At 39.3% G+C, this 70,902-nt stretch overlaps 9 protein-coding genes across 9 annotated transcripts; 5 read left to right on the top strand and 4 right to left on the bottom strand.

Moving 5' to 3' along the window:
- Positions 1 to 12,238: 12,238 nt before the first annotated feature.
- Positions 12,239 to 14,862, top strand: K441DRAFT_640956 (uncharacterized protein; the record flags this gene model as incomplete). The annotated part of the gene is made up of 7 exons (XM_067646637.1): positions 12,239 to 12,472; positions 12,540 to 12,884; positions 12,934 to 12,993; positions 13,040 to 13,339; positions 13,395 to 13,578; positions 13,637 to 14,278; positions 14,339 to 14,862. Coding segments are annotated over exons 1-7 (2,127 nt in total), but the record flags the coding sequence as incomplete, so codon positions are not given.
- A 4,825-nt stretch (positions 14,863 to 19,687) lies between these two features.
- Positions 19,688 to 20,885, top strand: K441DRAFT_198414 (uncharacterized protein). Its single transcript, XM_067640468.1, has 3 exons — positions 19,688 to 19,766; positions 19,830 to 20,462; positions 20,607 to 20,885. Exons 2-3 carry the CDS (start codon positions 19,991 to 19,993, stop codon positions 20,738 to 20,740), a joined length of 606 nt encoding a protein of 201 aa, XP_067501162.1. The 5' UTR covers positions 19,688 to 19,766; positions 19,830 to 19,990; the 3' UTR covers positions 20,741 to 20,885.
- Positions 20,886 to 21,601, bottom strand: K441DRAFT_198399 (uncharacterized protein). The gene has a single exon (XM_067640467.1). It carries the CDS (start codon positions 21,499 to 21,501, stop codon positions 21,031 to 21,033), a length of 471 nt encoding a protein of 156 aa, XP_067501163.1. The 5' UTR covers positions 21,502 to 21,601; the 3' UTR covers positions 20,886 to 21,030.
- Positions 21,602 to 22,430: 829 nt separating this feature from the next.
- On the bottom strand, positions 22,431 to 24,854 carry K441DRAFT_664159 (MFS sugar transporter-like protein). Its single transcript, XM_067649307.1, has 4 exons — positions 24,495 to 24,854; positions 24,192 to 24,417; positions 23,551 to 24,140; positions 22,431 to 23,498 (listed from the first exon to the last, which is right to left on the bottom strand). Exons 1-4 carry the CDS (start codon positions 24,541 to 24,543, stop codon positions 22,729 to 22,731), a joined length of 1,635 nt encoding a protein of 544 aa, XP_067501164.1. The 5' UTR covers positions 24,544 to 24,854; the 3' UTR covers positions 22,431 to 22,728.
- A 2,053-nt stretch (positions 24,855 to 26,907) lies between these two features.
- On the top strand, positions 26,908 to 28,511 carry K441DRAFT_573910 (uncharacterized protein; the record flags this gene model as incomplete). The annotated part of the gene is made up of 5 exons (XM_067644074.1): positions 26,908 to 27,013; positions 27,068 to 27,144; positions 27,203 to 27,481; positions 27,529 to 28,340; positions 28,409 to 28,511. The coding sequence occupies 5 exons, from the start codon at positions 26,908 to 26,910 to the stop codon at positions 28,509 to 28,511; spliced, it is 1,377 nt and encodes a 458-aa protein (XP_067501165.1).
- A 1,602-nt stretch (positions 28,512 to 30,113) lies between these two features.
- K441DRAFT_664161 (uncharacterized protein) lies at positions 30,114 to 31,165 on the top strand. Its single transcript, XM_067649308.1, has 4 exons — positions 30,114 to 30,334; positions 30,391 to 30,444; positions 30,494 to 30,675; positions 30,723 to 31,165. Exons 1-4 carry the CDS (start codon positions 30,268 to 30,270, stop codon positions 30,855 to 30,857), a joined length of 438 nt encoding a protein of 145 aa, XP_067501166.1. The 5' UTR covers positions 30,114 to 30,267; the 3' UTR covers positions 30,858 to 31,165.
- A 1,278-nt stretch (positions 31,166 to 32,443) lies between these two features.
- K441DRAFT_506380 (uncharacterized protein) lies at positions 32,444 to 32,896 on the bottom strand (the record flags this gene model as incomplete). The annotated part of the gene is made up of 1 exon (XM_067642056.1): positions 32,444 to 32,896. A coding segment is annotated over one exon (453 nt), but the record flags the coding sequence as incomplete, so codon positions are not given.
- A 1,987-nt stretch (positions 32,897 to 34,883) lies between these two features.
- On the bottom strand, positions 34,884 to 35,624 carry K441DRAFT_198540 (uncharacterized protein). Its single transcript, XM_067640469.1, has one exon. It carries the CDS (start codon positions 35,515 to 35,517, stop codon positions 34,978 to 34,980), a length of 540 nt encoding a protein of 179 aa, XP_067501168.1. The 5' UTR covers positions 35,518 to 35,624; the 3' UTR covers positions 34,884 to 34,977.
- A 1,576-nt stretch (positions 35,625 to 37,200) lies between these two features.
- Positions 37,201 to 39,602, top strand: K441DRAFT_664165 (WSC-domain-containing protein). The gene is made up of 3 exons (XM_067649309.1): positions 37,201 to 37,992; positions 38,106 to 38,550; positions 38,641 to 39,602. The coding sequence occupies exons 1-3, from the start codon at positions 37,628 to 37,630 to the stop codon at positions 39,310 to 39,312; spliced, it is 1,482 nt and encodes a 493-aa protein (XP_067501169.1). The 5' UTR covers positions 37,201 to 37,627; the 3' UTR covers positions 39,313 to 39,602.
- The last annotated feature ends 31,300 nt before the right edge of the window (positions 39,603 to 70,902 follow it).

Consider the following 70,902-nt stretch of genomic DNA (forward strand, 5'->3'; position numbering starts at 1 on the left):
GAATCCTATTAGGTTCTTATAATCCATTTTAACCATAAATAGTTTCTCTATGCCTTATAAAAATGCTCTCTATTCCTTTANTACTATAACTATACCTAATAACTCCTTATTATAGATATTATAGTTTAACTCTAGTGGTGTTATCTTCCAACTATAGTATACTACTAGGTACCATCTATCCTAATGCCTTTATATAAAGTACGCCCCTAGTATATAATCTAATACATCTATTTCTACAACCATCTCTAGTCCTAGTTAATAGATTTTAAGAACTAGCTTCTAGGTAAATAACCCTTTAACTTTCTTAAAGAGTTCTCTTTACTCCTCTCCCCATACCTATAGTTCTTCTTTCTTTATTAATCGCGTAAATGGCTTAATATCCTTTAACTACTGCGCTATAAACCTTCTATAGTAATTACAAAACCTTAGGAACAATCTTAACTATATAACGTTCTCTAGTTTCTACTAATTTACTATAGCCTTAATCTTCTTTAGATCTATACTAAGTTAGCCTAGTTTAATAATAAATCCCACAAAATTGGTCTTTCTAGTAAAGAACTCGCATTTCTTAATTGCTACTAGCATCTGTTCTTCTTATAGTCTCTTTAAGACCCATTTAACGTGTCCCCTATATTCTTCCTCAGTTATTAAGTAGATAATAATATTATTAAGATATACTATAACAAATTCATCTAAGTGTTCTCCTAATATATTATTAATACGTTTCTAAAATATTGCTAATGCGTTTATAAATCCGAATTGCATAACTAATAGTTTATATAGTCCTTCCTTTAACCTAAAGGCTGCCTTTTATTCGTCGCCTTCCTTAATCCTAATCTAATGGTATACCCATCTCAGATCTATCTTTGTAAAGATTTGCGCATTACCTATCCTATCTTAAATTTCGCTAATTAAGGGTAAAGGATACCTATCCTTTTTGGTAATGCTGTTTAACTATCTATAGTTAATGCACAGCCTTAGTTTGCCATTTTTCTTCGGTACGAATAGTACTGGATAACCCACTAATAATTGCGATGGTTTAATATATCTCTTTTATAGATTTTCCTAGATAAACTCTTTTAACGCTTTACCTTCTTTTTTAGTAAGCTTATAGATTAGAAAGAACCTTAGACTTATTCCTAGTTCTAATTCTATCTTATAGTCCTATATTATATATTCTAATAGCTTTTTACTTTCTAGTAACCATAGTTTTTTACCATACTTATGGTATCTCTTTAGTATATAACTTAGTCCTTTTTCTATTTCTTCGTAAGTTGCTCCTACTTAGTACTATACCAACTTAGCTTATTATTACGTCTTATAGCGTTAAGTATCTCTAATATTAACCTAACCTATAATCCAATTAATCCTTAGATTATATTCCTATAACTAAGGCATACCTAATACTGCCTCGTCCCGTCCCAATAGTAGGATATTAAAAGACATCTTAATTTATCTCCCTTTAATAGTTATCTAAATAGGTCCTATTTTAAGATTAATAATCCCTCCTCTATAGGTTATTAGATCCCCTAAAATCGTAATTAATAGGTAAGATTACTCCTTTTATCTATAAGGTAGTCCTATTCTCTTAACTACTACTAGTAAGATATAGTTTTACGTTACTTTACTATCTATTAGCGCTTTAAACTGCTAATCTTGCCAATTAATTTATAAATTTAGGTATTATCCTTAAATTCCTTTAAGGGTCTAAGGCTCTACTACTGGCTCCCTTTAGTCCTATAGGCCTCTACTTTTCCTAACTATTAGCTACTTAATCTTAGTGCACTTAGCTCGCTCTTTAGCCAATGCCTAGTTCGCTTTTTATCTTTAATATACTATAGATACGTGTTTTCTAGGCATTCCCACTACTATCATCCGTCTAAGCATTCTTCTGTAAGGAATCTTCCTAGTTAAAGTACTACACTTCCTTCCTCTTAGGCCTCTGCTGGATGCCATCTATATATATATTTGGCATTCCTATACTATTACTTGTCCGTTATTTAGTACATTCTTATAGGGTATTTCCAATTCTTTTCCTTCGGATTCTTATATATTTCGTATATATCGTCCACGTACGCAATCTATAATAACGTATAGTATGCTAGGTGCTTTAGGTTAACTCTTAGCTCGTCTTTATCCCTAAGTTTAAACCTTTATCATACTAATCTAAACGTTGCGACTTTATTCGCAGGTACTAAAATGCGCCTCTCGCTTCTCTAGTCCTCTAAACGTTCCTCTAAATCCTTTAATGTTATAATTAAGGCTCCTTTAATATGCGTTATAGCCTTTTTTATAATCGGGTGGTCCTAGATAACTTTTTTATCTAACTATATATAGAAATCTTCCTACTTATTATTATGCCTTTGCCTATATTACCTTTAGTACAGCTATTAGAGTATATACGGTCTATCCGTAAGGAAGTATCTTTTTATTACTATATTATAATAGCCTTTTATGTGTTATTCTTTAAACCTAATTAAAATCCCTAGATCCTCTTCATTTTCTAGTTTAATAAGCCACTTAGCTCTTAGTGTGCCTGCTCTTAGCCTATTAGTAATCCTTTATACTAGTACTCTATCCTTTATATATCCCAATATACTAGATCTCTTATCTAGTTTCTATTCTTACCATACGATAATTCTTTGCCTAAATTCTTCTATAGTTTCTTTTAGTTTGCGCCTTACGCTCTAATCTTTAAAGTTATCTTACTTCTTAATCCTAGTATTAAACTTTTAATCTTTAGGCTAAACACCGCGTTCCCCTAGTAAGTCTTCTAGGTCTATATATCTGTCTCCTAGTTTAACTACTATTTATATTACAGATTCTCTAATCTATAAAGAAGCTCCTTACCTCTTACCTATAGGTGTCCTTATTTATACTCTAAAATTTTAGTCCCTTAGATTCTTTAATCCTAAGCTTACTTCTAACTTAAGCTTAGCTCCCGCCTTAGTCTAACTAAGCGTCCGTAGTGTTCTTATCTCGTCTTAAGAGTCTTAAATCTCACTCATCTTATCTTAAGAGTCTTGTGTCTATGGGAAACTTTATCCCAAGCTCATTTATATATTTCTAAACTAAGCTACTGCCCTACTCTATTGGTTTTTGTCCGTTATAGGTCCTAGGGTATGCCTTATCTTATCTTAAGAATCTTAGTCGTCTTTTATCTTGTCTTAAGAATCTTAAGCCTTTAGCCTTTTACCTTTATTAAGTGCCAAAATAGTTCACTATCCTACTTCTCTTACGTCTTACGAAGCGATAGACACTATATCTAGTAGGGTTTCGATCCCTACTAATATTCCCTATTCTATAGTGGAATTATCCTCTACTTCTAGTATAATATCTCTAAGGTCTACTCGCTCCTAGTAAGCGGCCCTTATTACTTTATCGTCACGGAATATTTTACCTAGGTTAAATTTATCGTCCTTAATATCTAATCTACGAACTAGTTTATTAGTTCCTCTATATCCTATAAGTGCTAGCTCTTATAGCCAATAGCTTACGCTATACTTAGCGTCCTTATAAATTCGGCATGCGTTATTATAACAAAACACAAAACTTCTAATTAAACATTCTTTTATTCCTCGCAGTATATTATTGTCCCTCTGTACATATATATCGTCTACTAGTCTCATACCTTTTACTATATAGTAACTCTGCCCACTTCTACAGTCTCTAATATAATAACCCTATTTTCCGCAATTTATATAAGCTCCCTCTTTAAACCATTTCTCTTACTATAGAGTCCGCCTAAATGTCTTCTACTATTAAGATCCCTAATTTGGCCTTTGCTCCTTAGACCTTTAATTACTTAACCCTTATCCTCTAGGTTTCCATAGTTTGCTCTATCTCTTATAGGCTTCTTTAGTACCACTTAGGTCTATTAGCTCTACGCCATACTATATTTTCTAACTTAGCTTTTATTATTGTATACTCTGCGCCTTATATAACTATAGGACTCTATCCTATCCTCTCTTAGCCTATTCCCTTTAGTAGATCTAATTATTAATCTTAATCGCCTAATCTATTAGTTCCCTTAGAGTATCCGCATCTTCTATTAGAATAATTACGTCCTAGACTTTAGCCTTAAGTCCTTGTTTATACTATACCATAAGCGCCTTATTATTCCACTCTACTTATATTGCTAGCGTCTAGAACTATATCGTATACTTAATTACTAAAGTTCATTGCATAAGGTTCTAGAGTTTTCTTTCCGCTATAATTATTTCTTCTGAGTCTCTAAACATTTATATAAGTCATTCTATAAATCCTTCCTAACTTAAGAACATAAATTGCATATCTTAGTTAGTGGTTATTATTCCATTTACCTATATCTCCGTAAGGTAAGGTTTAAACTACTTAAGTGCTTTTCCTAATAAGAATAGTCCTATATAGGCTATCCGATCCACGGGTATAGGTAACTTTACTCCCTCCTATAAGACCTTAAAGTTCATTTACATAAGAAATCCTTTAAGCTTTAACCTCTCTCCTATAAATCTCTCAATTAATAGTAGCTTAATTTTTACTGCTTTTATCCCATTAAGTCTTTCTTCCAATACTATATTATTAGCTGTTAGCTAGTTAACTACCTCCTATAGCTATCTAACCGTCACAGGTTGCTATAAGTTAGTATCTACTATACTAGTATTACCTCCTATCCTTAAAGTAGTTGCTACCGTTAATGGCGTTATAGTGGCTGCTTTTAGTAGCATGTTGTTCGACTTCTTATATTAATACTATAACTAGGTAGTAATTATATAACGGAACCTTATAGCAAGAACTACGATGGGCTCGTTATTGGGCTAGGTGTATAGGAAATATAAGTATAAAAGTTAACAACGTAATAATAACTGGTGGAGTGGTTGCCTAATAGATTAACTCTAATTATATTCTAAGAATCACTATAAAGAAGGAACTATCTAGGTAGGGACTAAGGGTCCTTAAATACATAACTATACTCCTATAAAATCCTTTTTATATATAATATACGTCTTATACATAAGGTACGTAAGTTCCTCTTATTCCTCTTATTTAATACGTAGCACATTATATAACCTTAGTTACCATTCCTCGTTATATAGTTCTACCGGTTCTATCCTAGACCGTACCTAAATTAACTAACTAGCTTCTTCCGTCTCTTCTCTAAGTAGTTATAATATTATACTTAAAGCGTCCGTAACATCTATAGTTCTACTTTATTAAGAACCAGATACTCTTTGCATCCCGCTACTGTTATTACGTTACTATATACCCTAAGGACCTTAGCGTCCTAACATTAGTACTATATTAACTTAGTTTATTATTACATTTTGCGGCGTTAAGTATCCCTAATATTAACCTAACCTATAATCTAATCAATCTTTAGATTATATTCCTGTAATTAAGGCATCCCTAATACTGCCTTATCCTATCCTAATAGTAGGATATTAAAAGATATCTTAATTCGTCTTCCTTTAATGGTTATTTAAATAGGTCCTATTTTAAGGTTAATAATCCTTTCTTTATAGGCTATTAGATCTTCTAAAATTGTAACTAATAGGTAAGGTTACTCCTTCTATCTATAAGGTAAACCTATTCTCTTAACTACTACTAGTAAAATATAGTTTCTCGTTACTCCACTATCTATTAGCGCTTTAAACTATTAATTTTACTATTTAACTTATAAATTTAGGTGTTGTCCTTAAATTCCTTTAAGGGTCTAAGGCTTTACTACTGGCTCCCTTTAGTCCTATAGGTCTCTACTTTTCCTAACTATTAGCTGTATCGGGAAAATATTCGCAGGATAAGATTTAAGTAGACTTTGGTTTTCGCGTTTCGCGTAATTGACATATAATTTAACTAACTTAATACGCAATTAACTAACTTAACACGTAATTAACCAACTTAATATGTAATTTAATTAACTCAACACGTAGTTGACCTACTTAACATGCAATTTAACTAACTTAATACGCAGTTAACCTACTTAATATGCAATTTAATTAACTTAATACGTAGTTAACCTACTTAATATATAATTTAACTAACTTAATACGCAGTTGACCTACTTAATATACAATTTAACTAACTTAATACGCAGTTAACCTACTTAATATATAATTTAACCTAATTTAATACGCAGTTAACCTACTTAATATACAAATTTAACTAACTTAACACGCAATTAACCTACTTAACATATAATTTAACTAGCTTAATATATAGTTAAACCTACTTAATAACTTTAAAAGCTAACTGTATATTTCTTAACGTGCGATTAAGGTAAAGTTATATACTATATATTTAACTATTACTATTATATATAATCCTATATAATCTTATATAATCTTATATAATCTTATATAATCTTATACATCTTATAGTCTTATTACTTAGAGGCTCTGCACGAGGCTCTACACGAAGCTCTACGTATAGAGGCTCTGCACGAAGCTCTGCGCATAGAGGCTCTGTATAAGCTCTGCACGAAGCTTCGCATAAGGCTCTTCACGAGGCTCTACACGAAGCTCTGCGTACAGAGGCTCTGCACGAAGCTCTGCACGAAGCTCTGCACGAAGCTCTGCACGAAGCTCTGCACGAAGCTCTGCACGAAGCTCTGCATGGCCGAAGCTCTGCACGAAGCTCTGCACGAAGCTCTGGCACGAAGCTCTGCACGAGGCTCTGCACGAGGCTCTGCGCGAAGCTCTGCGCGAAGCTCTGCGTACAGAGGCTCTGCACGAGGCTCTGCGAGAAGCTCTGCGTACAGAGGCTCTGCACGAGGCTCTGCGCGAAGCTCTGCGTACAGAGGCTCTACACGAAGCTCTGCATCGGGTCCCGCGCTATATTTCCGATAGCCTCTACACGTGCCTCTACCCTATGTACCACCTTATTTTTTACCCTTCCTTCCTTCTTTATATCCTCCCTAACTAGCTGAGAGGCACCAGAACGGCAAGCCAGCAGAGGACCGTTGATTAGAACTAGCGACCGTCGCCAGAACCAGATGACACCGTTACCAGAACCAGACGACCATCGCCAGGCCAGACGACCGGTCGCCAGAACCAGACGACCGTCGCCAGCCAGACGACCGTTACCAGAACCAGACGACCGTTGCCAGAGCCAGACGACCGTTGCCAGAGCCAGACGACCGTCGCCAGCCCCAGACGACCGTTACCCAGAACCAGACGACCGTTGCCAGAGCCAGACGACCGTCGCAGAACCAGACGACCGTTGCCAGCGCCAGACGACAACGTCTCCCCAAGAACCAGAGACGACGATTGAGCGAGAAGGCTAGAACGACAGTAGCCAAGAGACCAGACGATAGGGTCCTAGATTAGACCAGCGCCAGACGTACAGTAATATAGCTAAGCAACACAGACAAGTACCGTCGCACAGCCAGACGACCTAAGAGGTTACGTAGAAACCCAGAACCAGACGACCGTTGCCAGAGCCAGACGACCGTCGCCAGAACCAGACGACCGTTGCCAGAGCCAGACGACCGTCGCCAGAACCAGACGACCGTTGCCAGCCAGACGACCGTTACCAGAACCAGACGACCGTTGCCAGAGCCAGACGACCGTCGCCAGAGCCAGACGACAACGACTAGCCAGCCAACACTATAAACGATTCGATCGATTGATCGAATTAAGGTAGCACAGACAGGTAGGCACAAACAGGTAGATGCTAATGGGTAGGTAGATGTAGACAAGTAGGCAGATGCAGATAGGTAAGTAGATATAAATAAGCAGGCAGATGCAGATAGGTAAGTAAATGCAGATAGGTAAGCAGATGTAGATAGGTAGGTAGATGCTAATAGGTAGGTAGATGTAAATAGGTAGGTAAATATAGATAAGTAGATGTAGATAGGTAGGTAGATGCAAATAGGTAAGTAGATATAGATAGGTAAGCAGATATAAATAGGTAGGTAGATGCTAACGGGTAGGTAAATATAGATAGGTAGGTAGATATAGATAGGTAGGCAAATGCAGACAGGTAGATGTAGATAGGTAGGCGATATAAATAGGTAAGTAGATGCAGATAGGTAGGTAATATAGGCAGGTAGGTAAGTTAATAGGTACAGTAGATAGGTAGAAGAGAACCATTGCTATATTATATTAAATTATCTAAAATAATAATATTTATTTTGCTAGCCTTATAAATAGCTTTAAAATAGCTTTTATTTATTTAAAATATGCTATTAGTATAAAAGAGGTAAATATAATTATAGTTGCCAAATGCGCAGATTACTGGTAGGTTGCGCGCAGGCTGCGCGTAGGCTGCGTGTCAAAAAAACACGACATAGGCTAGTCGGTCGAGTTGCCAAATGACCTCAACTGCGCGCCAATTGCGTCAACCACCAACCATTGAGGCCATTGAAAGGGTACTATATTTTGCCGATGTGCTTAATCCTTATATACTTAGCTTGCTCTTTAGCTAATACCTAGTTCGCTTTTTATCTTCTATATACTATAAACACATATTCTCTAGGTATTTCCACCACTATTATCTATCTAAGTATTCTTCCGTAAGAAATCTTCCTAGTTAAAGTATTAGACTTCCTTTCTCTTAGACTTCTATTAAATGCTATCTGTATATATATTTGGCATTTCTATACTATTACTTCTCTATTATCCAGTATATCCTTATAGGGTATTTCTATTTTTTTTTCCTTTGGATTTTTATGCATTTTATATATATTATCCACGTATATAATCTATAATAGCGTATAGTATACTAGGTGCTTTGGGTTAACTCTTAACTTATCTTTATTTTTAAGTTTAAACCTTTACTATACTAATCTAAACGTTGCAACTTTATTCGCAGGTACTAAGATACGTCTCTTACTTCTTTAGTCCTCTAATCGTTCCTTTAGATCCTTTAACGTTATAATTAAGGCTCCTTTAATATAACTTATCGCCTTTTCTATAATTAGGTGGTCCTAAATAACTTTTTTTTATCTAACTATATATAGAAATCTTCCTACTTATTATTGTGTCGCTATCTATACTACTTTTAATATAGCTACTAGAGTATATATAGCTTGTCCATAAGGAAGTATCTTCTTATTACTATATCGTAATAGCCTTTTATATATCGTTTTTTAAACCTAGTAGGAATTTCTAAATTCTCTTCGTTTTCTAATTTGGTAAGCTATTTAGCTCTTAGTATGCCTACCCTAGGCCTATTAGTAATTCTTCGTACTAGTACTCTATCCCTTATACGTCCTAATATACTAGATCTCTTATCTAGTTTCTATTTTTACTATACGATAATTCTTTATTTAAATTCTTCTATAGTTTCTTTTAGTTTCTATCTTATAGACTAATTCTTAAAATCATCTTACTTCTTAATCTTAGTATTAACTTTTTAATCTTTAGGCCAAATACTACGTTCTCCTAGTAAGTCTTCTGGGTCTATATATCTGTCTCCTAGTTTAGTCGCTATTTACGCTGCAGATTCTCTAATCTATAAAAAAGCCTCTTACCTCTTATTTGTAGGTGTCCTTATTTATACTCCAAATTCTTAGTCTTTTAAATTCTTTAATCCTAAGCTTGCTTCTATCTTAAGCTTTACTCTAGCCTTAGTCTAACTAGGCTTACTTAGTATTCTTATCTTGTCTTAAGAGTCTTAAATCTTACTTATCTTGTCTTAAGAGTCTTATATTCTTAGGAAACTTCGTCCTAAGCTCATTTATATATTACTAAACTAAGCTATTACTCTACTCTATCGGTTATCGTCCGTTATAGGTCCTTAAGCTTACCTTATCTCGTTTTAAGAATCTTAGTCGTCTTACATCTCGTCTTAAGAGTCTTAAGCTTTTAGCCTTTTACCTTTATTAAGTGCCGAAGTAGCTCGCTGTTTTACTTCTCTTGCGTCTTGCGAAGCAATAGATATTGTATTTAGTAGGGTCTTAATCCCTACTAATGTTCCCTATTCTATAGTGGAATTATCCTCTACCTCTAGTATAATATCTTTAATAGCTACGCGTTCCTAGTAAACCGCCTATATTGCCTTATTATTATAGAATATTTCACCTATATTAAATTTATTATCCTTAATATCCGATTTACAAACTAGTTTATTAGTTTCTTTATATTCTGCTAAATATAGCTCTTATAGCTAATAGCTTGCGCCGTACTTAGCGTCCTTATAAATTTAGCATGCGTTATTATAATAAAACGCGAAACTTATAATTAAACATTCTTTTATTCCTCGCAGTATATTATCGTCCCTTTATACGTATATATCGTCTACTAGTCTCGTCCCTTTTACTATATAATAACTCTATCTACTTCTACAGTCTCTAATATAATAACCCTGTTTTTTATAATTTATATAAGCTCCTTTTTTAAACCATTTTTCTTATTATAGAGTCCGCTTAAACGTCTTCTACTACTAAGATCCCTAGTTCGGCCTCTACTCCTTAAACCATTAATCACTTAATCCTTATCCTCTAGGTTTCTATAGTTGTTTACTCTATCTCTTATAGGCTTCTTTAGTACTACTTAGGTCTATTAGCTCTACGCCGTACTATAGTTTTTAACTTAGCTTTAGTTATTATATACTTTACGCCTTATACGATTATAGAACTCTATCCTAGCCTCTCTTAGCCTTTTTTCTTTAGTAGATCTAATTACTAATCTTAATTGCTTAATCTATTAGTTCCCTTAGGGTATCCATATCTTCTATTAGAATAATTACATCCTAGACTTTAGCCTTAAGTCCTTATTTATATTATGCCATAAGTACCCTATTATTCTACTCTACTTACGTCGCTAACGTCTGGAACTACGTTATGTATTTAATTGCTAAGGTTTATTACGTAATATCTTAGAGTTTTCTTTCCGCTATAGTTACTGCCTCTAGGTCTCTAAATATTTATATAAGTTATTCTATAAATCTATTCTAGCTTAAGAATATAAACCGTACCTCTTAGTTTATAGTCGTTATTCTATTTGCCTAAATTTCCATAAGGTAAGGCTTAAACTATTTAAGTGCTCTTCCTATTAAGAACAATCCTACATACGCTATTTAATCTATAGGTATTGCCAGCTTTACTCCTTCTTGCGTAACCTTAAAGTATATTTACGTAAGGAATTCTTTAAGCTTTAACTTCTCTCCTAAGAATCTTTTAATTAATAATAACTTAACCTTTGCTGCGCCTATCCCGTTAATCTTATTTTCTAATATTACATTATTTTCTATTAACTAGTTAACTATTTCTTGTAGTTGCCTAACCGTTATAGGTTGCTGTAAGTTAGTGTCTACTATACTAGTATTATTACCTAACCTTAAAGTAGTTGCCGCCGTTAATGGCGTTATAGTGGCATGTTGTTTAACTTACTATATTTAATACTATAACTGGGTAGTAATTATATAACGGAACCTTATAGTAGGAACTACGATGGGCTTATTAATAGGCTAGGTGTATAGGAAATATAAAGATAATAGTTAATAACGTAATAATAACTGGTAGAGTAGTTGCCTAATAGATTAACTCTAATTATATTCTAAGAATTACTATAAGGAAGGAACTATCTAGGTAGGGACTAAGGGTCCTTAAATACACAACCGTACTCCTATAAAATCCTTCTTATACGTAATATACGTGTGCTCTGTCTACTCTATTGCGGATTACGCAGATCCTATAGATTATATAGATTATATTATATGACCTTAGTTACTATTCTTCGTTATATAGCTCTATCGGCTCTATCCTGGACCGTGCTTGGATTAACTAACTAGCTTCTTCCAACTCTTCCCCAAGTAGTCGTAATATCGTACTTAAAGCGTCCGTAATAGCTTACTAGATTAGCTTTATAAACGGCTTTAAGCGGGTAAAAAAGCTTTAAAATAGTTATATATATGACTTCTAATAAGATACTAAGAGGTTCTCTATTAAAACCTTCGTTTATAGCCCCCTAGGGGCTTATTTTAGTGCTGTATAAGTTTAATAGGGTGCTTATATAATAGCGGCGCGCAACTTAAAACGCGAATATCTTTATTAACCTACAGCCGATTTTTACCATTCTGGTGCAAGTAGAAAGCGCTCAGCAGGCTCTACGTATAGCGCTTAATGGGTGTTAAGAGAGCAGTGTCGCTGGCGATCAAAAATCGACTGTGGATATGGGGTAACATCCACAGTCGCTGAACGCACGGGCCTCCTCGCCCGCGTAATCGTGACTCAGCCGCTGATTCAGCCATAACAAATGTTACTGTGGATATGGGGTAATCTATGAAGAAAAAGAGACTATATATACATGAGGTAGGTGGCAAAGGCTGACGTCGACACTACGTCATTGCAACCTGATCGACAGGCCAATACCGCATAAGCCTGTGGCTGAGGGCGATAAGGTTGGATTCAGCAAGTTGTAGAAACTACACAAATGCCTTCGCAGAGTCCTATATCCCAGAGACGACATTTTAGTGGAATATGAGTCTATCCCAGTTGGTCCAGCGGATCAGGGGGAAGGGGGGGTCAGACAATCAGTTTCCCAGGGCAACCGTAAGATGCCCTAGTCATCGGAATATCAATCTAATCTGTTTCTGGGTCGTCTGATGAAGATAATTAGAGACCTGAGGAAGAAGAGTACGGACTTTTTACGTTACAAGAGAGGCCTCCCCGACAAAATGGCGTTGTCGAGTGCGTAATTTCTCATTTGTACATTATATTCGATCCCGTTGTTAAATCTCTTAGTATTGTTGCCATTCACGGGCTCGGTGGCCACGCATACAATACGTGGACAGATAGGGAGAAGCTATGGCTACGTGATTTCCTACCTTCTCAGATACCAAACGCTCGGATAATGTCATATGGCTACAATTCTGCGGTCGCCTTCAGCAAATCTGTAGCTGGAATCGAAGAATTCGCCGAAGATCTCCTTAACAGATTAGATAATGAGCGGGCGACAGCGGAAGTAAGCATGATAGATCAAGTGAGTAGTTTAAATGGCTGACCGAGCACAGGAAAGGGCACGGCCTATCATTTTCATATGCCACAGCCTTGGGGGAATATTAGTGAAGAAGGTTTAATGGAAATTTCCTATAGCACTCCTCCGCTAACAGTGTGCAGGCGTTGATATTGGCACATGAGCGCTCCTCTTTCTACAGTGCCTTGCTTCAACGGATCTGGGGGCTGGTGTTCATGGGGACTCCGCATCGCGGTTCTGATGTTGCCTTTTGGACAGATTTTCTCGCTCGCGCGCTCCACGTCGCCCAATTTGGAGCAGGTACCAATAAGAACCTTGTATCCTCTCTGAAGAAAGATTCAAGGCTGCTTTCGGATATATCAGATCAGTTTGTTGAGCGTAGTGCAAACCTGCAAATAAGGACCTTTTATGAGATGGAAAAGCTGGATTATATGAATATCCTGGTATGTTGGTACAACCATCACGTAACAGATCAGTATATGCTAAGCTGTCTTTCAGATCGTGGACAAAACTTCAGCATCCCTGAACCTTTCTAACGAAAAACGAATCCCAATTCAAGCAAATCATCGAACGATGTGTAGATTTTCGAGTGCTGATAGTCAAAAATACCGTCCTGTATGGAAGGCTATTGAAGAGTTAGCGGAGTCTGCGAGATCTGGTGTGACAACTAACTCAGCTTTTGGTATGTGGAGGCTCAACTTACATTTCAGGGTTCAAACAAGATCGCTGAAATATTTTAGCTCTCTCCGAATTGCAGATAGAGGCATTGCAGTGCCTCCGCAAGTCTGACTACGAAGACTACAAAGAATCCATTGCATCTCGTGCCGAGGGAACATGCACCTGGTTCTTACAGCACGAAAAATATCTCTCGTGGCTGAAGGAAGAGAATTCCGCCTTCCTTTGGCTCTCAGCAGACCCAGGATGCGGAAAGACTGTTCTGTCTTCATTTCTAGTGGACGAGCTAAAAAGCGATAGATCGCAAGCCACATTCCCTGCAACTATTTGTTACTTCTTTTGCGATGATAAAATCGAATCCCAAAAGGACGGAGCAGCTGTCCTTTGTGGACTTACACATCAACTGCTCTGTGCAAATCCTTCTCTCATTCACCACGCAACACAGCATTTCAAAATAAAAGGTTCACGTTTCGCCAATGAGATAAGGACTTTGTGGGACATCCTGGATGCCGCCAGCGCAGACTCAGAAGCCGGGAATATCGTCTGTATTATTGATGCTATAGACGAGTGCGAAGAATTTTCAAGATCTCTCCTAATCAAATGGTTTATGGAGTACTTCACCAAATCGCCTGGACAACGTCGAAATTTCATGAAGGCGATCATGACCAGTCGTGGATACCAGTCAATCGAAATTGCTTTCCTGAAAGGTATCATGGTCGGTGAAAGACACCAGTCTATTGAAAGCGCTTCTCATTTTGCATCACAAGTCAGGTTGATGGCAGAAGACTTGACCGAAAGCATTAATTCTGACGTGGGGCTGGTAGTTAAAAAGAGGTTAAGAGATGTCCAGGCTATCACAAGTTGTTCAGAGGAGACAAGACTCAAGATTGAAGGCAGACTTACAGAAAACGCCGACCGCACATTTTTATGGGTATCACTCGTTCTTGATCTGCTGGAGAATAGCACTGAAGCGTCAGCGGATGCTTTTGACAGGATAACGACTTCCCTGCCCAGAAAATTAGATGAGATTTATGAGAAGATCCTTCAAGACATGCCAGAACAAGAGCAAGCGAAAAAAGCCCTCACCTTGCTCGTCACGGCGCTCAGGCCACTTACTCTCGAGGAGCTTAACATCGCACTGCATCTTCGGGAAACTGATAGATCGATAGAGGATTTAAAATCCCGTCTTGAACCTGCTATGGGTCGGAAGATTAAAGGCCTTTGTGGCCCATTTATAAGAGTAATTGACTCAAGAGTGCACCTGGTACATCAAACGGCGAAAGAATTTTTGGTCAAGCCGTATAATAATGCTACACCTCTGAAGAACTCCTGGAAACATTGCCTAGAACCTGCGAAATCAAACTTTGTCCTCGCCAGAATCTGTATCTGGTACCTCTCATTTGACATTTTTGAGCAGCAGCCTCTGGCATTCGACGCTCAAACCCAGGCGGAACGGGACCATCAAGTCGAAAATTACGTGAAAAATCATGACTTCCTAGATTATGCAGTTAAATACTGGGGGAACCACTTTCGACGGTCTGAGTCCTATGGAGAACAGGGCCTATTAAAGCCGGTCTTGGAGCTTTGTGATTCACGATCTGGACGCTTTACAACTTGGTTTCAAGTGTTCTGGACGACTATCTCTCAATTGCCGTCGTTTCCCCAGAATCTTACGACTCTGATGCTGGCGTCGTACTTTGGGCATAAGAGTATAGTCCAGCTGCTTCTAAAGGAAGGCGTTGATATTAATGCCATGGATTCCATGAGATGGACCGCCCTGCACTGGGCCGTCTGGGAAGGTAATGGAATCATCTGGGAAGGGCATGAGGCTGTCCAAGCGCTGCTAGAAGCTGGCGCTGAGGTCGAAATACAGGACACAGATGGAATGACTGCACTGCACTGGGCAGCTTACGATGGACAAGAAGCTATAGTCCGGCTCTTGTTGGAAGCTGGCGCCCGCATCAAGACCAAGAGTTCTTCAGGGTTGATAGCATCAGGCTTTGCAAGAATTTACGGATATGAAGATGTCGTGAGATTGTTGGAGGAGAAGGAAGACGATACCGATGCAAAAGAGAACTCGCACGATGTATCTAAGGAGGGTTTGATGGATTTTAAACATGGAAGTGATTAAAAATATTTTGGCTGCAGCGCCTTTATTTAGTGGTACTATTTCTTTAACCTTCGAATGAACCCCTCGGTTTTAATATAAAATTATACTTGACATGATATCTTCAAAAAAAAAAAGGCTAGTCGTGAGAACACCGTTGGAGGTTGAATGCGTAACCAGAGGCGCGCGGCAGCCATAACATTCGGCGAGCAAGGCAATAAATTCAATGGATGTAGGCTTCGTAGCACCTCATATAACCCGGAGAGGTTGCGCTGATGTAGAAGTGATACTGGGAAGTTGATGAAATCATTTGTGGCTTGGAGGCTTAAGAAGGAGCAAGGTTTGTTGGAGTGGACTGGGCAGGAGTATCAAGCTTCGGCTGGACAAGCACGTATGGAGAAGTGTGCCAATGACTGAGATCCTCAATTCTAATTCGCAGTCTTCTCGTGTCAGTATTCTTTAGTAAGTCTGCTCTATCCTCGGCAGAGACAGTTACGTGTATTAATATCAACAGCTCTCTTACTTAGCCCCGTAAATATCATACACAGAATTCTTCCCCGCAACTTTTGCTAGCATTAAATCAAATAGCACTACTCACTACGGCTGACTGTCTATTCCGACCATCTAAAACGGAAACCCCTCCATCAAACTCTCCGGCCTTCGAAGCGTACTCTTAAACAGTGTCTCCTCCACCCCTGAGCCCCAAAACGCCACCTTCCTAGTCAACATGGCATTCAGCACACCCCTATCCGCCAGCCTCTCCACAAGGTTAAAAAGCACATAATCGCACATCGCCACCGCCTGGATCTGCGCCGTCAACGGATACAGCTCCGCGGCTGGAGAAATATTCCGCCTGCCTGATCGGCACCATGATCTCGGGTCGGAGTTATCTCATAAATCAGACGCTCGCCTGTAATTTTCCGAACGGTCATCCAAGCTGATGTAAGCGTTATGTAAGCGGCTTGTGATTGGATGATCGTCTGGAATCGCGATAAGATAAACGAGGTAATTTAGAATATCAAGGTGATTAGTCAGTGAAAGTTACGGTATTAAATTTCGACCCCACGCCGAAAGTTATGGGCAAGCTCACCAGGTAAATCTTTCGCTGCCCAGCACCACGCGATAAAATACCTTTCGGACATTGGAGATGCTTCAGTAATACCACCATGGCGCCTCCTCGCGATCGTAACCCCGAGCGACTCGATGACCTCCGTCTTCGTTCCCGACAGGAGTATCTCGCGAAGCGTGAGGCTGAACAACTCGCCCTTCTCCGTAAACAGGTCGCCGATGAAGCAGAGGAGGAGCGCAATAACCCTGATCTGAGCCGGGCGGAGCTCCAAGAGTTTGCGAGAAATCGAGAAACGCTCCGACTTGCTGAAGAACGGCTTGCAATCGATGACCACCTCGAAGGATACCTCGTACCAGACGCGGATTATAGCAATAAGGCAGAGGTTCTCAACAAGCGACACAAGGAGGAGAGATATATCACTGAACATGAGGAGTGGGAGAATGAGCAAACCACACGAGCGAAGGCTCAAATAGCAAGGCCAGTACGGGAGGACGACTACGAGTACGTTTTTGACGATAGCCAGGGCATAAATTTCATTTCGGATGCCACCACACATCTTGACCCGGAGAAGCAGATGCTCCAGCGGATGCTGGATGCTGCGGAGAAGAAGGCTGCCACGATTGATGATACAAGAAAGAGTTTGCCTATGTACCAGTTTCGAGAACAGATACTTGCTGCCGTTGCTGAACACCAAGTTTTGATCGTAGTTGGAGAGACTGGTAGTGGCAAAACCACTCAACTGCCGCAGTACCTCCATGAAGCGGGTTATACTAAGGGCGGGCTTAAGATTGGGTGTACACAGCCTCGACGGGTGGCAGCAATGAGTGTAGCAGCCCGTGTGGCGGAAGAAATGGGTGTCAGGTTAGGCCAACAGGTTGGATACGCTATCCGTTTCGAGGACAAAACCAGTGAGAAGACTGTTCTCAAGTACATGACGGACGGCATGCTGCTACGAGAGTTTCTTACAGAGCCAGATCTCAGCAGCTATGCAGCTCTGATGATTGACGAAGCTCACGAGAGAACCTTGCATACAGACATTCTTTTTGGCCTGGTCAAGGATATCGCAAGGTTCAGACCTGACTTGAAACTTCTCATCTCTTCCGCTACCATGGATGCGCAGAAGTTTAGCAAGTACTTCGACGATGCTCCCATTTTCAACATTCCCGGCCGGCGCTACCCAGTTGATATTCATTACACACCTCAGCCTGAAGCTAACTATCTTGCCGCTGCCGTAACTACCATTTTCCAAATCCACCTTTCGCAGCCGCGCGGTGATATTTTAGTCTTTCTTACAGGGCAAGACGAAATTGAAGCTGCGCAGCAAAACCTCGAAGACACAGCGCGGAAACTGGGTTCGAAAGCTTCCGAACTCATCATATGTCCCATTTACGCCAATCTTCCTACAGACCTACAGGCGAAGATTTTTGAGCCTACACCTCCAAAAGCCCGCAAAGTCGTATTGGCCACCAACATCGCCGAAACCTCACTTACAATTGACGGCATTGTTTACGTTATTGACCCGGGCCTCGTCAAAGAGAACATCTATAACCCGCGCACAGGCATGGAATCCCTAGTGGTGACTCCTTGCTCGCGAGCCTCCGCCAACCAACGCGCGGGTCGAGCAGGGCGTGTTGGGCCAGGCAAATGCTTCCGCCTGTACACAAAATGGGCCTTTTACAATGAACTTGACGAAAATACTACCCCAGAAATTCAACGAACGAACCTCAATTCTGTTGTTCTAATGTTGATGTCTTTGGGTATAACGGACCTTATTGACTTCGACTTCATGGATGCTCCTCCTGCTGACACTCTCATCCGCGCGTTGGAACAACTCTACGCACTTGGCGCATTAAACGACAAAGGCGAGCTCACCAAAATAGGGCGCCAAATGGCTGAATTTCCCACAGATCCTATGCTCGCCAAAGCGGTCCTAGCTGCCGACAAATACGGCTGCGTCGAAGAAGTTCTCTCTATCGTCGCCATGCTGAGCGAAGCTTCCGCGCTCTTCTTCCGCCCAAAAGACAAGAAAATCCACGCCGATTCCGCCCGCGCAAGGTTCACAAACCGCGAAGGCGGCGACCATATGACGTTGCTGAACATCTGGAACCAGTGGCTCGATGCAGACTTCAGCCCCATCTGGGCCAAAGAAAACTTCCTGCAGCAGCGCAGCCTGACGCGCGCCCGCGACGTCCGCGACCAACTTGCGAAACTCTGCGACCGCGTCGAAGTGACGCTCTCGTCGTGCGGTATCTCCGACCACGTCTCGATACGCAAGGCTATTACGGCAGGCTTCTTCCCTAACGCTGCGCGACTCCAGCGCGGCGGCGATTCTTATCGCACAGTCAAGAACGGGATGACGGTGTACCTACACCCTAGTTCTGTGCTTATGGAAAGTAGGCCCAAGTGGGTTATTTTCTACGAGTTGGTACTTACGAGTAAAGAGTATATGCGCAGTAATATGCCTCTAGAGCCAGAGTGGCTGGGAGAGGTCGCGCCGCATTATCACAAGCGTGCTGATCTGGACAAGTTGGGGCTAGAGAAGAAAATGCCTAAGGGGCAGGGGAAGGGTGCTGGTTGAGGCGCGGGGGAATGAATCATCAATGAATTTTGGGTTGTCGGAGTCCGAATGTGAAGAAATTCATGAATACTGCCAGCGCGGCTTGCTGGATGTAAACGCTGAGGTGCTTTCAGTGTTTTTAAGAGGGGCTAAAAAAAATCGGTGCTGAATGGCTCGGGGTACCTTTCGGCTCATCTTACCAAAGGCAATGCTTAGAATCTCGAAAGCTCTTAGGCTAATGCATGAGTTGGGTGGATGTAAGGATATGAATGAGTAAGCAATTGTAAACCTCATTTCGAGGATGACAAGTTGACGCGTATATTCTCTCCAGTATACTCCAAAACATATCTGTTTATATTTGTACATAGAGTACCATAGCAGTCACTGCATCTAGGCATGGCATCCTGATGTCTGCAGCCATTCTTGCCCTATTATACCTGATGCATCAAGGTCCTTTCTAATGCATTTGGTAGTGCACATTAGATCCTATGGATTGGAGAAGCACAGACTAACTGAGCATCACAGTGGTCTCAATCATATCGACAGATTACCTTCTCGATTTTCTGAAGATTAGCGGTACTCACGACACAACACAGGGCATTTGAACCTAAGTTGCCTTACTGGCTAAATTCCGAATCAGCCATGTTTGTATCTAAAGCCTTCCTCTCCTCCCGTTCACGAAATCAATGTCAGGCTGCCATGGACATTCTCCCAGCCTATCTTTGTCAAACCTTAACGCAAAACGAACAGCATCCACTTACATTTATACTTTTGAGGAAGAAAGTATATCCAGCAAGACCTCAATGAATATCATCTGCCAACGCTACGAAACAGTTATACTTCAGCTACCCCAGATTCACTCACTACCCGCCATCCGCATCTGTCCTCCTAAAAGGTCAACCTCGATTTCTATAATGCAAATCCACGTCCTCCTCGCAGCCGCCCTCGCCCTTTCGGGCACCGCCTTCGCCTCCCCAACCAAACAACAGGGTGATGCCGCCGCAGTGTCGAGCCGCAACTACTTTGGCAGTAAGAACGCCCCCTACACCACCATGAGGCCCCGCAGTGACGAGGACTGGGACGACATAGCCCAGGTCGTGTGTGCGGACCCGTGCTGCGGCGAGGCGGAGCAAGAGGACGGGGGGAAGGGCGATAATTGTACGTATCCCTTGAACGCTTTCGGCAACTCCAGATACTCGCGCACTTACCTGTCCCTCCCTTCTCGCATCTACACGCGCACAGTCATATATTCGTACAAAAACCCGTGTGTCGTGCTCAGGCTAATCAGCTCGGCTGCCGTAGGCACCTTCACGAATGATCCAGGGGGCCGTGCTAACTGCCTGGAAATGGTGACGTTTCTTGCCGGCGAATCAGGGCTGGACGCACGTGCTGAGAAAGCGTCGGCGGGCACCGGCAAAACCACACCCGGGACCTGACGCGAAGCACCCCGCAAATCGTCAACCTGCCCCGCCGCCTCTCTTCGTGTGGCGAGAAATGCGGCCCTCAGTACGCGTCAGACCAGTGCTGCAACGCCGTTGACGGAGAGGATAACGAGGTCGGATGTACGCAGCCCCCACCCGTGTCCTTTTTCCCTTTTTTCTTCCCTTGCAAAAACGTGGTGGGTGGTAAGGGTTTTTGGAGGAGATTTGGGTTTGATGTTCTGGTTGCTAACGCTCTTCTTACTGCAAGGTGAACTATGACGATCCGGGCAATTGGTGCTACTGCGCTAGCGCGTTCGACGACGGCTCTGCGTAGAGCGCCTGAGTACCGAGCATGCCGGGCTGGGAGTGATAAGTAGTGCTGATGGCGTTTGTGTTTGGTAAGATGAACGTATTACGATAGAGGGCGTTAGTGCAGATGATTGCTCGCGGCTACGCGGAGTCGAAGGACGGCTGGTGAGTGGGGATGGCAAGTCTCTCACTCGTCGTTCCTCGAGCAGGATTTCGCGATAAAGCAGGAAGAAGGAAAAGCGAACTGTAAATGTGCCAAAGTCAAAGTTCTGATGTCCACAAAAAGCAAATTGCCCGTGTTGGAATGAGTCGCCCGTTGTAAATCTTTGTTGCTTGTAGCCGTAGCTATATATCGATTCGAGAGCTGAAGCTTCACGCTTAAGCGAATGCCAAAAAAAAATACGAATAAGAAAATGCTTATGTGATGTACCTGAATATCCTTTGCTCTGGCGGCAGGCACACTGCATCAGCGATCTTGTGCGGTTTTGAGAGGGCCCGCAGGGCTTACGTCTGCGCGGTGCTGGGCGGGGCTCAGGTACCCACTAACGTTTAGTTGTCACTATTCCTTCGCATTATCTGGTAGCAGGCTGCATCTATGTAAGCTCTGGATCTCGCAGAGCTGCTCCACTCGCCCAGCCTCCCGTGCTCTGCTGAGGCTGGCACTGGACTATGCAGGAGCGCGTAAGCAAAGAACCTGCATCCAGACGACGACACGCCGCAGGCCCTGCAGCTGTCTTTGCCCATAGCTTGAGCGCGGGCAGGAGCCGCGATCCCGCGATCCCGCGACGCCGCACCGCCTGCTGTGCTCAGCTAAGCGATTGCTGCGCAAAGCCAAGTAAGCAGTAAGAATGTGCCGTGCGGCCCACATCACATATGCAGATGGCCAGCTCCAATGCAGGTACGTGTGTGTTCGTCCTAAAGCGGGTTGCAGCGGTGATCCCGCTGACATAATCCTATCCCCACCACTACCTCTCAACGGGGGCCCGGTCGCTTACCCGCGTGAGGGGTCCGAGTGGGGAGGGGGCTGAGAGCAGGTGGGTGGAGGGGGAGGGGTGAGAGGGTGGCGTCCGGGTGGACCTGTGCTAAAGTTTTGTGTTTGAAACCCTCGGTCTGCTTTTGGAGCCTTTTATTTTGACGGGGACAGAAGAAGGTTTGAGGGCTTGGGGCTAAGGGTGAAAGCGATATTGGCGTTGGAGAGATCGACAGTGCAGGTGTCAGGCGCAACTAAATGTTGCCGGTCTTGGTGCTGGCAGGCTAGATCGATCGAGGCGTTTGGAGAGGCTGATTGGGATGGGTATGGTTCATAGGGAATCATATAGGCTAGAGACTAAGGCGGATGTGCGGAAGGATGGATTAGGGAGTTCGAGGAGGCCCGACTTCCCTAGAGACACTGGAGAGGAGGGATTTGTAATTTCTAGATTTGTCCAATGGCATGCAATTTACTCGCACAAAGCTGAATCTTAAGGTTTATTAATCGTATCCTCATCATTCAACTTTCTATTCGTCCAATCCCGTCACGTACGTCTGGGGATGACATCGCAAAAAACATTATAGCACATTAACCACGACACATATCCAAATGGAAAGAAAACTAGACTTAGCCCCGCCTAGCCCAGCCCAACCCAGCCCAACCCAGCCGAATAAGCGGCCATCAAACTCCACAAAATGCTATTGTCCAGATTGTGTATCCGTGTTTAAAATTGTGTCCTGCGTGAACTTGAATAGCTTGGCCGAGGGTGACTCGTCAGCTCAATCGCAGTTTCCACCATGATCGGTTTCTGGTCGCTCTCAGTCTCCTGCACTACCACAGGCACAGGGATCTTCATCACTCCGCACGCGATCTGCTGCTCAATGTCCTCGATCGCGGACTCCTTAGGTCGGCCCCGACCCCATGGCTTGCCCTCGAATACGATTTCCATCTCTTCGAGCGTAAAGTTCTTAGTTTCTGGGATGGTAAAGAAGACTTGGACCATAGCAATGAAGTTGAAAGCGCCAAAGACCATGTACATGCGCCAGTTAATCGAGTAGAGGAGCGGGGGAACGGCGAAGGCGAGCGCACAGTTAGATGTCCAGTTGACGGAAGTGGCAAGAGACATGGCTTTGGCGCGGATGCGGTTAGGGAAGATCTCGGCCGGATACGTCCAGGAAACCGGGCCCCAGCTGATGGCGAATACGGCGACGAAGAGGTAGGAGCAGGCCACGATGGCTTTAGAGACTGGGTGGTTGTCCACGATTTGCCAAGAGAGGTTGGAATCAGGCGCGGTGGTCCGCTGGCCGTATCGCGCTTGAAGACCACCAGAGACAAAAAGGAAAACTCCCATGCCGAAAGCTCCCAGAAGAAGAGTTGGGCGTCGGCCCCATTTATCCACATACAAGATGGCTGGGAGAGTGAGTGCAACGTTAATGACATATTGAATGGATGCTGTAAGGAGCGGGCTGCCAATATTTGCACCCTCCATGATATCTGTATCATAGTCAGCAACAAATTCAGGAAATCAGAGCAGTGGATAAAATACACAAAATATAATACATCATGACATTCATGCCGCAAAGTTCTGACCACAGCTGGACAGACATGCCCAGTGCGACTCTCTTAGCCATCTTGGATTCCAGGATGGCAGCCCATCCTGCAGCGCGACATTCTTTCTCGAACCGGAGAACCTCTTCGATCTCTCGGTACTGCGCAAGGACTTTTGGATGTTTCAGATTCCCGCCAGCGTGCAGGTCCGCCAGAACAGTGATGGCTTCTTCCCAGCGGTCCTTTGAAGCTAGCCAACGAGGCGAGTAAGGGAGCCATGTCATTCCGACCAGGAGAATGAAGGCAGGAATCATCTGCAGCCCCCAAGGGATGCGGAAGGCGGCCGAGCCCTGGTTTGGGTTCTTTGGGCCACCATCGACGAAGGACGCGCCGTATTGAACAAAATATTGAATGAGAATTCCCCAGGTGATGGCCCATTGCTGCAGCGTAACCACACGTCCACGGATCTCTCTAGGAGCAATCTCGGCCTGGTAGACTGGAATAACAGCGGAAGCCATGCCAACACCTAGTCCTGCAATAAAACGTCCGATACACAGCGCTGGGATGCCATTTGAGCCACACTGAATACTGCAGAGAAGATCAGACTGAGAAGGCGTCTTCGAATATGATGCAGCTTACGATGATCCGATAATCCAAAGTATACAGCATACTTGGATGGCGACTTTCCGGGAGAAACGATCTGAAAAGAACGACGAGCTCAAGGTGCCGAAGATTGACCCGAAGGGCATGGCAGCTGTGATGTAGCCCTGCGTATATGACTTTGGATTGCCAAAGTAATTCTTATATCCGTTGGTCCCAAGCACGCCTGACATGGATGCAATGTCCATACCGAACAGACCACCGCCTTGGGGTTCGTTAGTACATGCAAAGCACACACGCACACACGCAGACATGTGACGTAGACATTTGAGGGGATCGTACCAATGGAGGCGAATGCACATACGGCATACACATTCGAAACAGTCTTCATCTTGGGTGTCAGAGGTCCAGCGGGGAAGCTGGAAGCAAAGAGATTGTGTTCACAAGGACATTGAAGTTGGAAAGACCAAAGGAAGGGAAGGGCCGAGTAGTCTGGTTAAGACTTGGCAGTTCATGAGTCCAAAAGAGAGGGACGGGCGTAGTCAGGCTACCAGCGTCGGGCAGCAAACCAGGGCTCTCGATAAGTTATCTTAACTGGGGTGCTGGAATGCATTGAGGGAAAAATCCGGAGAGTTGTGAGCGGGACTGGCGTGTGGAGCGGGACTGGCGTGCTCAAGGAGCCTCTGCTAGCTTGACCGTCGTACGCTTCACAGGCAGGGATTTATTTCGAACAACCATGTAAACCATGTTGACGGCCGGGGCCATTGGACTGCCACGCGCTGCCGTCGCTTAGATGCATCGAAAGGATTGAGAGATTTTCAAGGTAGGAAGGTTCCACAAAGGATGAATGTTCCGTTATTGGTAACTGCTACAACGTGGGTACCTACATATGCGGGTTGTTAGCGTCAAGGCAGATTTGCATGGGCAAAGTGAAGCTTCTCATACGTTCTATGCCAAGAGGCTAGCGATCCGCACATGTATCCCTGTGCCAACCTTAAATGTCGCATGCTTCGCAACGCCATCTCCCGCGGCTCGACATTGACACTGCAAGGGTCGCTCGCCACAGATTAGCCAGCTTCGCCGTCACCTGCATCGCATGCCAGGCCATCGTGACTATACACATTTTGCAGCCGAAGCTAGCCCAGTTCTATCTCCGCGGAAAGTGGGGTCCCTCGCCTGCAAAGCTTCTGGTTCAGATCTAGCTTGCAGAGTAGAAATCGGGGTGTAAGCTCGTGATAAGCTGAAAGCGAAGACGGCGACCTTGGCAGTGTTATACCGGAATCGTCACGCCCATCTAGCTCCGTTAAGATTCTGCGGCCGTTAAAGTTAAAGAAAAGCTAGCGTTTCGCCTTTTACGAGAGCCACTTGTCTAGTCAGGGGAAGGCGGCGTTACAAGCCACGCCACTTGACGGTGACGACGATCGTTGTCTGCAGAAAGGCGGGAGGCTTATGTGTTCCAATAAGCAGATCGGCAGCTGTGAGAAACTATTGTTAGATAAACTGTTGATGTCCCGGCTGCCCCAGCTCCATTGTGCCCGCAACACACCACATCTAATTTCGCCTTCTTGCACACTGGAGGACTTCAAGTTTAACTCTTACAATTTAAGCTTAAAAAATTGAAGACTTTACCTTTCTTTGCAAAGTGCACTGCCTTTTTGTAAGTGCACAGTGTCTACGCTGGGTGGTGCACACTTGACTAATTACCAGCGAAATTAGATGTTGATGTGTCGCGCGGACACGGGGGGAACACCGGAACCCACAGAGCGTTTTCTACGGCTAGCACAGCGGGGCTGCAGAGCAGCTTCGGGCACGGTGCGAATTAGCGGCCAGATCCTATCAGGAAGTTCTCCCGAAGCCGGCGTTCCAGGCACACGGCTTGAATCAGGAGAAACGGAAGGAGCCTGGGGGAACTGAGGGGAACCCTGACACCTGTTAGGCTTGTTCCGGCCATGGGGTCAACATTGGCGCGCGGTCCCTCCATTAGTTACGCCGCATTTGTGCCGTCGTAGGGCTGACTCGCGGAGAAGCGACAAACGGTCAGCACGGTCAGGACGGCTACTTTGGGCTGCAATGAGAATATCGAAACCTGGGCATTGCCAATTGCCAATTCTTTAATCCACTGATAAGCTGCCCGCTACGCTGCGCTCGACTGCACAAAACAAAGGGAAAAAAAAAGCCTGTCTCATTCACGATAGTCTTGATAGCCTTGATAGTCTTGATAGTCGTGCATCTGTCTCACGTTTCTGTGCTGCTCACGCAGGTACTACTCCTACGTCTCTCCAAGTCGGCATTTAATGTCCGCCCACTTGAGTCTATCGACAGACCCTAGTCTCCACGTTGCGTGCCACACAGCTAAAGGCGCAATATCCCGCCCACCGCCGTCCCACGCCCCAAATCCAACTCTAACGATGCCAATGAGATCAATCAGAGGCTGCGTGCCACGTGCGTAGACGAAGGGCCGGACTGACTAATGAGCCTGGCACTCCTGTCCATAGCGATTCGTTCGATCCTACGCATTCCTAACCAGCTCTGAGCCCGCGCCCGGATTTTGATAAGCCATCGACGTCGGACCGATGGATCTTACAAGCACGCATAACCACGCTCATGAATGCTACCGTTGTCTACCACATCAACCCTAATTGAACCTAGACAAGGGACATCCGCATGAAGAACTTCTCCCTTCCAAGGCCAGTCACCGACGATGAAATCTCGGGGGAAGGTATGTCGACCATTGTACACTCCATCCACCTGCAACATGTATGCTGATTCTGAGCTTCTGCCTGAAGAAAAGCTCCAACGAGTGGGTAAGTTGGTCGAGGAGCTGCGCGATGATTTCGAATACATTAACCTCCTGCCGCACGGTGAGTACACAGGTATAATTACACCCAAAAGATCGAATTCCTGACTTGAACAAGAGCGAAATGCCACCATGGAGCAGCTCAAGGTTTTCGGGAGGAATCCCGAGAACGCGGATCCCATCTTCACACCACAGGTATTTCGGCAACGCCTGCGCGACTGATTTAAGTTACAGACTTCTAACTGTATGCAAGGGTATCGAGATCTTGACGCACCATAGCTTTCACAGCACGTCTCCCACAACTTCAAAGGCGGCGTTGCAATGTCTGGCCAATGCGCTGTTAACGAAACCGTGCACGAGACAGATGTTCGTAGATCTGGGATACAGCGAACGTGCGGTCGGGCGTCTAAAGAAGCCTAAAAAAGACGACGAATTCCTCATGTCGAGGATACTGTTCCTAACAACCTACGGCACAACGCAAGGCTTTGAGAAGTTGATTGATAAGCATCACCTTGCGGATCATATTAACGATGTAAGTCATCCGGAACCATTCGAAGCAGAATTCGTCTAATTGAGCAGAATATTGAGCGTCATGCCAAAAACAAACGTCCGTCAACGCAAGACGATCAAGCGCTGTCGGAAACGCTGAAGTTGGTGTTCAACATCACGCATTTCTGTCCCACACGGGCAGAAGCCTTCTCTAAATCAATTCCCCAAATCATGAAGATTCTCTCTCGTCGCACAGTCCATTTACCACCACTTCATGCACCTGTAAACTTTCTTATCAACTCGCTCATCAACATGGACATGGAAGAGAAGAAAGCCATCGTAAACAGCGACTTAAAATCCTGCGTCGAAAAGCTCATCGAAATCCTCGACTGCGCGCTACGAACCTACGGCGACACCGAACTTGACGCAACAGTGACACCACTCCTAACGCTCCTCAAACGCATCGCGAGAGTCAGCCCACCTCCAGTTGTAGCAGCCATGAAATCAAAGCTCTTGCCTAATCCATCCAAATCCGGCCTGCGAGGCAACAACCCTGAGCTACTTCACGTGCGGCTGCTTGACTACCTAACAAATCCTAGATCGACCTCCGTCTATGACGGCATCTCATCGCTGTTCTTTGAGCTCGCAGGTGGAGACGTCGACAAGCTCGTTGGCGATTTTGGGCTCGGCTTCTCCTCTGGCTTCCTCATGACACGGAATCTACAAACTCCGTTAATCAAGAATAGTGCGTCGAGTGTGCGCTCTTCCATTACTAGCGTGTCAACAGGCTCAGCAGGGTCGGTTGACACGTCAACTTCACGGCGACCGCAATCGAGAGTGCCGAAGGCTGCCACCACCAAAACGAAGGTAAATCCGGAGAGATTAATGGTACTATTTGATCGGTACATGACCACTCTTTACTATCATAATACTAACAGATTATTAAGATGGCATTGCTAACGAGATATAGGTTAAAACACACGGATATAGTGGACTACGAGGACCCACAGATGCGCGCTGCGGCAAGGAGTATGATTGTAGAATTAGACCCCGATGATGATGACGATACATAATGCGCTCACTATCTTAAGGTATAATGTCTTTTTGCAAATCCCTTATATGCTATATACCATTTGAACAAGTTTCTGCGCTGGCTGCTCTTCCACTTCGCTTTCACGTGCCAGCAACGTGCATTAGCATCCTGTGATGTTCCCACACTTTGATTTAGGCTTCACTCGACAAGTTTCTACCTTACGACCACAGACATCTTGCAACTTAGGACAGCATCAAAAGCAGCCGGATACGACACTCAATCAGCCAAAGCCTCTTGGCATCAAGAACAATAAATTCATGATACGACTTATAGCAAATCGCCTACCTACTACTAGTTTTGTTACCACGTACTAGTTTCTCATAGCACGAAGACTTCACTCATACCGAGTTTGAGCTACATCAAACTTATACATCTTCCCCACCAAATCCCCAATCTACAACTCCTCACATCTGCAACATCTTCTTTTCAGCCTTCTCGATCACCATATTATTGCTCTCGAATCAATAGAGCATTCACTAACGACTAAATCAACGACCCTCCCAGAAAATTACAATGCGCATTTCAGCCCTCGCTCCTCGCCCTCACAACACACCCTAGCCGCCCAACCATACACCGGCTCCAAAAGCGCCAATACAAAACTATCTGCCCCGAAGGGCACGACCTGAGGTTCTACGGCGTCCACATCGGCGGCTACACCTGTGTGTCTTTAGTCACCCCGGCCCAATTCCACGCCCTTCCTCAGCCTCATCCTCATCCTCATCCTCATCCTCATCCTCATCCTCATCCTCATCCTCATCCTCATCCTCGACCCTATACTCCAGTTCGTAAAGCCTCAAGGATGCTAATCAACCCTGCCCCGCGCGGCGCAGACGGCAGCAGCTTCGCGCTCCCCAACGACACCTGTCCGTGGAGCATGGAGCTGTGGTGGAAGCAGGACGGCAGCCAGGACCCCGTGAGCCGTGAGAAAGAAGGGTGAGTCGATCGCTGCTGGCTACCGCTCCTGCCTGTCACTCCCTGATCGCCCTCTCCCTGCCATCACGCTCTGCCACTGTTTTGGCCCCTGACATGTGGTTTGAGGAAAGGACTGAGTGAGGGGAGGGTAGAGGGTAGAGGGGATGAGGTTTCAGGAAGGATGGGATGGGATGGGCGAGGTGCGGATCCGGGAATTGGTTGCATAGTTCTGATTGCCTTATTTCACAACTGCTGATACTTGTATTTCATGCATTGTGTTGTAGTTCTTGTGTTTGTGGGTGCATCACCTGGAGAGCTCCCTAGGCCTCTTTTTTACACGACGTTAGCTAGGAAAGTTCAACGGAATAATAACCTCAATTACGTATCAACATACATCTTTGTAGCTTCTAAGTCTATCACTGAACTCGGCACCCTGACGGCTTGCAAAATCTCCCACATGCGTGATTGGCCAGGGAGCTCCCGCGGAATCGAGAGCATCTGGAAAGTTCGCAGAGTCACTGTTGCCAAGAATAATGCGCTTTATAGCGAAGACCCCGCCGGTTCGCAGCTTCCGGTCGCTGCCTGGTGTGGTCTGATCTCGGTAATTTGAGGTAATGACTCACTATTTAATTTCTTCCCTGCCGGAGCTCCACCAAAGCTGTACATGAAGCTCTACACGAAGCTCTACACAGAGCTCTACTAAAGCTCTACCAAAGCTCTACACCTCCCGTTCTCACGACTTCTTCCACAACTTCTTCCAACTTGCTACTTCAGCTTCTTTCCCCCACTTCTTCTAATAACCTCTTCAAAACACACCATTCAGCATGCTCCAGCAAACCCTTCGCACGAAAGTGCACCTCCTTCAAGCACCTAGAGTCTCTGTAGTCACCTGTAAGCCCAGATACCACTAGGCCTGTATCGTTTTACTAACTCCTTTTCTGCTAAAGCCTACACTCGCCTCTTCCAATCCTCCCAGATTCGCACCTTCCGCTCATCTACGCGTAAGTTGCCTCTCACTGCTCTTATAGCAAAAGACACTAACGACTCTAGGCCTAAACACTAATGAATTTACCAACGTCTTTGCCACCAAGGTCAACAAAGTAGAGGCGGACGTTGATGACCTCAAGGGAGATATCAAAACGCTTGAATATAGCATGAAAGCACAGTTGGCTAAGTATGCTCTCAACCAAGCGAGGCAAACTAGTCAGTTATACTTCCATAGCATCTGTGGTGTAAGTCCTGCTCCATATATTATATACCAGTTTCTAACGAGGTTAAGGTCATGGGTGTTACAATGTTGTTAATCGGTAGTTCATGGTTCCTATCGATAATGGAGTCAAAACGTCTTGATGCTGAGATCGAGAGACGCGCTATTGCCCAAATAGGTGTATATAAAGCGTTGAATGGAGAATAACGTGGATGTTCGGATTGCGACTGCGTAGCAACGAGCAGGAAGGCTCCTGGTACTGGCGGCATTAGAGGCATTTGCTATTCTGGCAGCATTATGGGCGTTTGCTATTCTGGCAGCATTATGGGCGTTTGCTATTCTAGCAGCATTATGGGCGTTTGCCAGTCTAGCAGGATTATCCCTTCGGCTGGTAGCGTCCTACGAGATTAGACTGTGCGCGAACACCAGAATCAAAAATACGCGTATGGTCACGGAGCCTTGATCCCATTGATTCTATTGGCTGGCTCTTATCGATAACCGTAGGACTAAATCTACCAGCCGAAGGGATAGGCGTTTGAAGTATTTTAACCAAAAACCTTACCTATATTTTATTTAAACAATTCAAAGCCGCCCCACCCCTCTGCACTAGAATTGTCGCTTAATGCCGCTTCGTGAATTGCATTGTAATCAATTCAAGTCAATTCGGGCTTGATTGGAAGACTTACCGCCACGCCTGTGTAAGACACAGTCCCTCAACATGAGATGAATCAAGTGCAACAAGAACTCTAGCAGGTCATTTCTAAATTTCTTTAATGGGCTTTTTCAGGTCATCTATAGGATACTGGTGTTCAGTGGAACAATTCCTCTCCCGTCCCCAGCATAATTAGCAATCATCCGATGACAGAAAAACACTAGACCTAGTAATACCCATTTTCCACAGCATCGGTACCCCCCCTTTCAAACACTGCCGTAAAATGCAGCTGCCCTGCCTAGTACCAGAAAGTTTAGTGGAGAGAATAAAAGCAAGCCACAAGCCTATCAATTGATACTTCTCTGATCCCAAGTGGCAACAAGGATTTATAGTTATGTAGAAATTAGAAGTAAGCCTGGTCCAATGCATTGATGGTCTTTCGCCGGGTCTGACCATTTCAATGCCTTCCAATTGGCGGATGAATTGAGCCTCGATCGCCACCTCGCCTCCGGCTTATTCACTCATTTTCGGATGCCCCAAGGACCGAGTCAACTTCGTTTTCTTCTGTATTCGGGGTCTTAGCACTTCGCATGTCTGCTCGTAAGCTAGAAGCTCCCGCATTTACGTTTTCGTTTTCGTTATCATCACTGTCACTATCTTCCACGTCCGAAGTTGATTTGTGCTTCGAGGACCTGCCGGTCGACTTGCGTCTGTACTTCCTCTTTTTCCTATGCGTGGACTCTTCTTGAGTTGGTTGGTAGAAACTCTCCAGCTCATCAGTGTGGTGGACTCGGAAATAATCCTTCAGGGCATTAAGTAGGTCCTCAAGGCTGTCCTGTTCGTGGACAAAATCCCTCATCTTTGAGAAAGCAACCTTTCGATCCATTGTCGTCCAATAACTGCCCTTGTTGCGTTTCGCGATGAGAGTCCATGGAATATTAGCCTCTTCGATGGTTTCGCTGTCAACGATATCCTGTAGGATTCTGTACTTGTCTCCAGGAAGCATCTTCCTCCAGTTCTTTTGCGCCTGGTCAACCCGCCATGATGACCTCTTCTCTGGGGTTTCAGATGACTGACCGACTGCTGTAGAGGCCGCAACCTCGCCCTCGACGTGTCCACTTATCTGGCTTTGGCGTTCATGCAACTTCTTGAATTTATAGGAGCACTGTAAACGACTGCGTCGTCCTCCCATCTTATCACTAACCATCTGCCAGTTCAGGAACTTCCAGGCATCGTAGTCTTTGAGTGTGCCATGCTGTTCTTCATGGTCCTCATTGAGCTTCTGAACACAATCATGCACTGCGTTCAGCAAAGCGCGCTCCTCCGTCTCAGTCCAGACGTCAGTGACTCTGTTTTCGCCATTGACGATGTAGTTGCGCCAACGGTCTCGACAGTCTTCTGGGGAACGCTTCACGAATGTTGCAATCTCAGTCCACCTGTGGGGATGCAGCTGGTACACCTCCTTGAGAAGTTCGTCTTCATCTGCGCCCCACCTGCCACCTCGTGCTTCATAGTTATGCCACTTGCGGCGGCAATTGCGCATGATGGACTGGCGAGTGCGATTGGGAAGGACTTCATGTAGCTCACCCCACATCGCTGCGACTGCGTTGTCCTGCTCGCGCATTCGTTGAAGATCCGAGCCAGGGGGGATGCTGTGTGATTTCGGTTTGATATGTTGGATCATTTCGATCATTTGAAGTTTACTCAACCCATTAGTGATCATGTAAGCATTGATCGCATCGGTAAGGCGGGTAATCTCGTCCTTGTCAAAGACACCTGACTTCGTGGCAGAACCGGCACTAGGCCGTGCTTCATGTTCTGCTTCATGGAGCCCATTGTCTTGAGACTCGACGCTTGCTTTTTCCTGAGCATCATCAGGGACGGCAGCCTTTGAAGCCCTCTTCTTGCGCTTGGTAGACTTGGATATGGAGTGATCGAGGGTTGGTGTGGGTAGCGCTGCGTCTGCACGACTCTTTCGGGGCTTCTTACGTGCTGGCGTTTGTGAAGGAGTGATGGGGAGAGCTGGTCTTTCGGCTGCAGAATCAAAGTGGGTACCATCCGCAAGCTTAGGTCCTGTTTCGAGGCTAGAGACAGCCGCAGGCGCACCCTCTGACTCCCTCTTGCGCTTCTTTGAGCCTTTTGGCTTCTTAAATTTTCCATTGCCCTGTCTTTCCGAGCCATCATGAGGCGTTTGGGAGGATTCATTTGTGTCGGCGGGAGTCGTGGGTGGGCGGGTTATGTGGACCGAAGAAGATTGGACTGGAGCGGACAGCTCAGCTCGAGCTTGTGTTTCTCGACGCTTCTTATCTTTCCTGCCCTTCTTATCCTTCTTCTGTACCAGATCTTGAGAAATTCCTGAGACCTCTCCCTCTCTTACAGCCTCGGCTTCCCGGTTATAAGACGCAGCGATTCCAACATCGTTGGAGAGAAGAGGATCCGACTTCCTGCTCCGTGACTTTTTCCCCTTGGATGGCTTGCCTGTCACGTCCTGGTTCTTCCCGGGCTTCCTCGCCTTCTTCCTTCCAGCTGTGTCTAAACCACCCTCGCTGGCAAAGCCATTCACTTGTGCTTGCTCGGATCGCTGGTAACTTTCGGCTAGAAGTTGAGATGACGCGGCGATATCATCATCTATAAAATCTGGGAAATCGTCAGCTTCAATCAATCGCTAAGTGAAAGCTGCGGACAGGATCTACGTACCATACTGCGCATCGTGGCGTCGCTGCTCATCCATACGTTGTGCTGGGCTGTGAAGAGAGCGAGCATTGGGCTGTGATGGGTTCTGGCCCATTGGTACATCGCAATGGCCAGACTGCTCCCCAAGGGTGTAACGCATCGACGTGTTTCTGAAGAAATCGTCCCAAGTGAAGTCGGAAAGGTACGCCGGGTAAGTTAGAGTGAAGTCCTCGGCCACAACTGAATTTAAACATTCGGCAGTCATGGGTGGCACGGACGCGCCAAGAATATCGTCCCCACCATTGAACTGGTTCACGATGCTGTTGTCTGTTTGCTGCCTCGCGTATGAAGGATAACTTTCATACAGATCCATATTGCGGTTGGCATCATTCCCCCAATACCAAACTTCCTGCTCTACGTTACCCTGGATGTTGGCGCGCTTTTTTGCGCTACAAAAGAATCCAGGGCTGCAAGGCTGAGATCTCCCCAATCCAACTCGACGACCAAGTCCTCCCGAATAGTAGACCCGAGTCCCTCCATTCTATGTTGATTGGAGGCGCTGTGTTTCCCAAACATCAGACATCTGTCTTCTTCAAACTAGGCTGCGAAAACTCCCTACCAGATTGGAAGCTTTTTTTGAACATATTCTCAACTCCATTGACCAGGTGTACCAGGAAAGAATGGCCAAGACGTTCCAGGTTGCCCTTCAGACAGAGGAACCTCTCCGCCTGATAATTTACTCCCTTCTCGACGAAGAAGATCCGGACTTTGCTATCAAGCTTCCCTTTTGCAAATTCGGAGATGCTGAGATTCATGAGAAATTGGAAAACATGCAAAGGCGTCTTAATGGCCGTTACAAAGGACTCTTGGAGGTTTCCAGTGTTAGCGTCCTATCTCTCTAGTCCAAGGTGGAATTTCTCCATCGAACCCTCAAAGATTTCCTCATGACTGCGAACATGCAGGAACTGCTTAGATCTCGCACACAAATCTTTCAATGCTTGGTCACCTATAGCTAGAGCGTTTCTGGAAAAAGCCAAGGCTATCGATGGGGAGCTTAGGTACTACTGAGATGGTAAGACGCATCTCGCATACGGCTAGCCTAGCCGAGAATAAGTGTGGTAGCACAGACCATAAAATGCTCGACCAGGCCGGACACCATTGCCAGCAACAGCTCGGCCTTAAGTGGGACGATCCATTCCTCTCGCGTGCTATCCGAAGCGGACTTGTCTTGTACGTCCGGTACTGACTGGACAAACAACCCAATCTAATCAGGTGCCGAAATGTCTTGCTCATGGATGCGTTACATCCTCGCTTCGACTTCTCATCAGGGAAGCTTGAACTAGCCGTGCAACTACTTGATCGTTTCGTGCCAGGGATTCTATCACTTTCTTCCCACCGTGGGGATACCAGAAGCCTCTGTTCGGAATGGTTCAGATATTGTTGGAACGTAGAGCGGACCCGAATCAGCCATACGGTCATAGCACAATTTGGCGCTGCTTTCTCAAAGCGTACCCATTTAATTCCGATAAAAAAGAAGCACATGTGTGCTGGCGGGAACTATTTCATTTCTCCACCATGGCGCGCTTGCTAACGAAATCCATGTTTGGTGTGAGAGTTTTTTCTTGGCACTGGAGTACAAATCCTCGTTAGGTTCGGTTGTATGCAGAGAAAGCGTAATCCAAACCCTCGAGATATTATTCCAGAATGGCCTGAATCTGAACCGGAGGTGCGAGGATAGCACTATCTGGTTTCGCTTGATGGATATAGGCCATCGCATGCAATTTTCAACTATAGAAGCGTACAACTTTTGGAAGAAAATTCTCAAATCATGTGTCCTTCATGGCCCGAATTTGGGCCAAGTATGCCAGGGCGAATGCAATTGGTTTAATGTATTTCTGGGTAATCTAAATGAATTTCGTTGGACGCCCCAACTTGAAAGAACGCTTCGAACCTTCGAAATATTTCTTAGTTATGGCGTAGATCCAAACATGAGTGTCGATGGTAGAACGATATGGGAGCTACTACTTCAGGAAATTGGAACCTTTAGCATGTTGACGACTATTCTCTCATTCCAGAATTCCTTATATTATTTCTTCGTTATGGTGCAGATCCCCACTCCAAGGGTATCCAATTGTCGCTACAATGTCTTAATAGCAAACAAAGGGCTTTGGTAACGGACGTTTGGCAAAAGGAAATGAAGGAAGCCGGAGATCGGGATTTGAATCGCATAGCCAGAGGTTAATAATAGAAGACGTTGATTTCACTGCCGAGTCTGGCTATGTTTATCAAGCGAACTATACTTGCATGCTGGCTCACAGCGCTTCTATGCGGTGTAATTCATCCTCTGCAAGGTCTGACAGGCCTCGACGAGTGAGACATTTGTGGGGTCCCGCCAACCGAGATCTGCTGGAATAGGCAAGGCAAGCATCCCAAAAGTTGGGGGAGCAGAGGAACGCGGATTAGGAGTAGTCGGTAGGATGATGGCAGATGAACTTTAGCGAGAGAGGCGCCCTCACCCTCCACGCTCAAGAAAGACGATGTCATAACGGTCTCGCTATTAGTGAGCGCATTCTCGTCACTGATGGGTCTCAACTTTTCGTAACTATTGCATCGTTAGTCAATCGTTAAATCTTATTCAGAGCATCAACCAGAAGTTAAGACCTAAATCTCCTTCCCCTCGAGTACCATTCGATACACAAAAATGATATGAAGCCACTCACATATGCGCTTGCAATCCCGTGCTTGCAGTTGCGGCGAAGGTCTCACTCAGCCTATGATCTAGGCCTTGATGTGATGTGGATATTATCTCCGATCCTTCGGGTGATACCAAGACGGGATATTTAAACATGGCGCCAGCGTGTCTCACACAACTGACCTAAACAGATATGTCGTGCATCCCTCAAATTTCCTGTCGACTAAGCCAATAGCGCCTTGTGTAGAGCTGCCCAAATAAAGACGAGTGAGTAGAAAAGTACCCAAGTTGCTGACAGCATTTTGCATACCGGTTCTCACCGACTCCGGGGCACGAATCCAATAATAACCCGGCTTGAACGCCTTGTCGCAAGCCTATCTCGGCCGTAGATTTGCACTGGGAAGGTGGGCGGCAGGGCCAGGGCGGTCGCGGCGCACAGAGCAGAAAAGGAGCGCTTGGGAGGTTCAGAGGGGTTGCTTTGGCAAGCCACCACGTTTCGAAACACCCACCCCACCAAACTTTTAGCGGAAATACCAACCTCTCCCCCGCGCTCTCCTGCGTCGGGCGGTTGAAATTTTTTTGCCTGTAAACGCCAGGAACATTCATGCAGGAACCCGCATCTTTTGCTCGCGTAGATGCCGCCGGTACCTCTAGGGGAATTAATGTCCTGAAAAACGACGGCGAGTAGAATGGACGGTCTGGGCGGGATAGGATACAAGGAGTACTTTAGGGAGTCCATCNCATGATTTGCGTCACTTTCTTTCTTTCGCTCCCCACCAGTTCAGGCCAATCCACCACGCTCTCTTCTTGCTGTTGATTTTGAGTTTACAGGTTTGATACCTGAGTCATTCTTTCTTGATCGATATTTGTGCAGTCTCTCTTTTGAATCATATCTCGTCACTCCTTTTGAATAAGCCCTGCTAAGTCAGCAAACGACATACTTTACGAATAACGCCAGCCATGCTCTCCAACGCTGTGAACTCTCTGCTTCTCGGCCTTGTTGCCTCCCTCGCTGCTCCAGTCAGTGGGACCTTCGTTATCCAGTGCTACAGCCGCCTCTTTGACGAGCGTGCCGACCCAGTTGTTGATCCAGGCAAAGCGTCTAACCATGTCCATGCCATTGCCGGTGGTAATGGCTTCAATTTCACTATGAACTATGACCAAGCTCGTGCGTCTAAATGCTCTACTTGCAATGTCAAGGAAGACTTGTCCAACTACTGGACCCCGAAGATGTACTTCCATGCCAAGAACGGCAGCTTTATCAATGTTCCCATAAATGGCGATACTCCCGGTGGGGACATGGGAGGACAAGCTATCTACTACCTGTAAGTTTCCTATTCACCATCTTAAGAAAAGTCCTCGGTCCGCCGCTGTCTGAAAAGAGAAAGGAGAAGACTTCAACTTCTAAGCCGAAGTATCCTTACTAACGGCCTATCAGCACACGCTCTGGACCCGACAATGACAAACTCGTTGCTTTCCCGCCCGGCTTCCGCATGTTAGCCGGTGACCCTAACAAGCGCAGTTACACCTCAGACTTCGCCGGTCTTGCCGTTTCGCACAAATGTATTGGCAACACTAACGAACAGTACAGCAGCCTTCCACCTGTCAAGTGCCCCGGCGGCGTGCGTGCCCAAGTCACATTCCCCTCCTGCTGGGACGGTGTCAACCTAGACTCGCCCGATCACAAGTCGCACGTCGTGTACCCTAAGGATGGGAACTACGATGGTGGCCGCTGTCCCGCTAGCCACCCGAAGCATCTCGTCACGCTCTTTTATGAGGTGTATTATAGCACGCAGTTGTTTGAGAGTGAGTGGTGGAGCGACAAGCAGCCGTTCGTCTTCTCCAACGGTGATCCGACTGGCTATGGATTCCATGGAGATTTCGTGAGTAGCATCCTACCTCTCTTTCCATCCCAATTCCACCTTCTCGGTGCCTAAGTCTTCTTCCGTTACTCAGTACTGATGATTGTCTAGGTCAACGGCTGGGATATCCCTACCCTCCAACGCGCCGTGACCGACTGCGTCGACGGTACGCCCAATTGCCCCAGTACACACTTCACCTTCCACGATCAAGGCGAGACCCAAGCCTGCAAGCTCCCCTCGCAGATCAACGAACAAGTCAACGGCATCCTGCCCGCGCTGCCCGGCTGCAACCCGATCACCCCCGGCCCGGCGGCCGCCGTCCCTGTTTCCAACTGCCCTGTCACCAAGATCACCGGCCCGACTGCCGCCTCCCTCGGCTACACGGACCTAACCAAGTCGAAGGGCTGGAAGTACATCGGGTGCGGCATCGACAATGCTGGATCCCGCACGCTCAACGCTGCGCAGACGAGCGGGAACAGCATGACCATCGAGACCTGCGTCGACTTCTGCAAGAGCAAGGGAACCAAGTACGCGGGTCTTGAGTACAGCGGCGAGTGCTACTGCGGGAACAGCATCGCGGCGGACCGCGCGCCGCAAGCGGGTGTGCTGGGGAACTGTCTCATGAAGTGCAGTGGGAATGCGAACGAGATCTGTGGTGGCGCCGCGGCGATCAGTCTTTATCAGGCGTGCGCCGGTGGTGCGTGTACGAATTCGGCCAAGAAGCGGAGCCGTAGGCTTGCGGCTGCGGAGCGGGTGAAGGCGAGGATTGAGGGGTCCATCTAGATCTCCTCCCTCATTTTCTACCACGGTAACGGCTACGCAAAAGTTATGAGGGGTGGGTGCTAGTGTTCTATTCGGCTTTGGCAGGCTTTTTTGCATTTGCTAGATCGGTCGGGTGTCTCAGAGGTTTGGGTATTATATGATGGGATTGGATCGGAGGACTTGGTCCTGTGGACCTTTGCTTTGCTTCGGATTGTGCTGGACGTGCAAACCTTTATTCTTGCATATAGCTTTTCCTTCTTTTTTTCAGTCGCTCGCTTGCGCTGGTGCTGCGGCAGCCACTGGCACCTTTTGATATGAGGGGATGAGGCACGTGGGTGGACTTTCAAGGATTGGGTGTATGATTATGACTTGGAAAATGGGAATGAAATGGTGTATGAGTTACCTATGTTTCTTGATAATTTTAGAGTGAAGTGAAGTCGTCTGTTGGTGAGTAGCGGTAGCGGTATCTGCTTGATAAGTAAGGAGTGGAGGGGAGAGTCTTGGCTATCTGGAGGAAGGGGGATGAGATCATCAACGGCGGAATCTCTGGCGGTGGAACGCCCCGCCATAAACGCTATCCGCCCCACGGACTATTCGCTTACGCTCATAGTCCTACGCAGCTCAACGGAACACTTATCTAGGTGCCTCAGACCCTCAGTGAGGAATCCTTTATGCAGCACTTATGCAGCGCTTATGCACGTGCGAGGTCAATTCCTCACCGAGAGTCTGAGAGCAAATGGGCGCGCTTTATAAGGGCTGTACACCATTGTCTCGTTCCCAGACCTTCTTGCCAAGGCTTATCTTGCCAAGACGCTAACCGCTTTTGGCAAGACATTTGTTAGAAGGTCTGGTACACGGTTCGGATTTTTGTTAGTCCCGCGCGGGGTATTTGGGCCTATATATACCTACTTTAAGCCAAATTATCTTAACTTTTATAGCTCCCTAGGCTATTTCTAATAGCCAGAATTACTAAATTATACTTAGTAAAGAAGATTACGTTGCCTAATTTACCTAATTCTAATTTATTATTTTATTGTCGCGCCCGACACCCCTAAGTTATAGTAGCCGTACCTTTCCTACAACCACTACCGCCCTCTTTTTACTATAGCTAGAGTACCTAAACTAATAAGCCAGCTTTAAATAACAATTAAAGACTATAAGTCTTTTATTTAGAACGCGAAAGAGTTAATTTAATATTAAAATAGCTGTATAAGCACTACTAGAGCTTTATAACTTTTATTAAGCATTATATAACTACTTTTAGCTCTTCTAATTATAATACGCTAGAGTAATATATAAATAGGCTATAGAAGGCAATATTTAAAAAGCCAGAAGTTAAGAAACGGCTTATAGTATATAGTAATTACTAGCTAGAAAGGCTCTATTAAGAACCTCTATATAAGTAAATAAAGTAAGAGTTAGAGGATCTTACTAGTATACGCCTAAGAAAAGAGAACGAGGTTATTATTTCTAATAGGCTTAAATAATTTAACGCTAAAGAACTAGTTAAAAAGCTTAAGCTTAATATAATTACTGCTAATATATAGCGCCTCACTCTAACGCTATAGAACTTCCTTATAGCTTTTATATAATTACAGCACCTATTATACCAAACGCGTGCTTACGCGTTCGGTACACCAGGTACGCGTTTACGCGTTCAGTGCACCAACCACTTACTTACGCGCCTGGTGCACTTATGAAGCACTGACTAATTAGGGGGGAGGTGCATTAGTATATAGACCACGTAGTCTGCTTTATATAATTAACAGTCACCACCATCCCAAAGAGCATATAATACTATACGTATTTCGTGCCCCGGGATACAACTTACTCGTGCTATTAAGTTAGTACAAACACTAATCAGTAAGCGCGCACAGATCAGCAATTACTTAATACCTCCCCCCGAGCGATACACACGATAGCAACCACCCGTTTAGACTCCTAGTACGACCTACTAAAAGGTCAGAAGTTGGGGATTACGGACTTATCTCCAACTCTATATACTTATTTAAGTCTTAGTACGGTTTACTGGAAGTTATAGACGCAAATACAGACCTATACAGAACCCCTATCCTCAACCCCCTTAAACCTTAAACCTCTTTAGACCTTTTATAGAAACCCCCTACCCTCCTATAAACTATTACGGACCCGTTAATTAATTTTACGGACCATTATAAGACCTCCCCTACCCGTTATAAGCTGCTACCACCCACTACGTACCACACTACACTATAGTATGGCAGACATCAGCAAGCAAGTTAGTAAAGGTTAAAAGAAGTAGAGATAAGGCGTCAACATTACGTCTATAAATAACATTAACGACTACATTAGCTTTAAAATCCTTAAATATAGACACTTTAAGCTTATAAATAACGACCTATAGGAGTAATATAAGGAAGACTTTATGGACTTTACGGAAGCTATTTTTAAGGCTTGCAACCCTACTGCCATCTATAACCTACGAACCCTTTTACGTCACCAAGGCGTATGGGTTAAAAGGGACAAACGAGTTACTATTGCACGGTCTCTATATAATACACTACGTAAGGAGGACTAAACGGAATGGACTAAAGAGCAGATCTTAGATTATATTAAAACCAGCAACCTCTTTACCTTCTTTAAACTTAATAGAATCTCTAGCCTTATAGCTGACCTATTTAACTAAATTCGTTCCACAAACCTAAGTGGTATTAAAATTAATTTTACTAGCCAAAGTATACCTAATACTTAAGTTACGGACTACAATACCCCTATAACCTAAATTACGGACCATAATACCCCTATAAACCAAAATACGGACTAAATTACCCCCATTATTTAAGTCATAGATCTGCAAGCCATATATCTACAAGCCATAGATCCGCAAGTTATAGATCCGCAACCTACCTAAGTAAAGACCTACGGTAAGGAGCTAGCTAACCTAGCTAAGCTTTATACCGACAAATCTAAGTACAGCAGTGAAAACGATAACTTTAACTTTAAACTTACTATCTTTATAGACCTCTGTTAGAAGGCTGATATTTCTAAATAGGAATTCAGCCAAGCCTACTCCACTATGCTACACGGCCTAGTACTTAACTACTACTACACTAACCTTAAGAGCAACCCCCTTAGTATTTCCTTTAATAAGCTATACAAAGCTATACGTAACTACTTTAAAGGACTAGAATATAAGCGTAATATTCTTACCCAATGGAATACAACTAAGCTACGGACCGTAATTAATAAGAACACTAAAAAATCAACTATAGAGTGCCTGCAAATTCTTATTAAAGACCTTTAGCACCTATAGCACGGCCTTAACACCAAGCTTTAAATAGACGACTTCCTATATAATAAACTTATTACAGCCTACCAGGAAGTAGAGCCCTATAAGTACGCCTACTACAAGCCTATAGATACCTTAGCTGGCCTTATTAATGACCTACGCTCCTCTATTATAACGTATGAAGTCTTAAACCCACTAGGCAGCACTTAAGCCTTTGTTACGGATATTCAATATCCGTAAACAGACTTAGACGTCTACTTTACGGACCGCCGCTACCGCCAATAGCACCCGTACCAACCAAGTCCCACCCGTAACCCCTATAGTAACCCCCGTATAAAAACATACCCCCGCAGACAAACCAGCCAGAAGTGCTTTGTGTGCGGTAAAGAAAAATATTAGTCTATAAGGCATACCCAGGAAGAACGTAACAAGTCTAGGAAGAGACTTAATAGCTGTATTAACCAGTTTATTTTAAAATACAAAGGAGAGGAAGTAGAAGAGCCCCCTAATGAGTTAATAGAAGCCCTTATAATTGACTTTAACTTAAACGCTTAGGAATAAAAGACCTTAAAGACATTCCTAACTACTTTTGGACCTTTTACAGATAGCTAAGCCTTTAATATTATGACCGTATTAGCCGACCGTTCCTTTATACACTTAGTTGCGCCTAAAAACTATTCTATAAGTACCCCCGTTATAAATGTTATAGATTATAAGCAGGACCTATTTGCATATATCACTACAGAACGCTATACCCCTAAGGAATTCTACGGTGTTATGATTGATACAGGTGCCTCTAAGAAGTCTACCGTAGGCTATAGATAATACCTCGTATATAGGACCACCACAAATAATAATATAGACATTGATATTACGTAAACTGGGGCCGTAAACGTCTAATTCGGCATTGGCTTAACCGCATTAATTAGATTAGTTAAAGTTAAGACTCCAATTAGCCTAGTTAACTTCTACGTAGTAAAAGCGAATACCCCCTTCCTATTCTATCTTGTAGATATGGATAGGTTATAGGTGTACTACAATAATGTTACGGACACCCTAATTGGCCCTGTAACTACCCTAGGAAGTAAGCATATTACCCTACCAATTATACGATAATTTGGACACCCGTTCCTTATATAGGGAGAGACTTTATAGACCTATATTTAGGAATCTTTTAACTATAACCCGTGCTACCTTACTAGTACTAAGATCTACCGCCTATACCGCCGTTTCGGCCACCTGTTAGCCGAAAAGCTGTATAGAGTCCTTAAACGCTTTGAATATAATAATGTTAATAAAAAGGCAATTAACCACCTAACTAAATACTGCTCCTTTTGCTAGAAATACGGACGTTCCCTAGGCCGATTCAAGTTTACCCTTTATAAGGACCTTGACTTTAACCACTTAGTGTACGTGGACATTATGTATATTAACGGCAGTCTAGTATTATATATAATCGATAAGGTAACCCGCTATTAAGCCGCCCGTTAGTTGCAAAATATATCCGCAAAATATACTTAGGATATTTTACGGACCTGCTAGATTGATATATACGTCGGACCTCCGCAGTATATTACCCATAACGCTAGTAGGAACTTTATTAGTAAGGAATTCTAGTAGTATGCTACGGCCATGGCTATATTAATAAAAGCCGTTCTAGTTAAGGCGTACTAGTTTATTAGGCTTATTAAGCGAGCTTACCTAGCCTTACGGAGAGCTTACTAGATTATTATAGATGAGTGTAAGGACATCTAAAAGGAACTGGCTTTATAGATGGCTGTAAAAGCTGTTAACGACACCGCTGGCCCTAACGGACTAGTACTTACCCTCTTGGTTTATGGAGCTTACCTAAGGATAAGCAACCTAAGCCCTCCTGCCCCGTCTATTATGGAACGAGCAGCTATAATACGGAAGGCAATAACTGAAATAGTTAAGCTATGGGCTAAGTAAGCTATTAATAACGCCCTATACTACCGTAACGGACCTAACACGACCCTAGTATACAACCTCCCGCTTAACTCTGAAGTCCTTATATGGCGTGAAAGCGGTAGTTGGAATGGACCTTATTGCCTACTAGCCGTAGAAAATAAGACGTGCTGCGTATAGCTTCCTAGTGGGCCAACCAGCTTTAGAAGCACGTCCGTAAAACCCTACTTTCGATCTAAAAACACCTATGACGTCAAACCAGACGAACTGGAAGCACCCGTTGAACTAAATAAACCGGAAGCACCTGCCGAATTAGACGAACTAGAAGCACCCTTGCCTACCCTAGAAGTCCCCTAGAAACCCACTAAACCTACTAAACCTACTATAAAGCGTGGTTAAGGACGCCCCTAAAAGCACCCCGTAACTAAGAACACTATAACAGAAAATCACCTAACCTCTATAGGAATATCCGTAAGGCAATCTCCGCCTATAGATATATCAGTTCTAGTATAGGAAACCCTGTTTACGGACTTATGATGTAAAGAGATTAACGGACTACTTGAAAAGGGTATCTTTGCGGTTATAATAGAGAAAGACGTCCCGCAAGGCGTCCATATATTTAACTTACGCTTTATTAACGAGATTAAGCACCCTAGTACTAATAAAGCCTTTAAGAAATTAAGGCTTATTGTATAAGCTTATAACGATAAGGGAAAGGACTTAGTTCTTACGCAATTACCTATAATTTAACAAGTTAGCCAACGAATTATACTTGCACTTATGCCGGGACTACAGCAAAACAAACCCGTAGCCCTATACTTATGGGATATCTCGCAAGCCTACGTATAGTCTAATATTTACCTAAGTAGGGACATCTTTATACGACTACCCCGTGAGCTTAACCTATAACTAGGAATAATTTTATGGGTCGTAAAACCTCTTTACGGAGTACTAGAAGCCGGAAACTATTGGTTTAAGACATACTATTAGCACTATGTTAGTAAGCTTAAAATGGAACAGTTAACCTACAACCCCTACCTCCTATACAGCCCATTAAACGGCCTTAGTATTATTGGACTTTAAATAGACAATACCCTCTTTTTAGTAGACCGGACATTTACGGACGCTAAAGAGACTAAACTATAAGAAGCTAAGTTCCTGGCAAAGCCGCGAGAGTAGTTAACTAAGTAGACTCTAATTAAGTTTAACGGAGGCTTAATTATACAAAAGGGTAATTTAATCTAGCTAACCTAGGAACGCCAAGCTTAAAACCTAAAGCTTATTATAGTAAAGCCTACGGACCTTACCAGTTCCTGTGGAGAAACCCGTAAGATCGTAAATATAAAGGACTAATACGCTATATAGCGTGCAAGAGGCGCCTATATTACTACAGTCTGCCAACCTAAATCTGCCTATGACTTGTCCTTTGCGGCCTAGGTAGTAGACCCGTAAGAAGAAAATATTAAGCAGCTTAATAAGCGTATTTAGTGGCAAATTGATAATGCAGTAAGGGGACTTACTTTTATACCACTAGACCTAAGTTCCCTTAGCTTACTGGCATTTATGGACGCCTCCTTTACTAATAATAAAGACCTATTATTATAAATCGGCTTTATAATTGTACTTACGGACCGCAATTAGGACGTAAATATACTGTATTAGTCTTTAATTAAGTGCAAATGAGTAACCCGTAGTGTACTAGCTTCTAAACTATATATACTAGCTTATGGATTTGATATAGTAGCCGCAATTAAATTAACGGTCTAGAAGATTTTATAACTGGAGCAGTTACCCCTGGTTTTATATACCAATTTAAAGTCCCTTTACGACTGCCTAGTTAAACTAGGTATAATATAAGAGAAGAGGCTTATAGTTGACCTAATGTGCTTATATTAGGCCTACGAACGACGTGAGATTACGGAGGTTAAATGGATTAGCAGCGGAGACAACCCAGCGGACGCCATAACTAAGGTAAAGCCGTGTTAAGCCCTTAAAACCCTAATTAACACGAATAAGCTTAACCTAAAAGTCATAAAATGGGTAGAATGGGACTAACGGAGCACCTACGGTATGTCTACGGCCCGTTGGAAGGCCGTACGGCTTGTTATATGGTACAGGTGGAAAACGGTAAAAAGCTACGGTGGAACTTAGTGGACTTACGTGACCTGCCGAATTTTATAGGGTAATTAAATTAACTAATTACGATTTTCTATCCCCAGGATGGAAAATCACTATTAGTTCGCTTAGCACTAGCGCCTTAGCGGCCCTTAAAATCTAACTTATGGCTCNTCTACTACCCGTTAAAAGGCCGTACGGTTCATTTTACGGGCCATAAGCAGAACTTACGGCCAGCTTGGAGCACCGTTTGGAAGGCAGCCTAGACGGCACCTTAGGGAGATTTCCTATGTATTTTCCTTTGTGTTCTATGGTTTTATTAAAGCAATTATGGAGGCTGTACACAGGTGGTTTTATTTTTTAAGTACTGCTAGTGTATAATTATAGCACCTATTGTACTAAACGCGTGCTTACGCGTTCGGTACACCAGGTACGCGTTTACGCGTTTAGTGCACTAACCACTCGCTTACGCGCCTGGTGCACTTATAAAGCACTGACTAATTAGGGGGAAGGTGCATCAGTATATAGACCACGTAGTCTGCTTTATATAATCGATAGTCACCACTATCCCAAAGAGCATATAATACTATACGTATTTCGTGCCCCGGGATACGACTCACTCGTACTATTAAGTTAGTACGAATAGCTTTAGTTTAGTAAAGGCTATATACTAATTCTTATAATATTACGCCTTACTATAATAAGCTCTTTATAGTATGCGTAATCCTAGTAAATATATAAGCCCTTTAAGCTAGCTTCTGGTTCTATACTACTTTAGGGGTTTATTTATATAATATAGGTATTAAGTAAAGGTATATTGCACTTCTTTATAAGTTAAGAGTTATAATATTATATACTAGCCTTACTAAAATATAAAAGGAGCTAGAGGAAGTTAGTATGTTACGGACGCTTTAAGTACAATATTATAACTACTTGGGGAAGAGTTAGAAGAAGCTAGTTAGTTAATATAAGTACGGTCTAGGATGGAGCCCGTGGAACCATATAACGAGGAATGGTAAGTAAGTCACATGATGTAATCTGTGTAATTTGTGTAATCTATATAATCTATAATAGAGTAAATAGAGTATACGTACCTTATGTATAAGAAGGATTTTATAGGAGTATGGTTATATATTTAAGGACCCTTAATCCCTACCTAGATAGTTCCTTCCTTATAGTAATTCTTAGAATATAATTAGAGTTAATCTATTAGGCAACTACTTTACCAGTTATTATTATATTATTAACTTACTTATAATACCTACACACCTAGCCCATTAATAGGACCTACCGTAGTTCTTACTATAAGGTTCCGTTACACAATTACTACCTAGTTATGGTTTTAATAAATAATATGCTACTAAAAGCAGCTACTATAACGCTATTAACGGTGGCAACTATGTTAAGATTAGGTAACAATACTAGTATAGTAAACACTAACTTATAACAACCTATAATAGTAGAATAGTTATAAGAGATAGTTAACCAGTTAATGGAAAATAATGTAGCACTTAAAAATAGGATTAATAGGATAGGAGTAGTAAAGGTTAAATTACCATTAATTAAGAGATTTTTAGGAGAAAGATTAAAGCTTAAAGGATTCCTTATGTAAATATACTTTAAGGTTATATAAGAGGGAGCAAAGCTGGCAATAACTATAGATTAAGTAGTATACGTAGGATTATTCTTATTAGGAAGAGTACTTAAATAGTTTAAGCCTTACCTTATAGAGATATAAGTAAATAGAATAACAACTATAAACTAAGAGGTACGGTTTATGTTTTTAAGCTAAAGCGGGTTTATAGAGTAACTTATATAAATATTTGGAGACCTAAAGGCAATAACTATAGTAAAAAAAAAACTTTAAGATATTACGCAACGGACCTTAGCAATTAAGTATATAACGCAGTTTTAGACGCTAGCTATATAAGTTAAGTGGAATAATAAGGCGCTTATAGCACAGTATAAATAGGGACTTAAGGCTAAAGTCTAGGATGTAATTATTCTAATAGAAGATGCGGACACCCTAAGGGAATTAATTAATTAAGCGATTAAGATTAATAATAGGATCTTCTAAAGGGAACAGACTAAGAAGGGTTAGAATAGAGTTTTATAGTTATATAAGGTGCAGAGTACGCAATAACTAAAGCTAAATTAGAAAATATAGTATGGCGCAGAGCTAATAAACCTAAGTAGTACTAAAGAAACCTATAAGAGATGGACGAAGACACTATAGAAACCTAGAGGTTAAGAATTAAGTAATTACAGGACTAAGGAGCAGAGGCTAAACTAGAGATCTTAATAGTAGAAGATGTTTAGGCGGACTTTATAGCAAAATTAATAGTTTAGAGACGGAGCTTATATAAATTACGGGAAATAAGGTTATTTCGCCAGGGATTATAAAGATGGTTAAAGTTACTATGCAATAAAAGGAACCAGACTAGTATGTAATATTGTAGTAGTGTACGCGGTCTCTCTTAGATAGGAAGCCACAATGCTGTCTATCTATCTGTCGGTCAGTCGGTCGGTCGTTAGTCGTAATTAATTAGTAGGAAAGCAGTTAGTAAGAAGAAAGGAAAGAATGTATTCCGGTAGGTCGTAATAAAAAGAAGGAGAGAAGCCGAAGGCTTGATATATACAGGAAAATGCTAAGGCACTAAGTAGTGGCCTATTTTACCCCACCATAATATATATATATAGAGGAATAATAGTATACTATAAGGAACAAAAGAATATTTAATTAGAAGTTTCGCGTTTTATTATAATAACGTATACCAAATTTATAAGGACGCTAAGTATAGCGTAAGCTATTAGCTATAAGAGCTAAAGTTAAAAGGACTTAAAGGAACTAAAGAGTTATATTACGGACGCTTTAAGTACGATATTACGACTACTTGGAGAAGAGTTAGAAGAAGCTAGTTAGTTAATATAGGCACGGACCAGAATAGAACCCGTGGAGCTATGTGACGAAGAATGGTAAGCGAGTCACATAAGGGTTAGACGTGTTGTCTGCGTTAAACGTAGAGAACGTTACGTTTAATACAGATAAGACGTATATTATGTATAAGAAGGATTTTATAGGAGTACGGTTGTATATTTAAGGACCCTTAGTCCCTACCTAGATAGTTCCTTCCTTATAGTAATTCTCAGAATACAATTAGAGTTAATCTGTTAGGCAACTACTCTACTAGTTGTTATTACGTTATTAACTACTGTCTTTACATTTCCTATATACCTAGCCTATTAATAGAACCCATCGTAGTTCCTGCTATAAGGTTCCGTTATATAATTACTACCTAGTTATAGTATTAAATACAGAAAGTCAAATAATATGCTACTAAAAGTAGCTACTATAACGCTATTGATGGTGGCAACTACTTTAAGGTTAGGGGGTAACACTAGTATAGCGGATACTGACTCGTAATAACCTGTGACGGTAAAACAATTATAAGAAATAGTGGATTAATTAATAGAAAATAATATGGTATTTAAGAACAGACTTAATAGAATTGGAGTAGTAAAGGTTAAGTTACTATCAATTAAATAATTCTTAGGGGAGAGATTAAAGCTTAAAGGATTTCTAACGCAGATACATTTTAAAGTCATATAAGAAGGGGCTAAGTTAGCCATAACAATGGACTAGATAGCCTACGTAGGACTATTCCTAACGGGTTAGGCACTTAAATAGTTTAAACCCTACTTAACAGAAATATAGACTAACGGAATAACTACTGTAAATTAAGAAGTATAATTTATGTTTTCTAGCTAGGTAGGATTTGCGGAACAATTAACGCAGATATTTAGAGACCCAGAAGTAACGACTATAGTAAAGAGAAAGCTTTAGGACCTAATATAGCGAACTTTAGTAATCGAGTACATAATACAGTTTTAAACACTTATAACACAGGTTAAATAGAACGATAAGGCGCTTATGGCACAGTATAAATAAGGACTTAAGGCTAAAGTCTAGGATGTAATTATTCTAATAAAAGATGCGGATACCCTAAGGGAATTAATAGATTAAGCGATTAAGATTAATAATAGGATCTTCTAAAGGGAACAGGCTAAGAGAGGCTAGGATAGAGTTTTATAGTTATATAAGACGTAGAGTACGTAACAACTAAAGCTAAGTTAGAAATTATAGTATAGCGCGGAGCTAATAGACCTAAGTGGTACTAAAAAAGCCTATAAGAGATAGAGTAAGAAACTATAAAAACCTAGAGGTTAAGGATCTAGTAATTATAGGACTAAGGAGTAGAGGCTAAACCAGGGATCTTAATAGCAGAAGACGTTTAGGCGGACTCTATAATAAAGTTAGTGATTTAGAGACGGAGCTTATATAAATTACGGAAAATAGGGTTACTTTATAAGGGGTTATAAAGATAGTCAGAGTTACTATATAATAAAGGGAACTAGACTAATAGTATATAATACACACGTATAGAGGGATAATAGTGTACTATAAGGAACAAAAGAATATTTAATTAAAAGTTTTACGTTCTGTTATAATAACGTATACCAAATTTATAAAGACGCTAAATATAGTGTAAGCTATTAGCTATAAGAGCTAGAGTTAAAAGGACTTAGAAGAACCAAAGAGTTAAATAAAGAACGAGATTGACTCTATAAGCTAGATTAAGATATTACAGCAATATACGGACAACGATTAGCAATAATAAAAATAATAGAGTTAGGGTACTTATTAATTAACAGCAATAAGGACAGTAAAGGAACTAACTGGGGGTATTTAAACCTCAATAACGCAATAAAAGTAGAGACTAAGACCGCTATAGAGCAAGGTTTAGTAACGGGTATTATAATACCATTAGATACGGCGTTTATCGCTTTATAAGACGGAAGGAGTAATATCCAAGGACAATTAAGTAAGCAGACGACTGCTAGTACTAGCTTACCACTTAATAAAGGCAAAAGGCTAAAGGCTTAAGATTCTTATAATAAGATAAGAGACGACTAAGATTCTTAAGACGAGATAAGGTAAGCTTAAAAACCTATAACGGATAGAAACTAATAGAGTAGAGCAGCAGCTTAGTTTAAAGACATATAAATAAGCTCGGGATAAGAATTCCTAATAGTATAAGATTCTTAAGAAGAGATAAGTAAGATCTAGGATTCTTAAGATAAGATAAGGACATTAGTAAAGCCTAGTTGGACTAAGGCTGGAGCTAAGCTCAAGTTAAAAGTAAGCTTAGGATTAAAGAATCTAAGGGGTTAAGAATTTGGAGTATAAATTAGAATACCTATAAGTAAGAGGCAAGGAGCTTCTTTATAGATTAGAGAATCTATAGCGTAAATAGCGATTAGACTAGGAGACAGATATATAAACCTAAAAGACTTACTAGGGGAATATAGTATTCGGCCTAAAGATTAAAAAGTTAATACTAAAATCAAGAAGCATAAAGACTTTAAGGATCTACTTATAAGACGCAATATAAAAGAAACCATAGAGGAATTTAGAGTAAGAATTACCTCATAGTAAGAACAGAAACTAGATAAGATATCTAGTATATTAGGACGTATAAGGGATAGAGCGCTAGTATAAAGGATTATTAATAGACCTAGAATAGGCACACTAAGAGCTAAGTGGCTTACCAAATTAGAATAAGAAGAGGATCTAGGGATTCCTACTAGGTTCGAGAAACAATACACTAAAGGCTGTTATAACGCAGTAATAAAGAGATATTTCCTTACGGACGAGCCGTATACACTTAAGCAGCTATACTAAAAGTGGTATAAATAACAACACAATAATAAGTGGGAAGATTTCTATATATAGTTAGACGAGAAAGTTATCTAAGACCACCTAATTATAGAAAAGGCTATAACTCATATTAAGGGAGCCTTAATTATAATATTAAAGGATTTAGAGGAGTAATTAGAGGACTAGAGAAGCGAGAGGCGTATTTTAATACCTATAAATAAAGTCGCAACGCTTAGATTAACACAAAAAAGGTTTAAACTCTAGGATAAAGATAAACTGAGAGTTAACCCAAGACATTAAGTATATTATATACTATCGTAAATAGTATGTGTAGATAATATGTGCAATATATATAGAGCACTAAAGGATAAAAATTAAAAGTATCTAATAAGGATATATTAGATAACGGACAAGGCGAAGTATTAAAACGCTAAGTATATACATGGTTAGTACCTAGTAAAAGTTTAAGAATAAGGGGACTTAATACTTTAACCAGGAAAATTCCTTACGGAAGAATGCCTAGATAAATAATAATGGTGGGAATATCTAGAAAATACCTATCTATAGTATATTAAAGACAAAAAACAAACTAAGTATTAGCCTAAGTTGGACTAAGTATAAATAGGATCTAGTAGCCAGCAGTTAGGAAAAGTAGAGGCCTATAAAACTAAAGGGAGCCAGTAATAGAGCCTTAGACCCTTAAAGGAATTTAAGGACAACACCTAAATTTATAAGTTAAATGGCAAGATTAACAGTTTAAGGCATTAATAGATAGTAGAGTAATAAGAAACTATATCTCGCTAGCAGCAGTTAAAAGAATAGGGTTACTATACAGACAGAAGGAATGTCCTTACCTATTAGTAACAATTTTAGGAGATCCAATAGCCTATGGAGGAGGCATTATTAACCTTAAAACAGGACCTATTTAGCTAACCATTAAAGGAAAACAAGTTAAAATGTCTTTTAATATATTACTATTAGGGAATAATAAGGCAGTATTAGGAATGCCTTAGTTACAGGAATATAATCTAAAGATTAATTAGGTTATAGGTTAAGTCAATATTAGAGATANNTAACGCCGCAAGATATAATAATAAACCAAGTTAGTATAGTACTAAGTAGGAGCGACCTACAAAGAAACGGAAAAAGGGCTAAGCTATATACCAAAAAGATACCATAAATATGGCAAGAAACTATGGTTACCTAAGAGTAAAAAGCTGTTAAAGTATATAGTATAGGACTATAAAATAGAATTAGAACCAGAAATAAGTCTAAGGTTTTCCAATCTACAAGCTTACTAAAGAAGAAGGTAAAGCATTAAAAGAGTTTATCCAAGAAAATTTATAAAAAGGATATATTAGACCATCGTAGTTATTAGCGGGTTATCCAGTACTATTCATACTAAAAAAAAATAGCAAACTAAGGCTGTGTATTAACTATAGATAGTTAAACAGCATTACTAGAAAGGATAGGTATCCTTTACCCTTAATTAGCGAGATTTAAGATAGGATAGGTAATGCGCAAATCTTTACAAAGATAGATCTAAGATGGGCGTACCATTAAATTAGGATTAAGGAAGGCGATAAATAGAAGGCAGTCTTTAGGTTAAAGGAAGGACTATATAAACTATTAGTTATACAATTCGGGCTTATAAACGCATTAGTAACGTTCTAGAAGCGAATTAATAATATATTAGGAGAATATTTAGATAAATTTGTTATGGTATACCTTAACGATATTATTATCTACTTAATAAATAAAGAAGAGTATAGAGAATATGTTAAATAGGTCTTAAAGAGACTACAGGAAGAATAAATGCTAGTAGTAATTAAGAAATGCGAGTTCTTCACCAGGAAGACCGATTTTGTTAGATTTATTATTAAACTAGGCCAACTTAGTATAAATCTAAAGAAGATTAAGGCTATAGTAAATTAGTAAGAACTAGAGAACGTTACGCAGTTAAAATCGTTCTTAGGGTTTTACAATTACTATAGAAGGTTTATAGCGTAATAGTTAAAGGACATTAAACCATTTATATAATTAATAAAGAAAGAAGAACTATAGGTATAGGGAGAGAAATAGTAAAAACTCTTTAAGAAAGTTAAAGAGTTATTTACCTAGGAGCTAGTTCTTAAGATCTATTAACTAGGACTAGAGACAGTTATAGAAATAGATATATTAGACTTTATACTAGGAGTATATTTTATATAAAGGCATCCAGACGGATAGCATCCAGTGGCATACTATAGTTGGAAGATAACACTACTAGAGTTAAACTATAACATCTATAATAAGGAGTTATTAGGTATAGTTATAGTACTAAAGAAATAGAGAGTATTTTTATAAGGCATAGAGAAACCATTTATAGTTAAAACGGATTATAAAAACCTAATAGGATTCCTAATAATAAAGGAACTTAACTAAAGATAGGTTAGATAGGCAGAGATGCTTATAGAATATTATTTCGAGATTTAGTATACTAAGGGTATAGACAACACGCGAGCCGATGCGTTAAGTTAAAAGGCTAAACTATAAAATAACAATAAGCTATTAGGGGCTTTACTACAAAAAGATACAGATGGACTAATTAGGTATAATTATCTAAAAATTACAGCAACTTAAGAGGATAAGTTAGAAAAGATCTATAAAACACCAGAAAGTTTTTAAGTATAAAGAATTCTAGAAGCATAGCTAAAAGATCTATAGTTAGATATATACGAAAATCAAAAAGTAAAATATATCCTAAAAAGCATAGTAAAGTACTAGTAGTTTATAGAGGACTTCTATAAGGGACTAACTTAAGGACATAATAGAGCTATAGGCTTAGTATTAAGACTCCAGGAGAAGTATATTATTAACGGAATCTAAAGAATAGCTAGAAGGATTACTAAAGAGTATTTAGATTATTAAAGAAATAAACTAATGAGGCATAAGCCGTATAGAGGGCTATAACCTGTTAAAACACCAGAGAGACTATAGGAGGTTATATTATAGGACTTTATAATTAAGTTACTAAAGTTAAGAGATCCTATTACTAAATAAGATTATAACGCGATCTTAGTAATAATAGACAAGCTTATAAAGTAGGGATACTTTATAGCCTATATAGAAGAAATCTTAGCGGAAGATGTTACTAGAATCTATATTAAAGAAGTATTTATAAGACATAGAGCACTAAGTAAAATTATATCGGATAGAGATTTAAGATTTATAGCAGCATTCTAGGAGGTATTTTTAGCGGAATAAGGAGTTTAAGCAGTAACTTCTACTGTATATTATCCGCAGACAGACGGTTAAACGGAAAGATTAAACTAGACACTAGAGCAGTATTTAAGGCATTATATTAATCACGCATAGAATAATTGGGTATTGCTATTACTAGTTGCATAGTTTATATATAATGCAACACTATAAGAAGGAATGGGTATATTACTATTTAAGGCGAATTACGGATATAAGCCAAGAACATTATTATCGCCACGTTAAGCAAAGAAAACGAGTAGCAAAGCTAAGTAAAGAATGGAGACTTTAATAAATCTTCATGCAAACCTTACGGAAACAGCTAAGGCAGTATAGTAAAGAATAAAAAAGTACTACGATGCTAAGAGATCTAAGGAACTAGATCTTAAGGAGGGAGATAAAGTATAGCTACTATATAAAAATTTTAAAAGTTAACGACTAAGTAAGAAGTTAGACTATATTAGACTAGGACCTTTTAAAATTATATAAAGGATTTTACCGGTCACGTTTAAGTTAAACCTACTAGCTAAAATAAAGATCTACCTAGTACAGCATATTGCGATGCTAGAGCCAGTATATAGGAACATTAAGCTACTAGTTTACGAGGTAGACATGTATAGAGGGTAGGAAGAAGATAAATGGCAAGTTTTAAAGATTGTTAGTTATAAGGATATTAACAATAAAATATAGTATAAGGTTAAGTGGATAGGCTACACTAAGACTACCTAGGAGCCACTAGAGAATTTAAAGAACGCTATAGGAAAGGTACAGGAGTATTAGAAGAAAATAGGTTAGGCAATATTAATAAAGAAAGATTGCAAAAAAATAAGTCACCTAAGGGGGATTTAGGAAGAGCGACTGCCGAACTATTTAGAGTTATTTCCCTTACTACAGAAGGAGAGTTAGTTCTCTTATTACCTAGTTCCTAAAGACCTTATTAAATAAGTTTCTACTTCTTTAAACGGACTTTCTTACGGACATGTTTTAAACGCTAAAGACGAGCGTAAGCTAGACGCTAAGCTTTAAGGACACGTGCAGACTCTTTTAAGGCACGCTAAACCTTAAGTAGAGCAGAGGCTAGCTTACCATTAAGCTTTACAGCGGTAGATTAAACACAAGACCCTATAACAAATTACTTAGGGAACTTAAAAACTATTAAGAGTAATAGGACGCGTATACTTAACATTAGACGCAAAATAAATGTTATATAACGAATATATATTAGCGCGAGTGCATTTAGAATAAGAGGAAGGTTAGTAACCAGAGGGACTCATAATTACAATATAACTTAACCCCTCTTTCGCACAATAAGAGCAAGGAATCGCCATTACTTCACCTAGTAATAGTATTAAGGAAACGGTACGAAGGCGACGCTTAACCCAAGAGAGAAAAGAAATTGCTTTAGGTATAATAAGCAATAATATTAACTAAATTAATTAGACGGATATTATACCTCTAGTAAACAACCTAAAGATACTAGGTATCTTTAAGGACAAAGATAAAGAGGCGGGAGATGGTGTTACGGACGCTTTAAGTACAATATTATAACTACTTAGAAAAGAGTTAAAAGAAGCTAGTTAGTTAATATAGGCACGGACCAGGATAGAACCCGTGGAGCTATATAACAAAAAATAGTAAGCAAGTTATATAAGGGTTAGACGTGTTATCTACGTTAAATGTAAAGAATATTACGTTTAATATAAATAAGACGTATATTACGTATAAGAAGGATTTTATAGGAGTACGGTTATATATTTAAGGACCCTCAGTCCCTACCTAGATAGTTCCTTCCTTATAGTAATTCTTAGAATACAATTAGAGTTAATCTGTTAGGTAACCACTCCACTAGTTATTATTACGTTGTTAACTACTATCTTTGCATTTCCTACACACCTAGCCTATTAATAGAACCCATCGTAGTTCCTACTACAAGGTTCCGTTATAAGTTAGATAAAGAACAAGATCGACTCTATAAGCTAGATTAAGATATTATAGCAATATATAGATAAAGATTAGCAACAATAACAATGGAGTTGGAGTACTTATTAATTAATAGTAATAAGATAAATAAAGGAACTAACTAGGGGTATCTAAATCTCGGTAATGTAATAGAGGTAGAGACTAAGACCGCTATAGAGTAAGGTTTAATAACGGGCATTATAATACCGTTAGATACGGCATTTATTGCTTTATAAGACGAAAGGAGTAATATTTAAAGACGATTAAGTAAGTAGATAACTACTAGTGCTAGCTTACTACTTAATAAAGGCAAAAGGCTAAAGGCTTAAGATTCTTAAGACAAAATAAAAGATAACTAAGATTCTTAAGATGAGATGAGGCACGCTTAGAGACCTATTATAGACAATAACTAATAGAGTAGAGTAGTAGCTTAGTTTAGCAATATATAAATAAGCTTGGGATAAGAGTTCCTAACGGCATAAGACTCTTAAGATGAGATAAGTGAGATTTAAGACTCTTAAAACGAGATAAGAATACCTAAGCCTAGTTGGACTAAGGTAGGAGCTAAGCTTAAGATAAAAGCAAGCTTAGGATTAAGGATTCTATGGGATTAAGACTTTAATATATAAATAAGAACCATTAATAAAGGAATTAAGAAGTAAGAAAACTTTAAGGATCTACTTATAAGACGCAAAAAGAAAGAAACTATAGTAGAATTTAGAGTAAGAATTACTACATAGTAAGAATAGAAACTAGATAAGAGATCTAGTATACTGGGCCGTATAAGGGATAAAGTACCTATATAAAGGGTTACTAACAGACCTAAGATAGGTATATTAAGAGCTAAGTAGCTTACTAAACTGGAATAAGAAGAGGATCTAGGGATTCTAACTAGGTTCGAAAAATAATATATAAAAGGCTGTTATAACGCAGTAATAAAAATATACTTTCTTACGGATAGACCGTATATACTTAAGGAGCTATATTAAAAGTGGTATAGGCAACAATATAACGATAAGTGGGAGGACTTCTATATATGGTTAAATAAATAAGTTATTTAAAACCACCTAATTACGGAAAAGGCTATAACTTATATTAAAGAAGCCTTAATTATAACGTTAAAAGATTTAGAGAAGTAATTAAAGAACTAGAGAAGTAAAAGGCAAATCTTAGTACCTATTAATAAAGTTATAACGCTTAGATTAACACGAGAGAGGTTTAAACTTAAGGATAAAGATAAGCTAAGAGTTAACCTAAAATACTAGGCGTATTATACGTTAGCATAAATTATATATATAGATAACGCGTATAATATATATAGAGCACCTAAAGATAAGAACTAGAAGTACCTAGTAAGGATATATTAGGCACTAGATAAGGTAAAGTATAGAAACGCTAAGTATATATATAGTTAGTACCCTATAGAAGTTTAAGAATAAAAAAACTTAATACTTTAGCTAGGAAGATTCCTTATAAAAGAATGCCTAGATAGATAATAGTAGTGGGAATATCTAGAGAATACCTATCTATAGTATGTTAAAGATAAGAAATAAACTAAGTATTGGCTAAAAGTAAACTAAGTATAAATAGGATCTAGCAGCCATTAGTTAGGAAAAGTAGAGGCCTATAAAACTAAAGGGAGCTAGTAGTAGACCCTTAGACCCTTAAAGGAATTTAAGGACAGTACCTAAATCTAAGAATTAAATAGCAAGATTAGCAGTTTAAAGTATTGGTAAATAGTAGAGCAATAAAGAACTATATATTACTAGCAGCGGTTAAAAGGATAGGGCTACCACACAGATAGAAGGAGCACCTATATCTATTAGTTATAATTTTAAGACATCTAATAGCCTACGGAGGAGGCATTATTAATCTTAAAATAAAACCTATTTAGATAACCATTAAAGGGAGATAGATTAAGATGTCTTTTAATATATTACTATTAAGAAATAATAAGGCAGTGTTAGGAATGCCTTAGTTATAGAAATATAATCTAAAAATTAATTAGATTATAGGTTAGGTCGATATTAGAGATACACAATAACGTAAAATATAATAATAAACTAAGTTAGTATAGTACTAAGTTAAAGCAATATATAAGGAAACCAAAAAAGGGTTAAGTTATATACTAAAGAAATACTATAAATATAGCAAAAAGTTATAGTCACTAGAAAGTAAAAAGCTGTTAAAATATATAGTATAGAATTATAAGATAGAGTTAGAACCAGGAATAAGTTTAAAGTTCTTTTTAACCTATAAGCTTACTAAAGAGGAAGGTAGAGCATTAAAAGAGTTTATCTAGAAGAACTTACGAAAGGGATATATTAGATCATTACAGTTATTAGTAGGTTATCCAGTACTATTTATACCAAAGAAAAACGGAAAACTTAGGCTATACATTAACTATAGATAGTTAAATAGCATTACTAGAAAGGATAGGTATCCTTTACCTTTAATTAGCGAAATCTAAGATAGGATAGGCAATGTGTAAATCTTTACAAAGATAGATCTAAGATAGGCGTACTATTAGATTAAGATTAAGGAAGGTAACGAATAAAAAGCAGCCTTTAGGTTAAAGGAAGGATTATATAAACTATTAGTTATATAATTTAGGCTTATAAACGCACTAATAACGTTTTAAAAGCGAATTAATAATATATTAGGAGAGCACCTTAATAAGTTTATTATGGTATACCTCAATAACATTATTATCTACTTAATAACTAAGGAAGAACACGGAGAACACGTTAAATGGGTCTTAAAAAGACTATAAGAAGAATAGATGCTAGTAGCAATTAAGAAATACAAGTTCTTTATAAGGAAGACCAATTTCGTTAAATTTATTATTAAATTAAGTAGACTAAGTATAGACCCAAAGAAAATCAAAGCTATAGTAAATTAGTAAGAACTAGAAAATGTTATATAGTTAAGATCGTTTCTAGGGTTTTATAATTACTATAGGAGATTTATAGCGCAGTAGTTAAAGAACATTAAGCCGTTTACTTAATTAATAAAGAAAGAGGAACTATAGGTATAGGAAAAGGAACAGAGAGAATTATTTAAAAAACTTAAGGAGTTATTTACCTAGGAACTAATCCTTAAAATCTACTAACTAAAGTTAGAGACGGTTGTAGAAACGGATGCATTAAACTTTATACTAAGGGCATACTTTATATAAAAATATAAAAATAGTTAGCACCTAGTGGCATACTATAGTTAAAAGATAATACCACTAAAATTAAACTATAACATCTATAATAAGGAGTTGTTAGGTATAGTTATAGCACTAAAGGAATAGAGAGCATTCTTATAAGGGATAGAAAAACTATTTATAGTTAAGACGGATTATAAAAACCTAATAGGATTTTTAATAATAAAGGAACTTAACTAAAGATAGGTTAGATAGGCAGAAACACTTATAAATTACTATTTTAAAATTTAGTATATTAAGGGTATAGATAACGCATAAGCAGATACTTTAAGTAAAAAGGCTAAACTATAAAATAATAATAAGCTATTAGGGGCTTTATTATAAAAAGATACAGACGGATTAATTAGGTATAATTATCCAAAAATTATAGTAACTTAAAAGGAGAAGTTAGAAAGAGTTTATAAGATACTAAAAAGCTTTTAAGTATAAAGAATTCTAAAAGCATAGCTAGAAGATCTATAAGTAGATATATATAAAAACCAAAAAGCTAAGATATCCTAAGAAGCATAGTAAAGCATTTTATAAAAGACTTTTATAAGGGAATAACTTAAGGACATAATAGAGCTATAGGCTTAGTGTTAAGACTTTAAGAGGAGTATATCGTTAATAGAATCTAGGGATTAGTATAGAAAATTATTAAGGAATATTTAGATTGCTAAAGAAATAAATTAATAAGGCATAAGCTATATAAAGGGCTATAATCTATTAAAATACTAAAAAGACTATAGAAGGTTATATTATAGGACTTTATTATTAAGTTACTAAGATTAAAAGATCTTATTACCGGATAAGATTATAATATAATTTTAGTAATAGTAAATAAGCTTATAAAGTAGGGATACTTTATAGCGTATATAGAAGAAATCTTAGCGGAAGATATTGCTAGAATCTATATTAAAGAAGTATTTATAAAATATAGAGTACTAAGCAAAATTATATTGGATAGAGATTTAAGATTTATAGCAGTATTTTAGGAAGTATTCTTAGCGGAATAAAGAGTTTAAGTAATAACTTCTACTATATATTATTTATAAATAGACGGTTAAATAGAAAGATTAAATTAGATACTAAAGTAGTATTTAAGGCATTATATTAATTATATATAGAATAATTAGGTATTGTTATTACTAGTTATATAGTTTATATATAATACCATACTATAGGAAGAAATAGGCATATTACTATTTAAGGCGAATTATAGATATAAACTAAGAATATTATTATCGCTATATTAAGTAAAGAAGATAAGTAATATAGCTAAAGAAAGAATAAAGACTTTAATAATTCTTTATAAGAACCTTATAGAGACAGCTAAGGTAGTATAATAAAGAATAAAAAGGTACTATAATACTAAGAGATTTAAGGGACCAGATCTTAAGAAGGGAGATAAAGTATAGCTACTATACAAAATTTTTAAGAGTTAACGACTAAGTAAGAAGTTAAACTATATTAGACTAGGACCTTTTAAAATTATATAAAAGATTTTACTAGTTATATTTAAACTAGACCTACTAGCTAAGATAAAGATCTACCCTATATAGTATATTATAATGCTAGAGCTAGTATATAGAGATATTAAGCCACTAGTTTATAAAGTAGACACGTATAAAGGATAAGAGGAAGATAAATAGTAAGTTTTAAAGATCGTTAGTTATAAGGATATAGACAATAAAATATAGTATAAAGTAAAGTAGATAGGCTATAATAAGACTACCTAGGAGCTACTAAAAAATTTAAAGAATATTATAGGAAAGGTATAAAAGTATTAAAAGAGAAAAGGTTAGGTAGTATTAATAAAGAAGAATTACTAAAGAATAAGTTACCTAAGGGGGACCTAGAAAGAGTAACTGCTAAATTACCTAAAGTTATTCCCCTTACTAGTAAAGGAGGATTAGTTCTCTTATTACTAAGTTCCTATAAACCCTATTTTATAAGTTTTTACTCTTTAAAACGGACCTTTTTATAAACCTTTTTAAGATAGATTAACTAAGCGGATATAGCTAGATAAGAGTTAAAAGCCTATTACTAAGTATTAGCGGCCTTTTACTTAGCGTTATAAAAATAATAAAGTTTTACTAGCGCGATAAAGAGCTTATTATTAAGCTTTATAGTAGTAAATTAAATATAAAACCCTATAATAAGTTACTTAGGGAACTTAAAGGCTATTAAGAGTAATAGAACGTGTATACTTAGCATTAAAAATAAAGCAAATATCGCAGGATAATTAAATATTTGCTTTAGTACACTCTAAATAAAAAAAGGGTTGCTAGGATAAAGGACTCGCTAATATAATATAAACTAACCCCTTTTTCGTATAATAAGAATATAAAGATAGTATAATTTTACCTAGCAATAATATTATAGCAATAATATAAGACTAGCGAGCTATAGAAGAAGAAGAAGACGCTTTAGGTATAATAAGTAATAATATTAACTAAATTAATTAGACGGATATTATACCTCTAATAAATAACTTAGAGATACTAGGTATCTTTAAGGATAAAGATAAAAAGAAGGGGAATAGTATTATAAACGCTTTAAGTATAATATTATAACTACTTAGGCAAGAGTTAAAAAAAGCTAGTTAATTAATATAAGCACGGTCTAAAATAGAGCCCGTAGAACTATATAATAAGAAATAATAAGTAAGTTATATAATATAATCTATATAATCTATATAATCTATATAATTTATAATAGAGTAAATAGAGCACACGTACCTTATATATAAGAAGGATTATATAAAAGTATAGTTGTATATTTAAGGACCCTTAGTCCCTACCTAGATAGTTCCTCCCTTATAGTAATTCTTAGAATATAATTAGAGTTAATCTATTAGGCAACTACTCTACCAGTTATTATTACGTTATTAACTTACTTATAATACCTATATACCTAGCCTATTAACAGGACCTACCGTAGTTCTTGCTATAAGGTTCCGTTACATAGTAGGGTATATATTTCTATACTTAAGGGTTTAGGTAAAACGCCTCTATTACTATAGGTAAAGGGTATAGTTAAGGTATCTTAGTTACTACTAGTATAATAAATAGTAACTTTCTTATAACGTATAACGTCTTAGCCACCTATACGAAACAGCCACCCACTCGAGACAGTTTACCGATCGCGCAATTTAAACCCTTCTTAATCAAATACCCTTTCAAAGAAAGTTTAAAAGGAACGACTAATAAATTATAGTGTATTTATAATAGGGTAGATTTGCAGTTGGCCTTAAGGTCGATTTTGATATTAATTCGATTTTGATTTTTATAAGAGTCCGTGCGCGCGCTCAAGAGGGCGCAGGAGGCAGTAATTGTCTCAAGTAGGTGGCTAAGACGTTAATTAAGGTAACTACTTTAAAAAAACTGGAATTAGCTAACAATTATATATAATAACTTTAACTAGAATAAAAGAGTTTAATATAAAACTATATTAAACACTAATAAATATCTCTCTGCTACTACTTCTAAGCTTATACTTAATCCTAAGTTTTTATATAATGGTTTTTATATTTTTATACTTAAACCTATAAAACAGCTTACTTATAGCGTAATCTTTAATTATTTTAGTAACTAGGTAGATAAATACACAAAATAATATTAATAATATTAATTATATTAAATTACTAAGGCTATTACGTATATAATACTAAAAGTTAAAGAGCTTAATATTACCGCAGACTTCTAGCCTAGTATACCTATTATTAATCGCCTCCTTCTATAAAAGCTATACTACTTTATATTAGGTCTAATTTTAGAGAATAAGGGCACTTTAAAGGGCATATATAGTGTTCTTAGAAATATATTTAGTGGTAATAATAATAAATATAGGTTTTAAGAGGGCCAGCTAGGGTATAAGAATAGATCCTTTAACAATAGTAAATTAGTCTTAATTAATAGTAATTAAAAGACTATAGGCCTCCTTTAATCTATATAGTAAGAGCGCCGCCTTAAAAAGCGTTACTATAAATAGCTAAAATGGTTTCTTTTTATAGCTAGATTGTTCTATTAGCGAACTAACTATATAGATATAATATATAATATTTACTATAGACCATCCAATTGCTTTAAATTATTAGATTATAATAAGGTCTACCTTAGTACGTATTAGGATTATAAGACGCCGTTTTATTATAAAGAGGAGGTTATAATTAAGTCCTTTAACACCTAAATTACTATATACTTCCTTAGTCTTTTTCCTTAAAATATTAGAAACTAGGGTAATAAGGGGGTTAATAATTATATTACTAAATAAGATATTAAAAAGGTAATAAAATAGTAGTAGTAAGAGTAAGATTCCTTACTACCTTATAGTATATTTAAGAGGGGATCTTCTTACCTAGCTAATAGTCCTATAGTAATAAACTAGTTAATAAGGTATTTTGAAACTATATTTAATTTATATAAGATATAGAGGTCTACCTTATATTAAAGTTTACTATTAAGTACGCTAATATTAGGCTTATTAAACGGGTAATTATTTACTACTATTTTCTCTTTACTAGTAGTATAAAGAGTTAATATATATAGTTAGCTCTATACCTTACTAAATTACTTATAACTAAAGCCGCGGATTAAGTCCTTTAAAGATTATTACTTACTAGTATATTAGTTAATTATAGAGGCTAGCAAGATAGTTAGTTTAAGATAGATTAACTTAATAAATATTATAATCTTATTTTTAAGCTTTTTTTAAGGCTAATGGCAAACTAGCTTAGATATAACTAAGTTATTAATTTAAGTATTACTTACCGCTAGTTACTACCTAGATCTATAGTATGCTCTTAAGAATATATTTAGCTAGTTTAATAGTATATATTATACACTAGCTAACGCAGCTACTAATATATATTATCTTACGCTTAAGCTATTAACTACTATTATAAGGCGGCCTAGTAGATAAAAGAGTTACCTTAGCTATAAGGATATTATTAATATTAGAACTTAGAGGCTCTCTGAAGGTTTAAAGAAAGGACAGCCTATAAGCTACCTTCTAAATTAGAACCTTTTAAAGCTAAAAAGTAAAGAATTTAAAAATAACTTACTTACTATAACTTGCTTATTAACGGCTTTAATATAAAGCTATAAGGGCATGTTATTATAGTAAAAGGCCTTAATAATATTAATGTAGATAAGCCTAAGATAATACTAATTAATAACTTATTTAATAGAGCTATACTTAATACTTAATTTTATAGACTTCCTATCTAGTTCTAGTATTCTAATTAATATATAACTATTTAGAGATAGAACTGGAGCTCTTGCTATACCCGGCCCAAAAAGACTAAAACCAACTAAAAGAACCCTAAAAAACACCTAGAGAATCCCCCTAAGATATATATATCGCAGAGGAGGCACACGTCGAACGACGGTAGTTTGTACTTGCGCGCGTCCGCTAGAACTACGCCTAGTAATAGCCTTTTATAACAAGAATAGGCGAATATTACATTATAAAGTGGGAAGACCTCTATTAAGAAGGTATTTAATAAAATATAAAGCCTATTAGACGCGTCTAGTATCTGTAATTATAGGGGAGTAACCGTTAGCTATAACGAACTAATACAGCTAGTAGAATAGCTCCGCCAGTTTAGCGAACCTTAGGCGCCCCTTTAGTAAACCCTTAATTAAATCCTCTAACGGCTAAGTAAAATTAAAAATAAATAAAACCCCCCTTTATTAGCGAACCGTACCTAGGCCGCTATAGCTGCGCTTTTATAGTATAGGGAACCTACCCCCCTTAAAATAATAACTGGGTATATAATTATAATATAACCAAATATAGAAAACGTAGAGGGGCTTAGGGGATAATTAAAAATAAAAGTCCTTATAGAGATTTATAAAGAGTTCTATAACGCTATTATAGTTTAACACCTTAGGAGTAGAGATATTAAAGTTACCCTAAAGGACTAATAGGTAAAGGAATAAGCCGTAAGGGTAGATGATAGGCTAGGAGAATATATTAGCATAAAAGTGCTCTATAAAGATTACCTAGTTAAAGTCCTAGCGGTCCCCCTAAACCTTAAGGTAGAAAAGAAACACTAGGCAGATAATACAGTAACTATATATAAAATAGTAAAATAAATGGAACACCTTATACTAGAATTTAAAATTACCTAAATCTAATAGCTTTAATAGAAAAATATAAACTAAGTATATAATAAAAATAATAAGAGAATATAAGGGTCGCTAGAGACTTACTAGGGAGACGCTGGTTAAATATATAGCTCCCTTATTATTAGCATATATATACTAGGAATGCAAAAACTCATCTAAAAAGGTATTATTATAAATGGCCTTATATATAATATAAGGCTCTATAACTATAGACTCTACCTAAAATAATATTATTACTANNTATAATAGGGATATACNTAATCNATATANNNAGTANNGGTATNCTACNGNNACTATATAGGCCCCNANAATANAAGANACTACTTAAATTAAGACTAAATAAAATGCGTAAACTGCTACTAAAGCATATATAAGGCGTAAGTAAAATAAGACTGCATTAAATACAGGAGACGGAAGGCAAGTGTTTAATAGCTATAGAAATAACTGCACACTAAGTTATATAAATAAAAATAATAGGCAATAAGCTAGGGGGACGCAGGTGCCTTCCTAGTGTTTCCTACCTTTAATACTAGGGGGCTAGGCTAGCTATCCTAAGCCTTAATAAGCCAGAAGCGACGCCGTATAATATTACTAGACTAAATAGGGATATAAGAATTACAGGGGATATAAGGGAGAGGACGCCCTATAGAAAGATCTCTATAAATAGTAATAGCAAGCTTAAGACTAGGATAATTAAGAATTAGACTTAATGCGGCAAATATAACATTCGCAGCCAACCTATAAAGGGTATATAGCCGACTAGTAAGAATAGGGAAAGAATTAGAGATAATAATAGATTTAGATATTATTGGAATATAGAAATAGACAAAGGAGACAGCACGGCTGGTAGTTATTTGTTTCACGTGTCACGTATATAGAGTACGTAAACTACGCGAGACGCGTATATATTGTTAAACACTACACTATAGAATAGAACAAAAAGAATCCAACTATATACTGCACTGCATATATATTACGTCTATTGCACCATATTAAAGTATCCCGACACTAATTAGTAAGCGCGCACAGATTAGGAAACACGTAGATAGCTTAAAAGATAGTTATACTGTCCACCTTATAGCAGATTAGAAGATAGTTATACTTATCCACCTTTTATATTAGCCTATTTCGGTTAAGGAGAAGAAGAGAAACTACCTAGGAGTACTTATTTAGTATCTATAACGACTTCTAAACGTCTCGTTCTATCTATTCTAGAAGATTACTGCGTAGAACACCTTACCCCTTACCTGACTTAAATAACTTAACCGCCTCCTTAACTACCTCCTTAAACTACTCCTTAACCGCTCCTCTACCTTTACCTTATAAATACCCTTACCTACCTAAATAATACACAAAACGTAAGATATTAGAAATAGAGAAAGACTAGGAGAAAGAAGTAACTAAATAGGAAGATGGAATTAACCTAACTGTAACAGAACCTTATAGTAAGAACTACGGTAGGTCCTATTAATAGGCTAGGTGTATAGGTATTACAAGTAAGTTAATAACTAGATAATAACTAGTGGAGTAGTTGCCTAATAGATTAACTCTAATTATATTCTAAGAATTACTATAAGGAAGAAACTATCTAGGTAGGGACTAAGGGTCCTTAAATACACAACTATACTCCTATAAAATCCTTCTTATACATAAGGTATATATACTCTATTTACTTTATTATAAATTATATAGATTATATAGATTATATAGATTATATTATATAACTCGCTTACTATTCTTTATTATATAGTTCTACGGGCTTTATTCTAGACTATGCTTATATTAACTAACTAGCTTCTTCTAACTCTTCCCTAAGTAGTTATAATATTATACTTAAAGCGTCTATAACACTATTTCCCTCCTTTTTATCTTTATTTTTAAAGATACCTAGTATCTCTAAGTTATTTATTAGAGGTATAATATCTATCTAATTAATTTAGTTAATATCGTTGCTTATTATACCTAAAGCGTCTCCTTTTTCTTTTATAGCTCGCCGGTCTTATATTATTACTGTAATATTATTACTAGGTAAAATTATACCATCTCTATATTCTTATTATGCGAAAAAGGGATTAGTTTATATTATATTAGCGAGTCCTTTATCTTAGCAACCCTCTTTTTATTTAAAGTATACTAAAGTAAACATTTAATCGTCCTATAATATTTACTCTATTTCTAACATTAAGTATATACGTTCTATTACTCTTAATAGCCTTTAAGTTCCCTAAGTAACTTATTATAAGGTTTTATATTTAATCTACTACTATAAAGCTTAATAATAAGCTCTTTATTGCGCTAGTAGAACTTTATTATTCTTATAACGCTAAATAAGAGGCCGCTAATACTTAATAATAGGCTCTTAACTCTTATCTAGCTACATCTGCTTAGTTAATCCGTCTTAAAAAGGGTTATAAAAAGGTCCGTTTTAAGAAGTAAAAACTTATAAAATAGGGTTTATAAGAACTTAGTAATAAAAAAACTAATTCTCTTTTACTAGTAAGGGGAATAACTCTAAGTAATTTAGTAGTTGCTTTTTCTAGGTCCCCTTTAGGTAACTTATTCTTTAGCGATCCCTTTTTATTAATATTACTTAACCTTTTCTTTTCTAGTACTTCTATATCTTTTCTATAGCGTTCTTTAAATTTTCTAGTAGCTCCTAGGTAGTCTTATTATAGCCTATCTACTTTACTTTATACTATATTTTATTGTCTATATCCTTATAACTAATAATCTTTAAAACTTACTATTTATCTTCCTTTTATCCTCTATACGTATCTACTTTATAGGCTAGTAGTTTAATATCTCTATATACTAGCTCTAGTATTACAATATACTATATAGGGTAAATCTTTATCTTAGCTAGTAGGTCTAGTTTAAATATAACTAGTAAAATCTTTTATATAATTTTAAAAGGTCCTAGTTTAATATAGTCTAACTTTTTACTTAATTATTAACTCTTAAAATTTTTATATAGTAGCTATACTTTATCTCCCTTCTTAAGATCTAGTCCCTTAGATTTCTTAGCATTATAGTACCTTTTTATTCTTTATTATACTACCTTAGCTGTCTCTATAAGGTTCTTATAAAGAATTATTAAAGTTTTTATTCTTTTTTTTAGCTATACTACTTATCTTCTTTACTTAATATAGCAATAACAATATTCTTAGTTTATATTTGTAATTCGCCTTAAATAGTAATATACCTATTCCTTTTTAAAGTGTAGCATTATATATAAACTATATAACTGGTAATAACAATACCTAATTATTTTATATATAATTAATATAATGCCTTAAATACTACTCTAGTGTCTAATTTAATCTTTTTGTTTAACTGTCTATTTATAGATAATATACGGTAGAAGTTACTGCTTAAACTTCTTATTCCGCTAAGAATACTTTCTAAAATACTATTATAAATCTTAAATCTCTATCTAATATAATTTTGCTTAGTACTCTATATTTTATAAATACTTCTTTAATATAGATTTTAGTAATATCTTCTGCTAAGATTTCTTCTATATATGCTATAAAGTATCCCTACTTTATAAGCTTATCTACTATTACTAAGATTACGTTATAATCTTATCCGGTAATAAGATCTTTTAATCTTAGTAACTTAATAATAAAGTCCTATAATATAACCTCCTATAGTCTTTTTAGTATTTTAATAGGTTATAGCCCTCTATATAGCTTATACCTTATTAGTTTATTTCTTTAGTAATCTAAATATTCCTTAGTAATTTTCTATACTAATCCCTAGATTCTATTAATAATATACTCCTCTTAAAGTCTTAACACTAAGCCTATAGCTCTATTATATCCTTAAGTTATTCCCTTATAAAAGTCTTCTATAAAATACTCTACTATACTTCTTAGGATATACTTAGCTTCTTAGTTTTTATATATATCTACTTATAGATCTTCTAGCTATGCTTTTAGAATTCTTTATACTTAAAAGCTTTTTAGTATCTTATAAACTCTTTTTAACTTCTCCTCTTAAGTTACTATAATTTTTAGATAGTTATATCTAATTAATTAATTTATATCTTTTCGTAATA

This window comes from Cenococcum geophilum (genome assembly GCF_001692895.1).
Source record: "Cenococcum geophilum 1.58 unplaced genomic scaffold K441scaffold_37, whole genome shotgun sequence".
NCBI lineage: Eukaryota > Fungi > Ascomycota > Dothideomycetes > Gloniales > Gloniaceae > Cenococcum > Cenococcum geophilum.

Excerpts from the sequence above, each read along its gene's own strand:
- K441DRAFT_664165 (XM_067649309.1), top strand. The coding sequence starts at position 37,628 with ATGCTCTCCAACGCTGTGAACTCTCTGCTTCTCGGCCTTGTTGCCTCC. Across the intron at positions 37,993-38,105 it reads GGACAAGCTATCTACTACCT|CACACGCTCTGGACCCGACA; the intron begins GTAAGTTTCCTA and ends ACGGCCTATCAG. Across the intron at positions 38,551-38,640 it reads ATGGATTCCATGGAGATTTC|GTCAACGGCTGGGATATCCC; the intron begins GTGAGTAGCATC and ends ATGATTGTCTAG.
- K441DRAFT_198414 (XM_067640468.1), top strand. The coding sequence starts at position 19,991 with ATGTCAGGCTGCCATGGACATTCTCCCAGCCTATCTTTGTCAAACCTT. Across the intron at positions 20,463-20,606 it reads CGGGGGGAAGGGCGATAATT|GCACCTTCACGAATGATCCA; the intron begins GTACGTATCCCT and ends CGGCTGCCGTAG.
- K441DRAFT_664159 (XM_067649307.1), bottom strand. The coding sequence starts at position 24,543 with ATGAAGACTGTTTCGAATGTGTATGCCGTATGTGCATTCGCCTCCATT. Across the intron at positions 24,418-24,494 it reads ATGTGCATTCGCCTCCATTG|GCGGTGGTCTGTTCGGTATG; the intron begins GTACGATCCCCT and ends ACGAACCCCAAG. Across the intron at positions 24,141-24,191 it reads CTTTGGATTATCGGATCATC|TATTCAGTGTGGCTCAAATG; the intron begins GTAAGCTGCATC and ends TCTTCTCTGCAG.
- K441DRAFT_198540 (XM_067640469.1), bottom strand. The coding sequence starts at position 35,517 with ATGTGCTTCTTTTTTATCGGAATTAAATGGGTACGCTTTGAGAAAGCA.
- K441DRAFT_664161 (XM_067649308.1), top strand. The coding sequence starts at position 30,268 with ATGCTCCAGCAAACCCTTCGCACGAAAGTGCACCTCCTTCAAGCACCT. Across the intron at positions 30,445-30,493 it reads CACCTTCCGCTCATCTACGC|GCCTAAACACTAATGAATTT; the intron begins GTAAGTTGCCTC and ends TAACGACTCTAG. Across the intron at positions 30,676-30,722 it reads ACTTCCATAGCATCTGTGGT|GTCATGGGTGTTACAATGTT; the intron begins GTAAGTCCTGCT and ends AACGAGGTTAAG.
- K441DRAFT_198399 (XM_067640467.1), bottom strand. The coding sequence starts at position 21,501 with ATGCAGTGTGCCTGCCGCCAGAGCAAAGGATATTCAGGTACATCACAT.